This window comes from Chiloscyllium plagiosum, unplaced genomic scaffold, assembly GCF_037043375.1.
Source record: "Chiloscyllium plagiosum isolate Xiang-an unplaced genomic scaffold, Cpla_swu_hap1 HiC_scaffold_5, whole genome shotgun sequence".
In the NCBI taxonomy this organism is placed as follows: Eukaryota; Metazoa; Chordata; class Chondrichthyes; order Orectolobiformes; family Hemiscylliidae; genus Chiloscyllium; species Chiloscyllium plagiosum.
Window position 1 is genome coordinate 119,377,997 of NW_028270143.1, and position 72,089 is coordinate 119,450,085.

Genomic DNA, 72,089 nt, shown 5'->3' on the forward strand with positions numbered 1-72,089 from the left:
GGATGAGGGATTGAATAATGAGAGGTCACGCTTTCAAGGTGAGAGGTGAAAAGTTTAAGGGCGTACACGCGGCAAGTACTTTTCACAGAGTGTGGTAGATGCCTGGAATGCATTGCCAGCAGAGGTAGCAGAGGCAGGTATGGTAGATTCATTTAAGGTGCATCTGGACAGATGTATGAGTAGGTGGGGAGCAGAGGGATACAGATGCTTAGGAATTGGGCGACAGGTTTAGACAGTGGATTTGGATTGGCTCAGGCTTGCAGGGCTGAAGGGCCTATTCCTGGGCTGTAAATTCTTTGTTCTTTGTTGTATCACTTATATTCCTATTGCCTCCCCCTACACGAGTGGTTCCCTGTACAACTCTGCCATGGTCAGTTCACCAGTCCTCTCTACATTCCAGCTTTTGTGTGCACAGTTTGCAAGTACTGGGACAACTGAGGCTCCTCAAAAGCTACCTCTTGGGTCCCCACACTTGCTGTTAGATCATCCCCACCTCCTCATCACATACAAAATATGTGGGGTGGCACGGCGGCTAGCACTACTGCCTCACAGTGCCAGGGACCTGGGTTCAATTCCCACCTCGGGCAACTGTCTCTGTGGAGTTTGCACATTCTCTCCATGTCTGCGTGGGTTTCCTACAGGTGCTCTGGTTTCCTCCCACAATCCAAATATGTACAGGTCAGGTGAATTGGCCATGCTAAATTGCCCACGGTGTCAGGTGCATTAGTCGGGGTAAATATAGGGTAGGGGTCTGGGTGGATTACTCTTCAGAGGGTCAGTGTGGACTTGTTGGGCCGAAGGGTCTGTTTCCATACTGTATGGAATTTAATGTAATATGAATGAATTAACCTGAGGAATATGACTATGTCCTGGACTATAGTTTCCAGGTAACTTTCCCCTTCCTGAGCTAACACATACCTGCAGCTCCAATTCCAGCTGCCCAACTCAGAATTGAAGTTGCTCAGGTTGCAAACACTTGCTACAGATGCCCATTACACATATATTGTAATTGTAACTTTTTTTTTGTAGACATATACCAGTATCAATCATACACTTAACAAGCTGAATTGAGGAAATCCTTTTTGTCCATGAGGCTTCCTTTCCCCAAGCTCAGTCTTTCCTTGAGACACATGGCCCACTGAACTGCTGTAGCTTCCGTGCTCAGTGTCACCACCTACTGCAGGACATCCTCACATAACTGGTCCTGCTTAGTACCTACCCTCACCAACACCATCTGCTGCCAGAGGTTCTGTTACATTCGGGAAATTAAAGTCCCGGAGAATAACTGCACAACAATCTACAATACAATTCAATACAGCACAAGAACAGGCCCTTCAGCCCACCAAGCCTGCGCCGATTCTAATCCTTTTATAGACCCACTACGTATTGGCCATCTGCAATATCTGTCCCTCTGTTTCACTCCCATTCATTTACCTATCAAAATACACCTTAAACATTGCAAACGTACCTGCTTCTGCCACCTCCAGTGGCAGTGCATTCCAGGCACCTATCACCCACTGCGTGAAACGTTTTGCCCACACGTTCCCCTAAACTTTTCCCCTCTCACATTGTATCTGTGCCCTTCTGTAGTTGACCTTTTTCCACCCTGGGAAAAAGCCTCCCACTATCCACCCTACCTCCGCCTCTCATTACTATTTTAGACATCTATCAGGTCGCCCCTCAGCCTCTGTCTTTCCAGTGAAAACAATCCGAGTTTATCCAACCTCTCCTCATAACTAAAGCCACGAGGTAAAAACAATGACTGCAGATGCTGGAAACCAGATTCTGGATCAGTGGTACTGGAAGAGCACAGCAGTTCAGGCAGCATCCAAGGAGCAGCAAAATCGACGTTTCGGGCAAAAGCCCTTCATCAGGAATAAAGGCAGTGAGCCTGAAGCGTGGAGAGATAAGCTAGAGGAGGGTGGGGGTGGGGAGAAAATAGCATAGAGTACAACAGGTGAGTGGAGGAGGACATGAAGGTGATAGGTCAGGGAGGAGAGGGTGGAGTGGATAGGTGGAAAAGGAGCTAGGCAGGTCGGACAAGTCCGGACAAGTCATGGGGACAGTGCTGAGCTGGAAGTTTGAAACTAGGATGAGGTGGGGGAAGGGGAAATGAGGAAGCTGTTGAAGTCCACATTGATGCCCTGGGGTTGAAGTGTTCCGAGGCGGAAGATGAGGCGTTCTTCCTCCAGGCGTCTGGTGGTGAGGGAGTGGCGGTGAAGGAGGCCCAGGACCTCCATGTCCTCGGCAGAGTGGGAGGGGGAGTTGAAATGTTGGGCCACGGGGCGGTGTGGTTGATTGGTGCGGGTGTCCCAGAGATGTTCCCTAAAGCGCTCTGCTAGGAGGCGCCCAGTCTCCCCAATGTAGAGGAGACTGCATCGGGAGCAACGGATACAATAAATGATATTGGTGGATGTGCAGGTAAAACATTGTGAGTGTGTTTCTTGGTCATCTTTAGAGTAGCATTGTTACTTTTTCAGTACTTTCTGACCAATACTGTCACTTTTCAAACTTCTGTAGAGCACAGTGCTAAATGGAAAATGCATGCAAAGAGTTAGCATGCGTTTTTTCTTGCACAAAGCACTTTTTTTTTAATTAGTTCCTGTTTGGACACTACACCCAGGAAAAATCAGCCCCAGTACTTTCCTTTATTCCATTTTGACATCTTTATAAAATGTCCTTAAAGTTTGAACACGTCACAGGCAAAACAAGGGTTTGCTCTGAACTGAAACAGAAGAAATTACACCAAACTCGTTAATAACCAGAACGTATCGGACTAGGAGTGTGCCGGTTGATAAAGTATTCCAGGCTATCAAGAGGTCCTTGTCAATGTACAAACACACATTAAGTAATCAAAATGTAATGCAGGAGGTATACACAACAGTGTTATATTTTACATACAGAGTAAGTCACTTAACTCATAATACAACTTTGCCTTAAATAAAACTTGCCTTCTCACTCACACCCTCAACTGAGTATTGGACATTGTGGTATTTGAGGAGAAAATGACTCAAAATTGAATCAACTGTTGATTGAACAAGTCCATTTACATTGAGGCAAATAAATGGAAAAAACTATAATATCTGTAAATATAAATGTGTTAATAACAGGAAACTTTGCGGTGTTTGAGGTATATATTTTTTGCCTGTTTAGCGAAAATGCCACTTAAAACAAAGTTTGCTGAATTAACATTGGTGTTGTAGCCTTTTGGGAGGCATTGAGCCAGAAGTTAATGTGTTGAAGTCATCCTCCAAAACCCTTTGAGCTCAGAGCTAGGCTGACACTCCAGTGGAGTGTGGAGATGCTGCCCTTCAGCTGAGACACTGAATCTCTCAGATGCATAACAGAGGTTACCTTGGCACTACAAAGAAGAGTACCAGAGTTCTTTCTAACATCATTTATTCCTCAAACAAAATAAAAAAATAGGTGATGTGCTCAATTTGTTGTTTTTGATTAGCCTTCTTTCTACAGTTATAGAGTCATAGAGATGTACAGCAAGGAAACAGACCCTTAGGTCCAACTCATCCATGCTGACCAGATATCCCAACCCAACCTTGTCCCACCTGCCAGCACCTGGCCCATATCCCTCCTGTTACATCAAAGATAACATTTCAAAAAGTGCTTCATTGGCTATAAAAAGCCCAAGGTTGTGAAAGGTGCTATGCAAATACAATTTAACCAGGAGTGAGGCGAGAGAGGAATCCTGAGAACCAGCCAATTGAAATCCTGATCCAACTAGAGAAAAGGCTTTCGCTCCTGGAAAGATACAGACTTGTCAAGATTCATCTGTTTGGAAGATGAAAAATGAATCACAACAGCAGGGAATTGGGAAGGCTGCTTCTGACCTCTGGGTGCACCTGCTTTAGTGACAGCCTGAGGGAAATCCCCTCTACAACGCCTACTATGCCAGGGTCAGACAGGCTCAAGGTCTGGCCAGAGCCACGGGTAGCCACAGAATGCGGTGCAGGCTTCCCGAATGTCAATGTTTATAGCCAAACATGCAAGATTTCAGCTGGCTGTGAATGGTCATAGAGTTTGTAACATTAAACTAGTTGAGAAACTTCACTAGGACAGGAGTACCACACTAAAAGTGAGGAACACCAATGATCAAGGAACACCTCGAGCTGAGAAGTTGCTACTTGTCATTCTTTATACAGTACAAGTAGAATGTTGGATTATTGCCATTTCTACTGAGTTTATGTAACATTGGCAAATGCAATCGTGACACAGATCTCAAAACACATGATGCTTTACAGCTCTGTAGTATTATCGGGAAAGTTGATCCCACCTTCTTTCCTCATATTATTTCGTTTTGTACTTTTCAAATGTATACCTACCTCCCTTGCGAAAGCTATTCAGTTCTTTTCCCAACAGTGCCTCTGTTAGTGCATTCCACACGCTGACAACTGGCAGATTAAACAAATCTCTCTTAACCTTTCCCCCAGTTCCTTTCGATCTTCAGTGAATTTACCTCACCATTATCTGAGTCACTTGGGTGCTCCTTCACCAGTGGGCAGTTAGGCAGCAGAAATCGGACACATTTTTACTGAGTGGAGATGCAGAAGAAAGTCTACTTCTAGCCTTGGAAGAACCTTCAGCAGCTACATTTCAAGGATCATTACAGCACAGAAGGCCATTCAGCCCATTGTGTCCATCCTGGCTCTTCCAAACAGTAACTTACATACTGCCACTCCCCTGCCTTCTCCACATGTCCCTCCTCCTCAAATTGTTTAGAGACATTTGACCTTACAGAGGTATATAAAAAGAGAGGCATAGATAAGGTAGATAGCCGACAGCTTTTCCCCAGGTGAGTCTAAAACTAGAGGGCATAGATTTAAGGTGAGAGGAGAGAGATACAAAAGAGTCCAAGGGGGCAATTTTTCACACAGAGGGTGGTCAGTGTCTGGAACAAGCTGCCCAAAGGTAATGATGGAAGCGAGCACAAATTTCGTCATTTCACACAAGTCCATGGATGGGACAGGTATGGAGGGATATGGACCACAGGCAAATGGAACTAGTTAAATTGTGAAAGTTGGGTGGCATGCCCAAGTTGGTCCGAAGGACCTGTTTCCATGCTGCAGACCTCCATGACTCAAAGCAGAAACATTGACGGTGCTGAAGGTGACCACTCTGCCTATCGTGCCTGTGCCAGCCGGAAAAGAAACCACTCAACCTAGTCCCATTTCTCAGCTCTTGATCCGTCTGCCTGAAGTGGTGTTACCAGTGGACAATGACACACAGCGGGGGTGCCTACCCTGATGTTTGTCTGCTAATGCCAAATCCTCAGTTACAATCAGCAAACTGAGCTGAGGGAGCCTTTTCCAAAAGCAGCATTCTTGTGAAGTGGGCATTGCTGGTGAGAGATTTTGTGTCTGCACTCCTAGCTGCCCCTAATACTGCTGAGTGGCTTGGTGAGCCAATTCACAGAGGAGATAAGAACCCACCTTTTTGGTGGCTGAAGTCACATAGAGGTTGGACTGGGTGCGAACAACTAGCTTCTCTCCCTGGAGCTCATTAACAAACAGCTTGAATCGTTTTGTTGATAACAATCTGACAGCTTCATGGTCACGTTTACTGATACCAGCCAAATTAATCTTCAAACGGAGTTTAAATTCTCAAGCTGTCATTGCGGGATTTGAACTCACATTCCCTGGATCCTTCCTCAGTAACATAAACCCACAACAAAAGTGGACTGGAACCTGGAACCTTCTTAGACGGTCAGGCTCTGTGGGGCAGCAGGCAATGCATTTAAGTGTAGGATGTAAAGTGAACTCTATTTTTGATCACTGTCTGAACTCTGAAAGCAGATTAAAGCCTTCCAAACTTTACAGGGGTGGTCTAAGTCCAATTTTGGATCATTGTGTTGTTTGCAGATGGCAGCTGCCATTGTGGAAGCTAACAGGCAAGGTACGCGCCATCACTGATGTGCAGTGGCAGGTTGTACAAGACTCCAGGATCAACCTCCCTGCAGTATTTAACAAACAATAAGTCAATGACTAGTAAACAATATGTATTGTAGAGTATTAATGGACACTGATTCTCACAAAGGAATGCTCACGGGTCCTCTTCCGTCTACCATCTGTTGTGTGACTTGGACGGCCTGTTTGTTTGATCGCAGGAGAGCCCGAAGATTCTGCATTTCTGGAGCCGGAGGATTAGATATTAAGCCTGATTACTTGTATCCAGTGTCAGGAGGAATCTAATATTGGCAACTTTAGACACTGCTCTCCTTACAGGCTCAAGGAAATGAAAAAGAAGAAATTGATAAACCCAGGGCTTAGCATTGTGAACAACTGTTTTTCGCATCATTTTCCTGAAAGAACAAATTGATTTAAAAAATCCCTTCTGGCAGAAATGCTGAGGTTTGTATGGAGATCCTTCGGAATTAAAAAGCAGCTTTCGATATTTGCTGAACCAATAGTTTTTATTCCCAAAGTCCATGAAAAGATCAGTCTTTGCTTGCATTCTGTGAGCATTTAGAATCCAACTCCTACAGCGTGGAATCAGGCCATTCGGCCCATCAGGTGCACATCAACCCTCCATAGAGCATCCCACCCAGACAGCACCCCCTCACCATCCCTGTAACCCTGCATTTCCCATGGATGACTCACCTAGCCTGCACATCCCTGGACACTACGGGCAATTTAGCACGGCCAATCCACCCTGACCTGCACATCTTTGGACTGTGGGAGGTAACCGGAGCACCCGAAGGAAACCCACGCAGACACGGGGAGAATCTGCAAACTCCACACAGACCGTCGGCTGAGGCTGGAATCGAACCCGGATCCCTGGCACTATCAGGCAACAGTGCTAACCACTGAGTAACTGCGCCGTAGGTATTAACCATTTATCATTAGGTATACGCAATATGTAAGTGACTGTCTATCTGCTTTTGAAGCAAGAACTTCCAAATAATCATAATGCAATATGAATATGTGACCACAAAGGAAATCATCTAATATAACAAAATAAAATGACTGTGTTTTTATTTAGTGTTTAAAATAACATCTTAGAACAAGGTGTGGAAGTGCCAGTGTTGGACTGGTGTGGACAAAGGAGAAAGTGAGGACTGCAGATGCTGGAGATCAGAATTGAGGGTGTGGTGCTGGAAAAGCATAGCTGGTCAGGCAGCCTGTGAGGAGGAGAATCGACGTTTTGAGCATAAGCCCTTCATCAGGAAAGACACGGAGGCTTTGTTGAGAAAGTTTACCAGGATGCTGCGTGGACTAGAGGGCTTGTCTTATGAAGACAGGTTGACTAAGCTCAGACTTTTCTCTCTGGAGAGGAGGAGGAAGAGAGGGGACCTGATTGAGGTGTACAAGGTAATGAGAGGCATGGAGAGAATCAATAGCCAGAGACTTTCCCCCAGAGCAGGACTGACTGGCACGAAGGGTCATAGTTTTAAGATATTAGGAGGAAGGTATAGAGGAGACGTCAGAGGTAGGTTCTTTACGCAGAGAGTTGAGAATGCATGGAATGCGTTGCCAGCTGTGGTGGTGGAAGCAGAGTCATTAGGGATATTTAAGCGACTGCTGGACATGTACATCGACAGCAGTGAATTGAGGGGTGCGTAGGTTAGGTTATTTTATTTTAGATTAGGAATAATCCTGGGCACAACATCATGGGTTGGAGGGCTGTTCTGTGCTGTACTTTCCTACTTTCTATGTTCTAATGAGGACAAAGTCAAGTGCCATTATCTCTCTGCATATAAATTCTGTGCGCTTCCCTCCACTTCACCTGATGAAGGAGCAGTGCTCCAAAAGCTCACGATTTCAAATAAACCTGTTGGACTGTAACCTGGTACTGTGTGACTTCTGACATCATAGAACAATATGGTAAATGAGGCTCGCTGGCACATTGTTCTGTGACTGCCCTTTGACCGAACTATCAAATTAGTTCAACACTCAAATATTTATCTCATTACCTTTTGAAAATTACAATTGAGTTGTTTCCCCTGCTTCAGGACATACATTGCATATCATAATTTGCCGTGTGAAAAGATTCACCCCATCTCTCCTCTCGTTCTTTTGCTTATATTTGCTCCCTATGCTGACAGGCTGTTTCATGTAGACATCACGATTGCTTTTCCAAAGTGTATCACAAGTGGCTGGTGCACCCACAACCACGTCCAACAGGGCATCAGGTCAGTGGATCGTGTCAGTGCTGTAAACTTCAACATTTGGTTCAAATCTCAGTTCTATCCAGTGCAAATGAACAAATCAGCGAGGTCAGTGCATCTTTGAGGGTCAGCTTGTCTTAAAGAGGAATTTGTACAAGACACAGCACTGCGATGGTTACACCATTAAATTCTATGGCACATTTCTGCCCCCACCCATTTCCACACTGTTCACAATGGGAAATCTGGCCTGGAGACAATTAACAAAACGTCCCTCACCCCAGGAGCAGTACATAGCCCAGAAAAACAAGGAGATTTTTTAAAGAATTATATAAAGTGGGGACTAAAATGAGGCAAAATTGGAAATAAAAGTAAAGCACAAGAGAGGATCTATCTTGTCAGCACATAATCAAATTAATACATGCCATACATCTGCATATATTCGTATTAACCATTTATCATTACGTATCCACATATACTGTACAATACATCCCATAGTTCATAGCTGAATCTAACAGCACGTATCTTATTGGAGCACATATCTAAACATAATTTGTCAAAGTATTTCTGTCATCTCATCATCATTTAACTTTGCATATCCTATGCCAGTCAGTAAATAATATCTCATACAGTGAAAGCATATATCTAATAACCATGTCACCAGATACCTGGAAACACCTTAAAGCAGTTCTGTCTGCTGTATGTCAATACATACCTGCATGTATCTTACACAGGACATCTCGGCACAGAATGTACATCCACATGTAAGCAGATACAACATAGCTCTGCACCATCTGATGTATGTATGTCTGTGCATATCCGCCTACATCTCATGATTTCTACTTGGTTTAACCAGGTTTGGCTGCTCTGCTTTCAGCTGTTTCTTTCTGTTCCACCTCTTGCTTTTTCCTCAGGTACAGATTCTGAAGGTGCTCGTCTGGCTCAATCCCACTCTCACGGAGCTCGCCCATGACTTTCTCCAATGCTTTCAAAGTTCTGGCATTCTTCACTTTCCGCCCGGCGATGTACTGAGTAAACTCTGCAAAGTTCAGCAGCTTGCAGGTGTCCACGTGGCAGAGATTGTGATACTGCTTGGCTTTGTCCAAGGCTGGGAAGAAAGTGATCCCAGACATCCTCTCCAGGTCCTGGAGGTCTAACTGATATTCAGACAATTGGTGGTCAAAGCCAATTGGACTGTTGGGCACAACGAAGGCTCCCAGTGCCAACAATTCAGAGGGCGCCTTGCCCTTCTGAACGAGAACGATTTTGTACAGATGTGTTGGTACAGCAACTTCATTCTTCCCTATCACCTAAATGTAAAGACAGAGATACAATGATAAGTCTCAGAAATCGATGAAACATTGAACATTTAAAAGGAAAACCAGAGAGGCCTGATAAACTATAATAAATAGAAAATGGCTGGAAATCACAGGGCAAGAAAGCTTTACAGAAGTTAAACCACTTCTTCCTCTTCCATTTTTTGATCAAGCTAATTTCTTGATTTTATCTCACCCAATTATCAGTCCTCTCACACAAATACTGGACATGGCTCAGAGTAAAACCTAACTTGAGGGACTTGGGTATGCCAGCTGTGCTTTGTTCATTTTTGTCATGAGGCAAAAGTGAGGACTGCAGATGTTGGAAATCAGAGTCTAGATTAGAGTGGTGCTGGAAAAGCACAGCAGGTCAGGCAGCATCCGAGGAGGAGGAAAATCGACACTTCAGGCAAAAGTCCTTCATCAGGAATGAGGGGCTTCCTGATGAAGGGCTTTTTCCCAAAACATCGATTTTCCTGCTCCTCGGATGCTGCCTGACCAGCTGTGCTTTTCCAGCACCACTCTAATCTAGACTCTGTTTTTGTCAAGAGGCTGAGGTGCAGGCTTTTATTCCTCGCAACTTAATCCATGGCAACAGCCCATTTATGAACCGACTAAAAGGGCTCACTGCTTTGCATTGTCACCCGATTAGAAAGCTGATAGTTCTCATCCCTTGAACACTTCAGAGCTGTACTGAGTGGGTAGCAGGGGCTGTGTTTCAGGTGAGGCTCTATATGGAGACACCATTTGCTCTCTCAGACGTGCTGTTCCAAGATCAGGAGACTTCACAGACTCCCTACAGTGTGGAAAGAATGAGAGGTGACCTTATAGAATCATACAACATGTTTAGAGATGTTTGACAGGGTTGGACAGGTTGTACAAGAGTCGAAGGCCAGAGGGTACAATCTCAGAATAAGGGACGGGCCAGTTTGGACAGAGATGAGAAGGAATTTCTTCTTTCATATGGTAATGAATCTATAGAATTCTTTAATGCAGAACGCTGTACAGGCTGGGTCGTTAAGTTTATTCAACACAGAGTTAAATAGATTTTTAATTGGTAAGGGAAACAAGGGTTATGGTGAAAAGGCAGGAAAGTGGAGTTGTGGATTATCAGTGAATGGCACAGTAGATTTGATGGACCAAATGCCCTTTGTCTGCTCCTACATCTTATGATCTAAATGCTAGCTGACTCAGCCATGCCCAGTTCCCCTCTGAGGAATTAAATAAAGACATAACGTTTGGGCAAGCAGGCAGACTTTAAAGTGTGCCTTAAGGAAAATGAGGCAGGGAGCTATACACGGGGTATTCCAAAGCTTGGAGATGGGGCAACTGAAGGTTTGTCTGCCAACAGTGGAGCACCAAGAACCCGGAATGCACAGAAGGCCAAAGTTAAATGAGCCCGGATACCTTGGAGGATTGCTGGGCTACAATAGATAGTGAGTAATGAATACATGCAGGAATCTGAAACAAGGATGAGAACTTTAAAATCAAGATGTGGCTAGATTGGGAGACAATTGTAGGTCAGCAAGTGATCGGAAGGTGATGGCCTAGTGGCATCATCACTGTAATGTTAATCCAAAAACCCAGGTAATGTTCTGGGCACCCAGGTTCCAACCCCGCCATTGCAGATGGTAGAATTCGAATTCAATAAAAAAAACAGGAATTAAGAGTCTAGTGATGACCATGAATCCACTATCAGTTGTTGGAAAACTCCATCTGGTTCATTAATGTCCTTTCGGGAAGGAAATCTGCAGTACTTACCTGGTCTGTCCTACATTTTACTCAGACCTACAGCGATGTGGTTGACTCTTAACTGCCCTTTGGGCAATTAGGGATGGGCAATAAATACTGGCCCAGCCAGAGACACTCTCATCCCATGAATGAATAAAGAAAAAAACAAGCACACAGGTGAAAGGTGATTGGGACTTGCTGCTTGAGTTAAACTTGAGTTAAAACACAAACCAAGAGAGGTTTCCATGATCCTACGTTTATGCAGGAAACCAGCTCCAATAGTTGGGTCCACCTGTAACTAAGGTAAGACAGGATTTCAACAGGGATGCGCTGAGACAGGGATGAGGTTGGGCAACATTTTAGACATGGTAATAGTCCTAATGATAGCACTAACATGAGGTTGAAAGCTCATCTTGGGATCCACTTTGATATTAAGGTAGGGAATAGACTGGTTTAATCTCATTCTGTTGGCCCCACACCATGGGAGTACACTCGCTTCTGTGTCCAATTTCTCATGTGAGATTTGATAGCCAGTGCAATATTTGAGGCAGGTTTATCTACATCAGAGACAGGAGGAGGCCTCTTAGTGCCTTGAGCCTGATCTAACATTCAAGCAGATCATGGTCGATCAACTCCACACATCCAACTTTGTCTCACATTCTACAACACTTTAAATGTTTTAAAATTAAAATCTGATTTAGTATCACTTCATCATATAATACATTTCGATCAGGATAAGTGACTCCAAGAGTGTAGGTGGATAGTCAAGATTAAAGTTACAAAAAAAAACACTACCTGCTTTTCTTAAATCTTCAATTACTACTTAGTAGTTCAGGAGAAAGCTTCTAAACCTTATCTCAAGTGGGAGACAGTGAGTTGGACATTTATAAGAGACTCTGCTTTCTACAGCTATTATACATGTAATTTGAGCTGATCTGAATGACAGCTAGATAGATCTGATAATCAGGTTACTGGTGGTGCCTTATTGAGGGGAAGTTCATGGCTATAATAATGTCTTTACATCACTCTAATTATTCAGTTAAATGGCAATTCAATTGATATCAACAGATTCCCTGTCACAGGAGATGACAACAGGCAGCCTCTGGATGAGATGTGCTCCGCTGGAACAGAATTAGTAATGCCCAAGCTGTCAAAATCGACACAGCTTTCCTTCAACAATGTGTACCTGAGAACACAGCTGAGTTCAAAACATGAAACAACACAGCTACAAGAAGAAATAGTCCCATAGTCAAAATGCCCAGTGGGTGGGTGCAGACATGATGGGGTGATTGGCCACCAGCCGCACTGTAGGAGTTCTGAGATTCTACGGATGTGAGAAAGTCCAATGAGGCTATCCCATTTATACTCATCTGGAACGGAGTATTTTTATCCCTCAACCGATATCACTAAAAGCAGGCTTTCTGGTTTTCAACATGTTGCTGTTTGCAAAGTGATTGCCATATTTCCTACACCAACAACAACACTTCAGAAGTGGTTCATTGGCCATATACGGGTTTTGCAGTGTCTAAGAGATTATGAAAGTTGCTACATATAAATGTGCATGTACTTTCATTAGACAGCTTCATGATTTGTATCGCCGATATGTTTTCCTGTCTTTGCCTACTCACTGGCGTATTATTTCTGGGGCAGTTCATTAATAAATACTTGTCTCCAGTCATAATGGAGATTCCCCTTCCCAAAGTTGGGATACAGTGGGGACCAGGAACGTGCAGCTTTTTGCAGGGGAACCCCTGCCCAAATAGGGAAGTTGGAATTCATTCAAGAAGCAAACTGAAGTAGTCAAGTAACCAAACATAGAAATCTACACAACTAAAGCAATGGGGCAAGCAGACGTCAGTGGTGATTTGTGTGAAATATTTGAAATACCATAGTATTTTTAAATGCACTTTCGGTACTGCTAAAACATTCAAAGCACACTGAATCACATTATAATGATCAGAACAATACTCGGCTACCTACAAAACCCATGGTACAAAGCTTGGGGTCGTGACAACAACAACAACTGGCATTTATCTAGCACCTCTAACAAAACCATCCAAGGTGCTTCACAGGGCAAAACAAAATAGGACAATGAGCCAATTTAAATATGAGTGGGTGGTGTTCATCTGAATGGTAAATGAAGCGTCTGGGTCAACTTCCTCTAAACAGATGATGGAGTTCACTGGGCACCAAACGTTAACTCGGATTTCTCTCCACACGTGCTGCCAGACCCGCTGAGCTTTTCCAGGAACTTCTGTTTTTGTTTCTGATTTACAGCAGCCACACTCCTTTCGGTTTTTACTCAAACAGTGAAGCTCTGCATTCAGAAAGTAAACCCTTCCTTGTAAATGTAAATCAGGTGCCCAGCAGAGTGAATTATCTGAAATAGCATTACATTGCCAAGATGAGGCGAGTGGGTCATTGTGCTAGGAAATGAGGTGCCTGAATTGTGGGGGAGTGTGATTAGTCAGGGAGCCTCATCCGTGCCATTATCCAGTGAATTAGAAAGGGTTGGGCTGATTGAAAGCATCAGGCTCACCTGTGATGAATATAGTTTTTAAACAGCTTTCAGTGTTAGCGGTCTGCTTTTGCAATTCTCTTCCCAAAAAGGTACCTTGAAGATGTTAGCTCGTGTGGAGCTGCAACTATCTAACTCAATGTTGTAAACAGAAGAGAAAATCTAGCTAGTTTATGTTTCCCAGTCAGGGGAAATCAGGTATTGCAATGCGATTTGCCGGTGGGCACCAGTTACTCTGCTGGACCCTTAGTGCTGTCTTAAGTTACAGAGGTACGAGTAATTATTACAATGAAGACACAAGAGTAACAAACAACAACAAGGAGAGAGAATGAGCAAGCAAACAAACATAAAAGAGTGACGGTCTGCCAGAGAAGAACAGTGATGTAGTGTGACAGAAAATAAGGACTGAGCAAAATGTCCCATCAAACTAAATGACAAGTCAAAGCGATTCTTTTGGTTATATGTGAGTGTAAATTCTAAAATTAGAATAACTGGGCTGGGCAAAGCAAGCTGATTCCAGCATTTTATTTATTTCGTTCTACAAAATCTGCAGTGAATGATGGCCGACTCCAATAGGCCAGGATATACCAGCATAAGATATGTCTGCTGCCACCTACCTTCACAGTCTAACCATAAGATGCAGGAACAGAAGTAGGCCATTTGGCCCGTCGGGTTCGCTGTGCAATTCAGTGACATCAATGCTGATCTGATCATTCTCAACTCCCGTTCCTGCCTTTTCCCTACATCCTTTGATTCTTTCACACTTAGAAATCTGTCCATCTCAGCTGTGAACACACTGAATGACCCCGCCTCTACAATCCTCTGCAGTAAAGAATTCCACACATTCACAAACCTCTGGGAGAAACCATTCCTCCTCATCTCTGTCTTTAATAAGTGCCTCTTTACTCTGAGATTAACACCTCTTGGTTGAGACCATCTCACAAGTGGAAGCAACATCTCCACATGTACCCTATCAAGCTCCCCAAGCATTTTATATGTCTCAATAAGGTCACCTCTTAATCTTCTAAACTGGTACAGTCCAACCTACTCAATCTCTCCTTTTAAGAAAATCTCACTACACCCAGGAGTAGCCTCCTGAACCTTCTCGGGACTGCCTGCCGGTAAGACCCGTCCATTTTGCCTTAGGTAAGAGGATCAAAACTGCTCACAGTATTCCTGGTCTGAGAAGTGCCTTGTATAGTTTTACCAAGACCTCTCTAGTTTTATGTTCTATTCCCTCTGAAATAAAAACCAGCATTCCATTTGCCTTCCCTATTTACTGCTTAACTTGGATGCTATTTTGTGATTCTTGCACTAAGACTTCCAAATCCCTCTGTGCTATAGCTTTCTGCAGTCTTTCCCCATTTAAATAATTTTCAGCTTTCCTGGCCTTCCTGTCAAAGTGCATAAACTCACATTTTACCACATTATATTCCATCTGCCAAATGTAACCTGTCCATATCCCTCAGTAGAATCTTTGGGTCCTCCTCACTACTTGCCTTCCCACTTATTTCTGTGTAATCTGCAAACTTGGTGAGAATTAATTCACTTCTCTTATCCAAATCTTTGATATAGATTGTAAGGAACTGTGGCCCAAGGACTGAACCCTGTGCCACTCCGTTAGTTACAGGTGGACAATGCCTTCTTTATTCCGACTCTCCGTCTTCTATTATTTGGCCAATCCTCTATCCATGCTAATATGCTGTCCCCAATACCACGGGCCCATCTTATTAAGGAGAGTTATGCGCAGTTTCTTATTGGATGCCTTTTGGAAATTTGCCAACATTCATCCAGATTGCCAGTCCCATTATAATATTAAGGGCAAGTCAGTCTGCAAATAGGCCATAATGGGAAGGTGGCAGCCCTGTTGTTAGACTGTTAACCCCGACACGGAGGTAGTATTCCAGGAACCTGGGTTTGAATCTCATCACCGCAGCCATGGAAATTTCTTTGTTTTCAACTGGTTGTTTTGAACACAATAGTTTGAACAGCCCCTGTTGATAACGATAAAAAGTGCATGTGCAGGATCAGCTTCATGCCTCCCACCCTCAGCAGCCAATTTCTATATGATGTTCATTTGTGTTCTCTGTACACGCCATCACAGAGAAAGGTCAGGACGCTCATGGAATTTAGACATCTTTAGAGAGGACCTTGCCACTAACTTGAGAACGAGTAGACCATTCAGCCCCTTGTGTCTGCTGTGCCAGTCACTTGGATTGTCTGATCCCGAGCTTGACTCTACTGAACTAATTCTGTATCCAAGACGGACCAAATGATTTCATTAAATTCTGCTTTCTCTCCACAGATGCCACCAGACCTGCTGAGTTTTTCCAGCAATCTCTGTTTTTGTTGTAAATGATTTATCAATCTCAGCTGTGAAATTTCCAACTGACCTCGACCTCATCAGTCTCTCGTGGGAGAGACAGCTCCAGATTTCCATTATCCTTTGTACGAAGAAAGTGCTTCATAGAATGTCTACAGTATGGACGCGATTCCTGATGAAGGGTGATGAAGGGCTTTTGCCTAATACGATGCTTTTCCTGCTCCTCAGATGCTGCCTGACCTGCTGTGCTTTTCCAGCACCACTCTAATCTAAACTCTGGTTTCCAGCACCTGCAGTCCTCACTTCTGCCTACGGTGTGGACGCAGGCCGTTCGGCCCATCGAGCCCACTCCAACACTCTGAACAGCATCCTAGCCCAGCCCAGCCCCTTACCTATCCCTATATCCCTGCATTTCCCATGGCTTTGGACTGGGGGAGGAAACCGCAGCACCCAGAGAAAACCCAGGCAGAGAGTGTGCAAACTCCACACGGACGGTTGCCCGAGGCTGAAATCGAGCCTGCCGCTGTGAGGCAGTGGTGTTGATCACTGAGCCAACAGGCTGCCCCTTTCATGACAGCATCTCGGGGGGGGCTTAGTTCCAACTTTAAGCTTAGTTCCAACCTTAACGCTAATTTTAACTAAAGTCAGTCTTACTCTTAATGTTAAAGAGCAATTGGAAAGCTATGGAACGAGAGTGCATTCAATGAAAAACAAATTTATCCACACATTAGGAAAACAGAATGCAGGCTCCCAATTAGCAGAAGCATCCTGGCACAGTATCAGTTACAATATAATTAACTTGAAACCTCTAGTCATCACTAATACCATGTGCATTTTCTAATAGTGCTCTATGACACACTGATAACTGTGTACATTGTGTTTGTTAAACACAAATGTAAAATATCGCTTGGATTTGTTGTTTACTTGCCCAATTACTTTCAATCTATGTTGTCTTCACAAAACAAATATTGACCAGATATAATCAGGACAATTTATTGGCATTTATCCCCAACAACCTACTTCAGCGTCAACCGAAACTATCGGCTGCCTTTGTGTCAAACAAAGTTCTGCTGAACGACATACATTAACCACCTTCAACAACAACTGCCTGCATTTGTATAACTCTTTAATATCATCCCAAGGTGTTTCACAAGGAGCATTACAGGGCAAGATTTGATATCAAGCCAAGTTAGGAGGTATCAAGGTAGACTAAAGCCTTAAGCTTGGTCGAAGAGGTATATTTTAAGGGGGGTCTTAAAGGAGTCAAGAGAGTGAAAGGGGCAGAGAGGTTGAGAGGCTTAGAGCAGGGCAAGCAGTATCTGCAGACACAGAGTTAAGGGCTTCACAACTTAGAGAAGCCATTAACCTGAAAATTTAAGACTGTTGCTCTGCCCAGAATTGTTGCCTCACCTGCTGTGCATTTCCAGCATCTTCAGTTTTTATTATAGATTTATAGCAATTAAACAATATTGCTTTAGCAAAAGCCTTTGGCCATGTTAGAGTAGAAGGAAGAGATAAGCATTTCTCCTACCACAGTGCCATCAATAGTAGGAAGTCTGCAACTGCAGTGTGATGGGCCGAGAAGCTTTGTGCAACTTGAATATTGTAGAGATTGAGCAATATTCACAAGGATGTTACTGGGATTGGAGGGGTTGAGTTATAGGGGGAGGCTGAATAGACTGCAGCTTTTTCCCTGGAATGTCGGAGGCCAAGGAGTAATCTTATAGAGTTTCATACGATCATGAGGGGCATGAATATGGTGAATAGGGGGGGTGTCCAAAACTATAGAGTATAGGTTTAAGGTGAGAGGGGAAAGATTTAGAAGGGGCTTCAGGGGCAAATCCTTCATGCAGAGGGTGGTGCATGTATGAATGGAGGTGGTGGAGACTGATACAATTACAATATTTTAAAGGCATCTGGATGGGTACATGAATAGGAAGGGTTTAGAGGGATATGGGCCATATGTTGGCAAAATAAGATTAGATCAACTTAAGATATCTGATCGGCGTGGACGAGTTGGATCGAAGGGTCTGTTTCCATGTTATCTAACTTTCTGACTCTATAAAATGTTTTAAAGAAATTTGACGCAGAGGATACAGGATGTAAGTTATTGAGAAGAGGTTGTGGTAACATATTGGTACGAATTTGAAGGGGAAGTAAGAAGATAGAGACCTGTAGATGTTCATGCACAAAGCTTTTAAAGGTGGCAGTTCAGGTAAGTGTAAGAGTTAATAATAAAGTATGTGCGATCTCAGGCTTTATACAGCAAGCAAGCTGTACTAAAACAATAGAAAACATGAGCTCAGCCTCTGATGATATATTGTGCCTCTTCTGGACACTACACTGTAACAAGATGTGAAGCTTGGGGAAGGGTATTAAAAGCGGTTCATGAGAGTGGCTTCAGGAACGAGCAATTAATGATGAGACAGAATAGAAAACTGGGATTGTACTCTTGAGTAGGCCAAGGTGAAAAGTGCTTAAAATCATGGAAAGTTTAGATAAATAATGAAAAATTGCTCCCAATATCATAAAGGTATATAACTCCAGATCACAGGTTTGATGTGACTAGCAAAAGAACCAGAAATAACATTGGGTGGCTCAGTGGTTAGCATCGCTACCTCAAAGTGTCAGGGATCTGGGTTCGATTCCAGCCTCGGGCAACTGTCTGTGTGGAGTTTGCACATTCTCTCTGTGTCTGTGTGGGTTTCCTCTGGGTGCTCCAGTTTCCTCCCACAATCCAAAGATGTGCAGGTTAGGTGAATTGGCCAAGCTAAATTGCCCATAGTGTTAGCTGCATTAGTCAGGGGTAAATGTAGGGTAGGGGAATGGGAATGGGTCTGGGTGGGTTACTCTTCGGAGGGCCTGTTTCCATTCTGTAAGGAATCTAATCATGAAAAATATTTTCACAAAAAGTGCACAACCAACAGCCTGGTGGATACTGTCTAAATAGTAACCTTCTCTTGAGAAGCAGATAATTATTTAATGGAGAACGTGATTGCAGGGATATGGGGAAGATCAACTAACTGCACCGCTCTTTAAAACAGCTGGCACAGACTCAGTGGACTGGATGCCCTTCTTCCGAGCAGCAATTCTTTATCATTCAATGGGAGATATTTTAATTGAAACACTTGTGATTTTTTTTCTCCCCATGGAGAAGTGAAACATCAGAATTCACGAACTTACAAAGGATCTTGTCTTCTTAAAAAGTTCAAACAAAGCAATACTGTGGCAGGGACCAGAAGGAACGAGATTCCAAAACAGTGCAACAATTACTGCCTCATTTAACAACGTCAATACGTCAATACTGTCCGGGGTCCTACCATTAACTGTATACTTTTCCTTAACATTTGAATTCCTAAAGTGCAGCATCTCTCACTTATCCGGATTGAACTCCATCAGCCATTTCTCCACCCAAAACAGTGCAACAATTACTTCCTCATTTAACAACGACAGCTCCATCCAAGGGATTGTGGAAAATTATCAACAATATCACTCGCAAAAACTCCCAGCAATTCAATATTTTTAAGCTCAGTAAAGTGATAAGCAACACTCGTTTCTTTCAAAAAAAAATACAGGCAGCTGTTAAAATGTGTGTTCTGTTAAAAGGAAAATGTTGAGTTATGGAACATTTCCACATTGGCATGTGAGCCTCCAGACTAGCAGCTAAAAGGTTCACAGCAGAATCTCATTCACCAGGTGGCAAAAAGGCACAAAATACTCGGGTTGAAAGGGGATTTTGGTCTGATGAGGTAACAGCAGATTGTGTTAGCAGACTTTATTCATCTGGACTGTGGTCATTGACTTAGCCTACCCCTTCCCAAGGAAGGACGGCAATGTTATTTTGGGGTGTTGCGAGCTCATGTGATAAGACTGCAGTCATTTACAGTCATAGTCAGAGAGATGTACAGCATGGAAACAGACCCTTCGGTCCAACCCGTCCACGCCAACCAGATATCCCAACCCAATCTAGTCCCACCTGCCAGCACCCAGCCCATATCCCTCCAAACCCTTCCTATTCATATACCCATCCAAATGCCTCTTAAGTGTTGCAATTGTACCAGCCTCCACCACTTCCTCTGGCAGCACATTCCATACACGTACCACCCTCTATCTGGATGGACTCTCTTAGGATTATCTATGAGCCTACTGACATTCCAGGTTGTTACAATACTTGTAGAGGTTTCCTTCTTTGACTACAAAGATGATGATCTTACAGGGTGTGACTTGCCACGCAATAGAAAGTGGCACAGCTTATTTTTAGGATAACCCACCCCCATTTGGGGTGAACAGAGGGCATCCCAAAGACGGCTACCCAGTCATAAACGTGGCTTTCCACAGATACCTCTGTCTCAACAGAAGTTCCAAAGACTGTCACACATTTGGCGCCTGTGTTCAGATTCCTGACTAGGGACTTCTCAGCTAGGTCTCCATCATCAATTTTCCATCACCATGTGACCAGGCAGGATGCTGGGATCATGGCTAATATGGGGACTTGGAGCGCCTCATTGTCCACACAATTGTGACGGGTTGGTGGTCAGATTGCAGTGACTTGTCAACTGCAATGATCGGGCCCACACTGCTGCCTTCTTCCTTTGCAACCATAGAGGTGCACCACCGTCCTTCAGTCTGCTCCATCATTGGCGACTTCAGATTTTACTTTGTCCAGCACCTCCCCCCTCCCCTACCAGCCTTGACACCATGGCTGGCCCAATCAGGAGCAAGGGATTCCACATGACGTCACTCACCGGATCACTGAAGCATGAAACTCTCCACTACATTGGTGTAAGAAGGTAGGGAGAGTTTAAGAGCTCGATAAGGAAAGCTGTATGCGACTACATGAGAGAAAAGGGTCAGTGATGTCTTTGTGTGTCAGTAAAAACAGGACCACTAAAACCAGGATGTTTGAGAGGGCATAACTGTCTGAAAATGAGGGGGTGGCAGATTTAATGATGAATCAAACAAAGAGAAACAAGTCGCAGGGCTGTGTGGAAAAGGCTGGGACTGGCTAAGTAGCTCTTACAGAGAGCCAGGATGGACAAGTTGAACTGAACAACCTCTTTCTGTGCCGTAACCGTTGTCTTGGGGGCCAATTCACCCAGTTGGCTGGATGGCTGGTTTGCCTACATTGCAGGTTCAATTCCTGTCCTGGCTGAGGTTAACCATAAAGACTTTCCTTCTCAACTTCTCCCTTGTCAGAGACATGGTGACCCTCAGGTTAAACTCATCACCAGCTGCCTCTCGCCAATGAGAGGGCAGCCCTATGGTGCTCTGGGACTATGGTGACTTTACTTTAACCATTCTGTGATGATCAACATTAGGTCACCATTAAAAAAAAGTGACAGAATATTTAATAAGCAGAATTTCAAGAAAGATTAATCTAAAACAGCTGACGGTGAGGTCAATGAAATTAGGAAAGAATAAGGAAAATTATAGTTAAGCTAACAACAGACAAACTGCCCAGTGAGTTATATTCTAAGCATCTGAAGGGAAAAACTGCCAAGGCCATAGCTCATGGCCTTACTGAGTGCACGCACATCAGACATTTGGAGATTTGCGACTGCAGAACTCATGGTGGAAAAAGACAACAAATAAACTGGCCAATTACAGACCAGTTAGCTTAACATCTGCAGAAAACAAAATGTTAGCATATATAATTGAGGATGAAATGACCACACATCCGGATCATGTGAAAACAGTTAGCTGTTTCTGTTGTGGATTGCAAAATGAGTTACCTGATTGATAAGCTTTTAGAGTCAAAGAGTTTGAAAACTGACCCTTCCATCCAACTGGTCTATGCCGATCAGACATCCTGAATTAATCTAGTCCCATTTACCAGCATTGGCCCATACCCCTCTAAGCCCATCCAGATGCCTTTTAAATGTTACAATTGTACCAGCCTCCACCACTTCCTCTGGCAGCTCATCCCACACACACACCACCCTGAACAAGTTGCCCCTAAGGTCCCTTTTAAATCTTTCCCCCTCATCTTAAATCTATGCCCTCTAGTCTCTGACTCAGCTACCCTGGGGAAAAGATCTTGTCTATTTACCTTCTCCATGCCCCTCATGATTTCATAAACCTCTTTAAGGTCACCCCTCAGCCTCCAACGCTCCAGGGAAAACAGCCCCAGCCTGTTCAGCCGCTCCCTATAACTCAAACCCTCCAACCCTGGCAACATCCTTGTAAATCTTTTCTGAATCCTTTCAAGTTTCACAACACCCTTCCTACAGGAGAGAGAGACTGGGTGTGAATGCAGTATTCCAAAAGTGGCCTAACCAATGTCCCGTACAGCCGCAACATGACCTTTCAACCCCTGTACTCAATTCTTCAAGTTGAAAGAAGATGAAAAAGCAAAATAAAAGTCACAAGATAATAGATAAATGGCTGCTATTTTAATGTGGTACTTAATTTAATTGCTCTGATAACGTTAAACTGTTTGCAAGACTCTGTGGTTTCTACCTAATTGAATTAATTGCTCAGGGATCTGCTCTTGTTGTGTGCTTTGCACTTCCCTCTTCCTGTAACTGTTTCTCTCTAATGTTGATTATCTGGTTCCTGTGCTCTCTTGTCCATTTGCCTTCCAGTCAGCACGGAAGCAAATATCCACAACTCTGCTATACACAGACATCCCGATGTTCCTCACCTGGTAGCTAACAGATTTCTTCCCATCAGTTCCTGTTACGGGCAGAGTCAAAGGTCCAGAAATGACCCAGACATTTTCATATCGTTGGGTCAGCTCACGGCAGTACATTTCCAGCCTGCCAAAACAAAATAACACAACTCAAACTTCTCATCTGTGTTTACACTTGAACTGGCATTCTTCACTCCAACATTGGTCACACAACCAACGACTTGGTGGGGCGAGGTGGGAGGGTCTAGCAGGAAATAAACACACCCTGTTATATACACAGATAGCCTTGATTAGCTGAGTACTATAAATGGGCTGCAAAAAGTCAGATAGTTAGGGTGGAAGCTCCAATAGGGTGCAACATCTGTCTTGCGAGAGTGCCCTCAGACACAAGTGTGATTAGTTTTGCAAAGTTACGGTGAGCTGGGTTGAAGGGACTTTGATCCAGTTAGCATGAGCTCAACCGTACATTGATGACTTTTTCCTCCACTTATTATTCATTCTTGAACATGGCCAACACCAGCCCTTATTGCCCATCCCCAGCTGCTTTGACTTGCTAGGCCTTTTACAGTACATTTGAAAGTCAACCAAATTGGTGGGCAGCTGGGGTCATGCATGTTTTAGACTGGGTAAGGGTTTTTGGACAAACAGTCGGGTTCCTGTTTCGCTTTCACTGATGCCAGCTTGCTATTTCAGTATTTCAAAGCTGCGAACTCGACCACCCAGAGGAACAAGGACATCAGGCACTGCCTGCAGGCTCCCCCTCCAATAAAAATCCCACCCTGATGTAGAACGATGCTGCCATTCCTTCACAGCTGTGGAGTCAAAATCCTGGAATGTACCCCTGGACAGCACTATGGCAGCTCATGGAGGGCTGGGCAAGAATTGCTGGCCTTGACTGAATAAAAGGTTGACTGCTTTATAATCCAACATAAATATCAAAATGGGATTTGGAATCGATGCTCTCTGGATACCTGGTCTACTCATTCGGTAACGTAAACACTACACCACCACGCTCAATGGCTTTTTGCTGGGCAGCGTGGCAGGGGTTTGAGCTCCATTCTCCGTGAATCCAGAATGTGGGACCTTGTAACGGAAGTTGGGAACCAGGCCAATCTTCTGTAGCGATCAACTTAGCTATGCCTGAACCCAGGCATGGGGGTGGCACGGTGGCTCAGTGGTTAGCGCTGCTGCCTCACAAAGCGCCATGGACATGGGTTAAAATCCACCCTCAGGCAACTGTCTGTGTGTAATCTGCACTCCCCCCACCCCCCACCCCTCCCCCGCCCCCACCCTTCCCCATTTTCTGTGTGGGTTTCCTCCGGGTGCTCTGGCTTCCTCCCATAATCCAAAGATGTGCAGGTCAGGTGGATTGGTTATGCTAAATTGCCCGTAGTGTCCGGGGATGTGAAAGCTACATGGATTAGCCATGGGAAATGCAGGGATAGGGTAGAGTGATGAGTCTAGGTGTAAATCTCTTTCAGAGGCTGGGTGTGGAACAGATGGCCTGCTTCCACACTGTTGTAGTTCAATGATTCCCTTAATACTGCAGGGCAGTGAACAGGCATAAGGAGTCGGGATTAACTCTTCATTTGATGGCAGGTATCTCAGACAATATAGCTCTCCTTCCATGTCATCTAAGCCTAGCGGTATTCATGGTGGGTGCAGGAGATTTACTGACAGAGTGCTAGAGGCACAGGACTTCCGTGATGTGGAGCAATCAGAGAAGATGTGATTGGTGTCCGTGAGGCAGGGAGGGCTAAAGGTTTTAACAATGATGATCATGAGGACTAACTGCAGGGATTCTATGATTCTGGACTTCTGAAGCAATAAACAGAGAGAAACTGCTCCTCCTCGTAAGAAGTTCAGTGACCAAGGGACAGAAATAACTGTCAAAAGAACCAACAGAGGTCTGAAAGTTTTAACTGCACAATGATCTGGAAAGCACAGCCTGACAGGGTGGGTGAAGACAGATTCACAAGGAACTTTCATTCAAAGTGGAAACAGAATAATAGTTGAAGAGGAAAATGTGAAGGTGGCAGAGGAAACAGCAGAGGAGGCTGAGACAATATTTTGAAGAGCCATTATAGACATAATGGACTAAATGCCCCCTGGTGAGCTATTGTTGTATAATATGAGTATACCAAACACAAACCCCAAGAATAAGATCCCAATTTATCATCTGTTAACTTCCAAAGCCCATTAACAGTAGAACACTGAACAACTCAGGCAGCAAAAAGGAAGATTAAGAGTTAACCAACTGAACTCACACTGTCTAGCTTCCCTTATAAGTCTGGAACAAAAGTCATTCACATTTTGGCTCAGTTGTGGGAGATCAGCAGTTGTCAAAGCAGAGCTCCGACTTATGACTAGAGAGAAGCAAACACAACCATCCTGCCCTGATCAGAAGCAAACAGATTCCATGATAATGACATGGGTGTGGCCACATACATACAGAATAAATTTTGTCAGGAGTAAGTGCTGTCTTGTTGCCTGGACTACACACATCTGGGTCATGTGTTGAAGGAAATGTTTTCCCACATATAAAAGTAGTACACAAAAACATGAATTCAACAGAATTAAGGTACAGGAATATCATCAGAAAAGATTTGACATCAAATTATCTAAAGTGGTACACTGCAGACAAAGAGGGAGGGTTTAAAGAGGCGATTTAAGGGTTGTTGGGGGGGGGGGGGGGGGGGGAGGAGAGAGAGTGAGAGAGAGCACGCGAGAGTGATAGAGAAAGAGCCAGAGCAGAGAGAGAGAGTGTGAGAGAGAGAGCACGAGAGAGAGCATGTGTGTGAGAGAGAAAGAGAGAGAGAGAGATATAGTGAGGAAATTCCAAAGCTGCAAACCATGACAATGACAGCCGTAATGATGGAAGCATTAAAATCAGAGACAAGTGAATGTGTGCAGTGATCTCAGCCAGTTGTTGGGCTAGAGGGACTAATAGGCAGAGGGAGTAATGAAGACACGGTGAGAGCTGGAATACATGTATAGGAATTCTGAAGGTGTGGTATTTCCTAGTTGGGAACTGTAGGTCAGCAGTCAGAGGTTTTGGGATGTCTGTTGAATGGGATTTGGAGAAGGCATTAGGCAGGGAGTAGATGATGAGACAACTGGAGAGCTGGAAAGAACAGAACAGATGATAGAATGTGGAGTGAGAGTGCATGTGAGCCCACTTGGTATATGCCATTAAGTTCTTAACATTAAAACTATTCAATGCAAGAATTTCCTGGCTCTTCAAGACAGCATTTTGTATGTTTTAATTGTCTGATATTTTTTGCCAGGCATTACACAGCACTAATGTTTATACATGTGCCTGTTCACTCCACAATGCTAGAAAATGTGCTAAATATATCACAAACTCTATATATTTGTTGAAGACCAAACATCAGAAACCTGTATGATATTCACTATATTTATCCTAAGTCATTGTTCCGTCAACTTTGCACCACAGCCAAGTCATCAGCCTATGTCTTAAATGGATTCCCTTAAAGATATCAGTGTTCAGTGAGCTGGGAAAATACAAAGAGCCGCTCAAACACAAAGAATGATACAGGACTGGAACAATTTGTCGATTATAAAATCCCTACTGTGTGAAAGCAGGCCCTTTAACCCACTGAGTCTGCACTGACCTTCCGAACAGAATCCCACAATCACAGCCCCCTACCCTTTAACACTGCACTTCCCATGGCTAACCCACTTTGCCTACACATCCCCGATACTCTGGGTAATACAGCATGGACAATCCACCTGACCTGCACATCGTTGGACTGTGGGAGGAAACCAAAGCGTCTGGAGGAAACCCACGCAGACACGGGGAAGATGAGCTAACTCCACACAGACAGTCGCACGAGGGTGGAATTGAACCCAGGTCCCTGGCACTGAGCCACCGTGCCAGCCCATGCCTTTGCTGACTCTTTGTGAAGTGGGTTCGAAGGGCCAAATGGCCTATCTCACTCCTAGTTTCTACGCCTTCTATGTTTCATCCGCGAACTTTGAGATCAGGCTTTGTATACCCAAGCCCAGGTCATGAATATTTATAAGAAAAAACAGTGATCATTGTACTGACCTCCATATAATTACCCCCATCCCTGTTTAAAACAAAACACCACTCATTTCTGCTTTGTGGCCCTTCACCAGCTTTATGTCTCCTGCAGTTAAAGGAGTCGCGGGATATGGGAGGTGGTGGACAGAGAAGTGGAGTCGAGACCACAACCAAATCAGTCATGGAGTAGGCAGCAAGGGCCGGATGGCTTGCTCCTGAACCCAAGCTTCTATAATTCCACTGGTTTTAATTGTGACAATGTCTAATTAGCTATTCAAAGGCTCATGTGGCCCATTTATATTTTTTTTTCCCATGGTGTGTGTGCAGGTGGGAGACACAGTGGAAGACACAAAGTGCACGAATCTTTATTCAATTTCCACCACCAGGAAGACAGGAAAACACCCGGGTGGCCAGTGACAAACACTGCCCTTCACATCAAAGGGCAGTGCTGTGTGATCAAAACAGTGAAGGGGAGGGTAGGGACTAAATCAAAATAGAGTTGGAGGGAGAAATGATGCACTCCACTCCCTGCGGCGCCCACCTCTCCCTGAACAACTCCAGGGTGTTGGCCGACACCGCGTGCTCCTTCTCCAAGGACACCCGGGCTCTCCCCAGGTTATATATATATATATATATATATATATATATTTTTTTTTATTTATTTTTTTAACCCCCACACTACCACCTAAGTGCGGTAGTGCTTATTTTATCCCCAGCACCCATGGTGTGTGTGTGCAGGTGTGAGACACAGTGGAAGACACAAAGTGCACGAATCTTTATTCAATTTCCACCACCAGGAAGATAGGAAAACACCCGGGTGGTGGCCCATTTATATTGGACATGGGGACCTGAGGCTATTAACCAGCACAGGACACTGCCAATTGAAAGGTGGGGTTTTACACTCTGCCTGCAGTTGCACTGGGAGAAACAAAACCCCAGTGGTCCCAAGTTCCTACTGACTACCAAGGTTCTGGGTACTTTGAAAAACAAAGTAATTGGGAAGAGACAGCATGTTTTTGTGAAAGGGATGTGGAGGTGACGGTGATGGACTGGGGTGGACAAAGGCATACATCACACAACACTGGGTTATGGTCCAAAAGGTTTATTTGAAATCACAAGCTTTCAGAGCCCCCCCCCCCATTCAGCCTCTGACCTTCGGGTGAACGTCCTCCAAGACAGACTTTGGGACACACAACAACGCAGAGCTACCAAGCAGAGGCTGATAGCCAAGCTCAGTACCCATGAGGAGGGCCTCAACTGGGACCTTGGGTTCATGTCACACTTACAGGTGACCCCACTGCACCATACACTCTCTCTCACAAACACAGACCCTCTCTCATTCGCACATACACACACACGCACACATATATTCCCTCACACTCATGCACACTCACTCTCACACACATGTGATGCCCTCCTGGCTCAACAGGCCTGTTAACAGTCAATGTCTAGATCTAACTGGGCCAAGATACTAGAAGAAGGCCAAGAACTAACTGCGTTCAGGCTCAAAGTACAGGATGCCATGAGGAGAGAGATGAAAGCTGCTACTCTGAGAAACTAGCTCTGAGATTTATTAGGCATCAGCAAAGGGTTTGAGTTTGAGGAATTTGGGCTCTCACCTGTTCCAGAAGCCTGCATTGTTTTCATAATTCTGAGGCACAATGTTGGACAGGTAGAATGTTTCTGCCATGGCTTGCTATAGGAGGAGGGAGAAAAAGCACAGCATTGGATTATAATCAACTTCAATGTAAAGGACAAGAGCTTTGCAAACTTGTTTGAGAGGAACAGGAGTCAATCAGGCTACCGTCGATTACTCTTCATAGTGTAACAATCACAATGTACTCTGGGTGGGGGATTTCAATGTCCATTACCAAGAGTGGCTCAGCTTGGTCGGATCCTAAAGGACATAGCTGCTAGACTGGGTCTGTGGCAGGTAGTGAGGGAACCAACAAGAGAGAAAAACATACCTGACCCCATCCTTACCAATCTACATCTGTCCATGATAGTATCGGTAAGAGCGACCACTGCACAGTCTTGTGGAGGTGACATCGCACCTTCACATTAAGAATAACATCCATCATGTTGTGTGGTATTCACACCATGCTGAATGGGACAGACTTTGAACAGATCTAGCAATCCATGAGGCACTGTGGGCCATCAACAGCAGCAGAACTGTACTCCAGCAGAATCTGTAACCTCATGGCCCAGCATATCCCCCACTCAACCATTACCCTCACACGAGGGGATCAACCCTGGTTCAATGGAGAGTGCAGGAGGGCATGCCAGGAGCAGCACCAGGCAAATCTGAAGATGAGGTGTCAACCTGATGAAGCCACCAAACAGGACTACTTGCATGTCGAACAATATAAGCAGCAAGTGATAGACAGAGCTAAGCGATCCCACAACCAACAGATCAGATCTAAGCTTTGCAGTTCTGCCACATCTAGTCGTGAATGGTGGTGGACAATTAAACAACTCACTGGGGGAGGAAACACCACAAATATCTCATTCCTTAATGATGGAAAAGCCCAGCACATCAGTACAAAAGATAAGGCTGAAGCTTTTGCAGCAATCTTCAGCCAGAAGTGCTGACTGGATGATCCATCTTGGCCTCCTCCAGTGGTCCCCAGCCATACAGATACCAGTCTTCATCCATTTTGATTCAGTCCACATGACATCAAGAAATGGTTGGAGGCACTGGATACTGCAAAGGCTACGGGCTCTGACAACATTCCAGCAGTAGTATTGAAGATTTGTGCTCCAGAACTTGCCACTCCTCTAGCCAAGCTGTTCCAATACAGTTTCAACACTGGCATCTACCCGATAATGTGGAAAACTGCCCAAGTATGTCCTATACATAAAAAGCAGGACAATCTAACCCTGCCAATTACCACCCCATCAGTCTACTGGTGACCATCAGTAGAGTGATGGAAAGTGTAATCAACTGTGCTACCAAGCAGCACCTGCTCAGTAATAACTCAGTGATACCCAGTTTGGGTTCTGCCAGGGCCACTCAGCTCCTGACCTCATTATTGCCTTGGTTCAAACATGGACAAAAGAGCTGAATTCCAGAGGTGAGGTGAGAGTGACAGCCCTTGACATCAAGGCTGTATTCTACTGAGTGTGGCATCAAGGAGCCCTAGCAAAACTGTAATCAATGGGTATGGGGGAAAACTCTCCCAATGGTTGGAGTCATACTTGACATATAGAAAGATGGTTGTGATTGTGGGAGATCAGTCATCTCAGCTCCAGGACATCTCTGCATGAGTTCCTCAGGGGAGTGTCCTAGGCCCAACCATCTTCAGCTGCTTCATCAATGATCTTCTCTCTATCTCAACTGGACTCATCATATAAATGCAGCAGTTACAAGAACAGATTAGAAACTAGGAGTACTGCAATGAGTAACTCACCTCCTGACTCCTCAAAGCCTGTCCACCATATGCAAGGGCACAAGTCAGGAGTGCGATGGAATACTCCCCATTTGCCTGGCTGAGTGCAGCCCCAACAACAGTCAAGAAGCTTGACACCATCCAGGACAAAGCAGCCCACTTAATTGGCACCACATCCACAAACATCCACTCCCTCTACCACCAGCGCTCAGTAGCAGTAGTGTACTATTTACCAGATACACAGCAGAAATTCACCAAAGATCCTCAGACAGCAACTTCAAAACCCACGACCATTTCCATCTAGAAGGAGAAGGATAGCAGATACATGGGGACACCACCACATACATGTTCCTGACTTGGAAATATATCACTGTCCCTTCACTGTCACTGAGTCAAAATCCTAGAATTCCCTCCCTAAGGTCATTGTGGGTGAACCCACAGCAGGTGGGCTTCAGCAGTTCGAGAAGGCAGCTCACCCCCACTTCTCAAGGGGCAACTAGGGACAGACAAGAAATGCTGGGCCCAGCCAGCAATGCCCACATCCCACAAAATGAATAAATAAACTTTTTAAAATCTTACCATTCAGCTTTCTTTGTTAATTAACTAAGGTTAATTCCATTCGAGAGTAGTAAACATGAATGTTTGAACCAAAACTGACCCGATGGCACTGGTTACTTTTAATACAAACTAATCACTAGACTTAAAGACAAAACTCAACATAGAAAATAGTTAAAGGAGCAGAAGGCCACTCAGCCCTTCGAACTTGCTCTGCCATTCAATATGATCAAGGCTGACCATCCAACTCAGGGCCCTGTTTCTATTTTCTCCCCATACCTCTTGATCCCTTGAGCCCCCAAGTACTTTACACAACTCTTTCTTAAAAATATTCAATGTTTTGGCCTCAACTGCTTTCTGTGACAGTGAATTCCAAAGGTTCACCACTCTCTGGGTGAATACATTTCCCCCATCTCAGTCCTAAATGGCCTGTCCGATATCTTTAAACTATGATGCCTAATTCAGGACTCCTGGTCATCAGGAACATCCCTCCTAGACTTTTTTAGGTTTCTACAATGGTCCTTTTGCTCTTCTGAACTTCAGTCAATATGCTCCTAACCAATCCAGTCTCTCTTCAGTCCTACCATCCCAGGAATCACTCTGGTAAACATTCTTTGCAGTCCATCCATTGCCAGAGCATCCTTCCTCAGGTAAGGAGGCCAAAACAGCACACAATCCTCAAGGTATGGTCTCACCAAGGTCCTGTATGATTGCAGCAAGACAATCGTGCTCATGGACTTCAATCCTCTCCCTGTGAAAGCCAACATACGCTTTGCCACCTTTTCCGCCTGCTGCACCTGCATAGTTACGTTTAGTGTCTGCTGCACAAGGACAAACTAGTCCCATTCTTTCCTACTTTATTGCCAATCAGATAATAATCTGTCTTGCTGGGTATTTTTTATTCCTCCATGGGATGTGGGCATCACTGACTAAGCCAGCATTTATTGCCCATCCCTAACTGCCCAGAAGGTGTTTAAGAGTCAACCACATCGCTGTGGGTCTGGTGTCACATGGAGGCCAGACCAGGTAAGGATGGCAATTTCCTTCTCTAAAGGGCATGAGTGAACCAGATGGGTTTTTCCAACAATCGACAATGGATTCATGGTCATCATTAGGCTCTTAATTCCAGATTTGTATTATGTTCAAATTTTACCATCTGCCATGGCAGGACTCAAACCCAGGTCCACAGAACATTACCTGGGTTCCTGGATTATCAGTCACAGCCATCACCTCACCTGCTACCAAAGCTGGTAACCTCACACTTATCCACATTAAACGTCATCCTTCAAACACTTGCCCACTTATTCAACTTGACCAAGCCACACTAAAGCTCCTCTGCATCCTCCTCACAGCTCACCCTCCCACCATGCTTTGTGTCATCTGCAAATTTGGAAAGATTATATTTAGTTCCCACATCCAAATCATGAATAGGTATAGTGAATAGCTGCGATCCATGCACTGCTCCCTGTAGTACCCCACCAGTCACTGGCAGCCACTGGGAAAAGGACCCATTTCTTCCTTCTCGGTTTCCTGTCTGCCAGTCAGTTCTCTATCAATGTCAGTACACTACTCCCGATCCCACGTACTTTATTTTTACAGGCTTGCCTTTATTGGTCAGAGCATTGAGTATAGGAGCTGGGAGGTCATGTTGTGGCTGTACTGGACATTGGTTAGGCCACTGTTGGAAGACTGCATTCAATTCTGGCGTCCCTGCTATAGGAAAGATTTTGTGAAACTTGAAAGGGTTCAGAAAAGATTTATAAGGATGTTTGAGCTATACGGAGAGGCTGAATAGGCGAGGGTTGGTATCCCTGAAGGGCTGCAGGCTGAGAGGTGACCTTACAGAGGTTTATAAAATCATGAGAGGCATGGACAGGGTTAATTGCCAAAGTCTTTTTCCCAGGGTAGGGGAGTCCAAAACTAAACAGCACAGATTTAAGGTGAGAGGAGAATTATTTTAAAGGGACCTAAGGGGCAACGTTTTCACACAGAGGGTGGTGCGTGTCTGGAATGAGCTGCCAGAGGAAGTGGTGGAGGCTGGGACAATTTCAACATTTAAAAGGCATCTGGATGGGTAAATGAATAGGAAGGGCTTAGAGGGATATGGGCTAAATGCTGGCAAATGGGATTGGATTAATTTAGGATCAGCATGGACAAGTTAGAATGAAGGGTCTGATTCCGTGCTGTACATCTCACTAACTCTGTGCTAATCGCTCAAGTGGGAACTTATCAAAAGCCTTCTGAACAAATAAACCATCCACTGAGACCCTGTCATCAACTCTATCCGTTCAAAAAATTCCAGTAGAATGTCAAGAATAATCTCCCTTTCATAAATCTATGCTGACACTATCCAATCCTGTCCACTTCTCTGCAAGTGTTCTGCTGTTAAATATTCTATGATTGGCGCCAGCAAAATCCTACTACTGATGTCAGGCTAACTGGTCCATAATTTCATTTTCTCCATACCTCCTTTTTTTAAAATCGTGGGCTTACATTAGCTACTTAGCGAGTTTTGCGAAGATTTGTAGCTCAGGTTGAGGTTCTGGATGTAGGTTTGCTCGCTGAGCTGGAAGATTCATTTCCAGACATTTCGTCACCCTAATAGGTAACATCTTTTGTGGGCCTAGGGGTGAAGCATTGCTGATAATTGTTGCTTTCTATTTATATGTTTGGGTTTCTTTGGGTTGGTGATATCATTTCCAGTGGTGACATCACTTCCTGTTCTTTTTCTCAGGAGGTGGTAGATGGGGTCTAACTCGATGTTTATTGATAGAGTTCCAGTTGGAATGCCATGCTTCTAGGAATTCTCGTGCGTGTCTTTGTTTGGCTTGTCCTAGGACATTAGCGACCCTCCAATTTGTAGGAAGTGTTCCAGAATTCATAGAATTTTGAAAATGACCACCAATGCATCCACTATTTCTAGGGCATCTGCTAAATCCTCTGGGATGTAGATGATCAGGCCCTGTGGATTTATCTGCCTTCAATCCCATCAATTTCCCCAACACCATTTCCCTACTGATGAAATTCCCTTCCATTCATCCTTCTTACTAAACCCTGTGTTCCCCAGCACTTTTGGGATGTTATTTGTGTTCTCCTTTATGAAGATAGAACCAAAATATATATTTAATTGGTCTGCCATCTTCTTGTTCCTCTTTGTAACTTCCTCTTTTTCTGATTGTAAGGGTCCCACATTTATCTTCACTGATCTTTCTCTCTTCCCATACCTACAGAAGCTTTCACAGTCACTTTGTACGGTCCCCACAAGCTTGCTCTCCTACTTTACTTTTCAAGCTGATTGGAGGCAGATGTTCACAGGTAAAGGGAGGGCTAGAAAATGGGAAGCCTTCAGAAATGAGATAACATTTGTGGGTGGCACGGTGGCACAGTGGTTAGCACTGTTGCCTCACAGTGCCAGAGACCAGGGTTCGATTCCAGCCTCAGGTGACTGTCTGTGTGAAGTTTGCACATTCTCCCCGTGTCTGCGTGGGTTTCCTCCGGGTGGTCCGGTTTCCTCCCACAGTCCAAAAATGTGCAGGTTAGGTGAATTGGCTACGCTAAATTGCCCGTAGTGTTAGAAGTAGGGGAATGGGTTTGGGTGGGTCATGCTTTGGCGGGTCGGTGTGGATTTGTTGGGCCGAATGGCCTGTTTCCACTACTGTAAGTAGTCTAATTTAAAAAAACAAGAATCCAGAGAAAGTATATTCCTGTTAGGGGGAAAGGAAAGGCAGGCAGGCAAAGGAAATACTGGATGACTAAAGAAATTGAGGGTTGGGTTAAGAAAAAGAAGGAAGCATATGTAAGGTATAGACAGGATAGATCGAGCGAATCCTTAGAAGAGTATAAAGGAAGTAGGAGTATACTTAAGAGAGAAATCAGGAGGGCAAAAAGGGGACATGAAATAGCTTTGGCAAATAGAATTAAGGAGAATCCAAAGGGTTTTTACAAATACATTAATGACAAAAGGGTAACTCCGGAAAGAATAGAGCTCCTCAAAGATCAGCAAGGTGGGGAATATACTAAACAAGTATTTTGCATCAGTATTTACTGGGGAAAAGGATATGGAAGATATAGAAAGTAGCGAAATATATGGTGACATCTTGCAAAATGTCCAGATTACAGAGGAGGAAGTGCTGGATGTCTTGAAATGGATAAAGGTGGATAAATCCCCAGGACCTGATCAGGAGTAGCAGAGAATTCTGTGGGAAGCTAGGGAAGTGATTGCTGGGCTTCTTGCTGAGATATTTGTATCATTGATAGTCACAGGTGAGGTGCAAGTTGTTGGAGGGAATCCTGAGGGACAGGATGTACAAGTATTTGGAAAGGCAAGGACTGATTAGGGATAGTCAACATGGCTTTGTGCGTGGGAAATCATGTCCCACAAACTTGATTGAGTTTTTTGAGGAAGTAACAAAGAAGATTGATGAGGGCAGAACAGTATATGTGATCTCTATGGACTTCAGTAAGGCATTCGACAAGGTTCCCCATGGGAGACTGGTTAGCAAGGTTAGATCTCACGGAATACAGGGAGAACTAGCCATTTGGATACAGAACTGGCTCAAAGGTAGAAGACAGAGGGTGGTGGTGGAGGGTTGTTTTTCAGACTGGAGGCCTGTGACCAGTGGAGGGCCACAAGGATCGGTGCTGGGTCCACTACTTTTTGTCATTTATATAAATGATTTGGATGTGAGCATAAGAGGTACAGTCAGTAAGTTTTCAGATGACAATAAAATTGGAGGTGTGGTGGACAGCGAGGAAGGTTACCTCAGACGACAACAGGATTTTGACCAGATGGGCTAAAGGGCTGAGAAGTGGCAGATGGAGTTTAATTCAGATAAATGCGAGGTGCTGCATTTCGGGAAAGCAAATCTTAGCAGACTTATACACTTAATGGTAAGGTCCTCGGGAGTGTTGCTGAACAAAGAGACCTTGGAGTGCAAGTTCATAGCTCCTTGAAAGTGGAGTGACAGGTAGATATGAAGGCGTTTGATATGTTTCTTTTATTGGTCAGAGTATTGAGTACAGGAGTTGGGATGTCATGTTGCGGCTGTACAGGACATTGGTTAGGCCACTGTTGGAACATTGCGTGCAATTCTGGTCTCCTTCCTATCGGAAATATGTTGTGAAACTTGAAAGGGTTCAGAAAAGATTTACAAGGATGTTACCAGGGTTGGAGGATTTGAGCTACAGGGAGAGGCTGAACAGGCTGGGGCTGTTTTCCATGGAACGTCGGAGGCTGAAGGGCGACCTTACAAAGGTTTACAAAATTATGAGGGGCATGGATAAGATAAATAAACAAAATATTTTTCCTGGGATCGGGGAGTCCAGAACTAGAGGGCATAGGTTTAGGGTGAGAAGGGGAAGATATAAAAGGGACCTAAGGGGCAAACTTTTCCTCAGATCTGCTACTTTTTCACTGGGTCAATTTGTATGCCCTTTCCTTGGATTTAACGTTCTCCCTAACTTTCCCTGTCAGCCATGTTTATCATTCCCATTTTATTTTTGTGCCAGACAGGAATGGACAATTGCTGCAGATCTCCCATGTGTTCTTTAACTGCTTGTTGTCATTGCCTTTCCACCATCATCCCTTTAAGTAGCACTCGCTAATCTATCAAAACCAGCTCATGCCTCACATCACTGCGGTTTCCGATATTTATAATGGCATTCGACTGCACACTGTTCCCACTTTGCAGGGAGCGGTGCTCAGTTTGCTAGTCTAGTAGGAAGTTAGTGAACCTGTATCATATGCACTCTATAAATCTAATGTCCAGTTCTAGACACGTGGTCCTCTTATCTCTCATCCTCCTCACACAAGACATAGAGGGCAGATGGTGAAAAACTTTGCCTCAGGTGTAGGCATGCTGGGAATGAAAGGGCATTCCAGAATGTAATGGTTAGTGAGTAATTAAAATCAGGGACAACCAATGCTGGGATCAGATTGTGCCAATTACTGGAAAGTTGCAGGTCTGGAGGAGATTAACAAAATTGGGAGGGGGCGAGGCCATGGAGAACTTTAAGAACATGGATAAAAATTTTAATAAGGCAGTGTCATCCTAACCACCCCAAAAACAACTGAAAAAGCGACAATCAATTCCTCAGCCTATCGCCCTTTGCTGTGTGGGTAAGTGCTTCATTGTGACCAACCTGGGGACTGAGGAGCGGTGGAATGAGTTACTCACTGTTTCAACACTGCCATCTTGTGACCAGTAACTGTTACAACAGCACCTTCTTGTTGAAAACGACCACCCTCAGGGAACATCAGTTTGCGGGTGAGTCATAGACAATGTCATCTCCGCTCTCTCGGAAGAGAATCCTCACTTAATGCCCTTGCAGAAGCAAACCAAAGAACTGGTCTCAGCCTCAAACCCTTTAACAACCTGTCCCAGGGTAAGTGCCAGTTCATCCCTCCATTAAGATGGACAAATCCTCCCAAAGGTGTACATAGGATTATAGAATCCCGACAATGTGGAAGCAGGTCCATTGAGTCCACACCAACCCTCCGACCAGCACCCCAACCAGACCCACCCTATCCCTGTAACTCTGCATTTCCCATGGCTAAACCACTCAGCCTGCACATCCCGGGGCACAATGGGCAACTTAGCCTGGCCAATCCACCCTAACCTGCACATCTTTGGGACAAAACCAGAGCATCCGAAGGGAACCCACACAGACGGTCGCCCGAGGCTGGAATCGAACCTGGGTCCCTGGCGCTGTTAGGCAGCAGTGCTAACCACTGAGCCACCGTGCTGCCCCTTTACTGGCAAACTACCTCTCATCTCAGGCTGACATCGATGTGGTAATTCATTGCAGCATCCGATTGGTGAGCCCCTCCTTTGGATGCCTAAGGATGACATCTACGCTGAAACCAAGTTCCTTGTATATAAGGGAGTGGCCCTTCCCAGTCTTCTATATCGCTCTGACACTTGCTCGCGTACAGGTGCCATCTCTAGGCCCTTGCTGGATGAGAAGGTTGATCTGCATCAACTGGGAGGACAGGTTACTAACATCAGTGAATTAGTACTGATGTTAGTGGTACTGTCATCAGCTTGCACTAGCATCAGTATCATGATCATCAAAACCAGGCTGGGCTCCGACTACCAAAGTGAATCTTCCTCCCCCAACTCAAGGAAGGCACCAACAAGAGAAGGACAATGGAAGCGTTTCAAAGACTCTCTGAAGGCCTCACTCAAGAAATGCAACATGGATGTCATTGCATTTTGTTGGTTGCTTCCCTAAGGCAGTGGGAAGTATAGATGGAATCAATGGATGGAATGCCATTCCACGTTGACAAGGAAACATTTATATCAGTCTGAGAGAGAAAAGAGACTCTCATTCAGAAGAGGAGGAGACTTCACAATGAATTCTTTGAGCACACCCATTGGCAGGAGGAGAAGTACAGGAAAGGAGCCGGAGAAAGGAATGCCAGCGATCTCAAGGCCAAGGACAACTTCCACCTCCTGGAAACAGCTGCCAAACGTGTGGTACTAGGATCGGGCTCATCAGCTACATGAGGACCACAGAACCCATGACCAGTGACATGGAGTTTCCTCAGTGGACAATAATACTCATTGGCGAGTGGTTACTGATGACGACCACCACAACATCATATTGCCCCATTTTATTTCAGACATTCAATTCACTCTAACATTCAACATGACCATGGGTGATCATCAAACTCAGCATCCTTGATCACACTTTCACCCCATACTCATGATCCCTTTAGCCCTAAGAACTATATCTAGATCCTTCTGGAAAATATTCCGTCTTTTGATCTCAATCGCTTTCTGTGGCAGCAAATTCCACAGGCTGGGTGATGGAATTTCTCATCTCAGTCATTAGTGGCCTTTCCCCGTATCATTAAACTGTAACTCCTAGTTCCGGACTCCCTGGGCATCAGGAGCATCCTTCCCACATTTATCCTGTCTTATCCTGTTAGACTGTGCAAACCTGTAGAGTTCTATTTGTTAACAGGAATGGCATTTATGTAAGGAATGAGGTGAAACATACCCATGACTTCACCCCTCCTCTGCCTGATCTCTTTCCGCTCTCAGACTGATCTAAATGGAACAACCTTCCATCCACTGACTCCATTTACACTTCCCGCTACCTCGGGAAAACAACCACATCATCAAAAATCCTACCCACCCTGGTTATACTCTCTTCCAACATCTTCCATCAAGCAGAAAACATAACAGTTTGAATAGATGTATGAATAGATTCAAGAACTGCTTAGAGTCATAGAGATGTACACCAGGGAACTTGTTCCTGCTGACCAGGTATCCCAACACAATCTAGTCCCACCTGCCAGCACCAGGCCCATAATCCTTCTAACCCCTTCCTATTCATATACCCATCCAGATGCCTTTTAAATGTTGTAATTGTATCAGCCTCCACTACTTCCTCTGGCAGCTCATTCCATACACGCACTACCCTCTGTGTGAAAAAGTTGCCCCATAGGTCTCTTTTATATCATTCCCCTCTCACCCTAAACCCATGCCCTCTAGTTCTGGATTTCTGTCTATTTACCCTATTCATGCCCCTCATGATTTTATAAATCTCTATAAGGTCACCCATCAGCCTCCGACGCTCCAGGGAAAACAGCCCCAGCCTGTTCAGCCTCTCCCTGTAGCTCAGATCCTCCAACCCTGGCAACATCCTTGTAGGTCTTTTCTGAACCCTTTCAAGTTTCACAACATCTTTCCGATAGGAAGGAGACCAGAATTGCACACAATATTCCAACAGTGGCCTAACCAATGTCCTGTACAGCCGCAACATGACCTCCCAACTCCTGTACTCAATACTCTGACCAATAAAGGAAAGCATACCAAACGCCTTCTTCACTATCCTATCTACCTGCGACTCCACTTTCAAGGAGCTATGAACCTGCACTCCAAGGTCTCTTTGTTCAGCAACATTCCCGAGGACCTTACCATTAAGTGTATAAGTCCTGCTAAGGTTTGCTTTCCCAAAATGCAGCACCTCACATTTATCTGAATTAAAATCCATCTGCCACTTTTCAGCCCATTGGCCCATCTGATCAAGATCCTGTTGTCATCTGAGATAACCTTCTTCACTGTCCACTACACCTCCAATTTTGGTGTCATTTGCAAACTTAATAACTAAACCTCTTAGGCTCACATCCAAATCATTTATGTAAATGATGAAAAGTAGTGGACCCAGCACCGATCCTTGTGGCACTCCACTGGTCACAGGCCTCCAGTCTGAAAAACAATCCTGCACTACCACCACCCTCTGTCTTCTACCTTTGAGCCAGTTTTATATCCAAATGGCTAGTTCTCCCTGTATTCCATGAGATCTAACCTTCCTAACCAGTCTCCCATGGGGAACCTTGTCGAATGCCTTACTGAAGTTCTTCCCCACTGTTATCAGACTTTTGAATGGACCTCTCAAATGTTAATTCTGATCTCTCTCTCTGCACCTTCTCTGTGGCTGTAATACTGTATCCTGCATTCTGTTCTGCTACCCTGCTGCATTTTGCCTGGTATGATCTGCCTGTATACACTTTTCACTGTACATTTGGCACCGATAAATCAATCGATGGAAGGAGAGAAGCCCCACGTTTAATCAGAAAGCAAAGTCCCCAAACTATCAAGATGGAAAGAGAAGACAGAGTTGCTGTAAGCCCTGATCAGAGAACATTTCGATGTTGATGATACTATATTAGTTGCCCAGGTAGAAGATTAGCTGCAAAGCCTCAGGGATCCTCTGTCCCATGTCTGGCATCACCTCCCTCGCCATCATTGTGAGGAAAGCTATATTTACCGGGCAGGGTGTTGCATTTCTGCCTGTGATCAGACAACACAGCCATCAGTCAGCAAAGTCTGCTGCCTTAGACCTACAAGTGACAGACTACCTTTGACTTGAAGAAAAGTTCAGCATGCATACTGAGACTCTCAGTTGGTTTGTTGCCTCCCGGGTGCCAGGGTCCGAGACGTCTCGGACCGGGTCTTCAGAATCCTTAAGGGGGAGGGTGTGCAGCCAGAAGTCATGGTGCACGTTGGCACCAACGACATAGGTAGGAAGAGGGGTGGGGAGGTCATTCAGGAGCTCAGGGAGTTAGGCTGGAAGCTAAAAGCTAGGACGGACAGAGTCATCAACTCTGGGTTGTTGCCGGTGCCACATGAGAGTAAGGCAAGGAATAGGGAGAGAGTGCAGTTGAACACGTGGCTGCAAGGATGGTGTAGGAGGGAGGGTTTCAGGTATTTGGACAATTGGACTGCATTCTGGGGAAGGTGGGACCTGTACAAGCAGGACGGGTTGCACCTGAACCAGAAGGGCACCAATATCCTGGGAGGTAGGTTTGCTAGCACTCTTCGGGGGGGTTTAAACTAATTTGGCAGGGGAATGGGATCTGGACTTGTAGTCCAGCAAGTAAGTTAGCTGTTTTTCAGGATATCCAAGAATGTAGGGAGGCTGTGGAGAAAGTAGCACTGACAGGGAATACTTGCGGACACAGAGATGGGTTCAAGTGTGTATACTTCAACGCAAGGAGTATCAGAAATAAGGTGGGTGAACTTAAGGCGTGGATCGGTACCTGGGACTACGATGTTGTGGCCATCACGGAAACGTGGATAGAAGAGGGACAGGAATGGTTGTTGGAGGTTCCTGGTTACAGATGTTTCAGTAAGATTAGGGGGGGTGGTAAAAAAGGAGGGGGTGTGGCGTTGCTAATTAGAAATGGTATAATGGCTGCAGAAAGGCAGTTCGAGATAGTATGGGCTGAAGTCAGAAATAGGAAAGGAGCAGTCACCTTGTTAGGTGTTTACTATAGGCCCCCTAATAGCAGCAGAGATGTGGAGAAACAGATTGGGAAACAGATTTTGGAAAGGTGCAGAAGCCACAGGGTAGTAGTCATGGGCGATTTCAACTTCCCAAATATTGATTGGAAGCTCTTTAGATCAAGCAGATTGGATGGGACGGTGTTTGCGCAGTGTCCAGGAAGCTTTTCTAACACAGTATGTAGATTGTCCGACCAGAGGGGAGGCCATATTGGATTTGGTACTCGGTAATGAACCGGGACAAGTGATGGGCTTGTTAGTGGGTGAACATTTTGGTGATGGTGACCACAATTCTGTGACTTTCACCTTGGTTATGGAGAGAGATAGGTGCGTGCAACATGGTAGGTTTTACAATTGGGGGAAGGGTAAATACGATGCTGTAAGACAGGATCTGAGGAGCATAAGTTGGGAGCGTAGGCTGTCAGGGAAGGATGTTGTTGAAATGTGGAACTTTCTCAAGGAACAGGTACGACGTGTCCTTGATACGTATGTACCTGTCAGGCAGGAAAGAGATGGTCGTGTGAGGGAACCTTGGTTAACGAGGGAGTTTGAATGTCTTGTAAAGAGGAAGAAGGAGGCTTACATAAGGTTGAGGAAACAAGATTCAGACAGAGCACTGGAGCTATACAGGATTGCCAGAAGGGAACTGAAGAAAGGGATTAGGAGAGCTAAGAGAGGGCATGAAAAATCTTTGGCGGGTAGGATCAAGGATAACCCCAAGGCATTTTATGCTTATGTGAGAAACATGAGAATGACGAGAACGAGGGTAGGTCCGATCAAGGACAGTAGTTGGAGACTGTGTATTGAGTCGGAAGAGATAGGAGAGGTCTTGAATGAATACTTTTCTTCAGTATTTACAAATGAAAGGGACCGTATTGTTGAAGAGGAGAGTGTGAAACGGACTGGTAAGCTAGAGGAGATACATGTTAGGAAGGAAGATGTGTTGGGCATTTTGAACAACTTGAGGACAGCCAAGTCCCCTGGGCCTGATGGGATATATCCTAGGATTATGTGGGAAGCAAGAGAGGAAATTGCAGAGCCGTTGGCAATGATCTTTCCATCTTCACTGTCAATGGGGGTGGTACCAGGGGACTGGAGAGTGGCGAATGTTGTGCCCCTGTTCAAAAAAGGGAATAGGGATAACCCCGGGAATTACAGGCCAGTTAGTCTTACTTCGGTGGTAGGCAAAGTAATGGAAAGGGTACTGAGGGATAGGATTTATGAGTATCTGGAAAGACACTGCTTGATTAGGGACAGCCAGCACGGATTTGTGAGGGGTAGGTCTTGCCTTACAAGTCTTACTGAATTCTTTGAGGAGGTGACCAAGCATGTGGATGAGGGTAGAGCGGTGGATGTAGTGTACATGGATTTTAGTAAGGCATTTGATAAGGTTCCCCATGGTAGGCTTATGCGGAAAGTCAGGAGGCATGGGATAGTGGGATATTTGGCCAGTTGGATAGAGAACTGGCTAACCGGTCAAAGTCAGAGAGTGGTGGTAGATGGTAAATATTCAGCCTGGAGCCCAGTTACAAGTGGAGTTCCGCAGGGATCAGTTCTGGGTCCTCTGCTGTTTGTAATTTTTATTAATGGCTTGGAAGAGGGAGTCGAAGGGTGGGTCAGTAAATTTGCAGACGATACGAAGATTGGTGGAGTTATGGATAGTGAGGAGGGCTGTTGTCGGCTGCAAAGGGACTTAGATATGATGCAGAGCTGGGCTGAGGAGTGGCAGATGGAGTTCAACCCTGTCAAGTGTGAGGTTGTCCATTTTGGAAGGACAAATAAGAATGCAGAATACAGGGTTAACGGTAGGGTTCTTAGTGAGGTGGAGGAACAGAGGGATCTTGGGGTCTATGTTCATAGCTCTTTGAAAGTTGCCACTCAGGTGGATAGAGCTTGTAAGAAGGCCTATGGTGTATTAGCATTCATTAGCAGAGGGATTGAATTCAAGAGTCGTGAGGTGATGTTGCAGCTGTACAGGACCTTGGTAAGGCCACATTTGGAGTACTGTGTGCAGTTCTGGTCGCCTCATTTTAGGAAAGATGTGGAAGCTTTGGAGAGGGTGCAGAGAAGATTTACCAGGATGTTGCCTGGAATGGAGAATAGGTCGTACGAGGATAGGTTGACAGTGCTAGGCCTTTTCTCATTGGAACGGCGAAGGATGAGGGGTGACTTGATAGAGGTTTATAAGATGATCAGAGGAATAGATAGAGTAGACAGTCAGAGACTTTTTCCCCGGGTACAACAGAGTGTTACAAGGAGACATAAATTTAAGGTGAAGGGTGGAAGGTATAGGGGGGGATGTCAGGGGTAGGTTCTTTACCCAGAGAATGGTGGGGTCATGGAATGCGCTGCCTGTGGGAGTGGCAGAGTCAGAATCATTGGTGACCTTTAAGCGGCAATTGGATAGGTACATGGATAGGTGCTTAAGCTAGGACAAATATTCGGCACAACATCGTGGGCCGAAGGGTCTGTTCTGTGCTGTACTGTACTGTTCTATGAAAAGGCAACATCTAACTTTGGCCAACTAACAGAAACCACCAAGAGGACTCAAGAAGCTGCACCCTCAATGCATTGCCGCATGCAGTAAAATTTACATCTACCAAGATCAAAGATTCAATCATGCTCGACCCCAGTGTCTATGATATCCTCTTAACATATAGAATCTAATCTAATAATCTAATCTAATCTAATCTCCCTAAATATGGAGTCCCCCAAGACATAAGTTCTACTTCTATTTCCCTTTCCCCTCTAAGCAGCTGGGACAGACTCTGCGCCAGAGACCTGCACACAATTGCTTACCCCTGGTAAGTCATCCCTCAAAACAATACCCAATAAACTATGATTATCGACGGAAAAAGTGGGCGGCACGGTGGCACAGTGGTTAGCACTGCTGCCTCATAGCGCCGGAGACCCGGGTTCAGTTCCCGCCTCAGGCGACTGACTGTGTGGAGTTTGCACGTTCTCCCCGTGTTTGCGTGGGTTTCCTCCAGGTGCTCCGGTTTCCTCCCACAATCCAAAGATGTGCAGGTCAGGTGAATTGGCCATGCTAAATTGCCCGTAGTGTTAGGTAAGGGGTAAATGTAGGGGTATGGGTGGGTTGCGCTTTGGCGGGGCGGTGTGGACTTGTTAGGCCGAAGGGCCTGTTTCCACACTGTAAGTAATCTAATCTAATCAAAGGCAAAGTCATCAATAAAGTAATCCATTCTCAGGCAAATATGCAGAGCTTGTAGGAGCTAATCAAAACTGCCTTGGGCACAAGACTAGAAGACGGCATTATTCCCACGGTTCTGGGAGTTAGTTTATGCTAAGAAACTGTGGTGGGCGTGTACCCAAGATCTGATTCAAGGAAGCTGTTAAAAGGGACATGAAACCCTCACCATCAACCTCGACATGTGGCAAGCCCTAGCTGGTGATCAAAGCAAATGGCAACACTGACGGTGGGCAGGGAATTCGCCACCATGCGTTTTCAGAAGCTCCAGAGTCCTACCAACTCTGCAAACGCCGCGTTAGCAGCATATGTCCCATCCTCCAGCAGGGGGCAACCTCATGAGTGCGGCAGGATTTGCTTTGCCAGATTCGGCCGGTTCAGCGATCAGAGCATGTGCAGAGGATGACCTTGCCTGACCTCACCAACAGCTGAGGCTGCATTCCCATCACCTCCTACTGGGGAAGGAAGCAGCACTGCTCACAACCAATTCAGTCAACCAAAGCCCTTGCCATCTGATTTAAGTGCTTTTGGAAGCAAGAGTCACTGTCATTATACAGAAAACATGGAAGCCATTTTGCAAGCAGTAAGTTCCCAGAAACAGCAAGTTCCCAGAAACAGCAATGTGATATTGGCTAAATAAAGTAATTATCTTTTAGTGACGCAAGGCAACAGATAAATATTGGCCGGGACTTTGCATAGGAGAACTAATGGATGTAGAAAACATAGATTTTCAGAAGACCTTTGATAAAATCCCCCAAGGGAGGCTGGTTAGAAAGATTAAAGCACATGGGATAGCAGGTAAATCACTGGCACGGATGAATGATTGGCTAACAGACAGAAACAGGGAGTAACAATGATTGGCTCATTCTCATGTTGGCAGGCTGTTAACGAGTGGGGTACCTCACAGATTAGCACTTGCACCCCAGCTGTTCACAATATACATCAACGATATGAAGGTGGGCACCAAAGGTAATATTTCCGTATTTGCAGATGATACAAAGGTAAGTGGAAATGTGTGTCATGAGAAAGATGTATAACAGCTTCAGGAAGTCTAGGATGGGTGAACAAAAGGGCAAGTATATGGCTGATGGAACGTAATGTGGAAAAATGTGAGGTCATCCACTTTGGTCAGAGACATAGATGTGCAGAGTATGTTATAAATGGTGAGAGATTGGAAAGTGCTGAAGCACAAAGAGAGCTCGGTGGCCTTCTGGGTAAGTCACTGAAGGGTGGCACGCAGGTGCAGCAAGGTTAGATTGCACCGGGGAGTAGTGTGTGCAGTTTCGGTCTCCTGATTTCATTGTCAAGGAGGGAGAGCAACGAAGGCACACGAGACTTGTTTCTGGTCTAGCAGGACGGTCCTATGGAAAAATATTGGGCAAACTGGGGCTGTATTCTGTCAGGTTCAAAGAATGAGAAGTGATCTCATTGAGAGCTACAAAATACTTAGCGTGATAGACAGAGTAGATCCTTCCCTTCCTCAGGGACTCTAAAACTAGGGAGTAATCTAAAAATAAGGGGACATGCCACGTACGTCCAAGATTAGGAGAATTTGTTTTTAAACTCGGAGGGTTGTAAACCTCTAAAATTCTCTACCACACTTTGTAGGTTGTCTTTGAGCATGTTTAAGTAGAGATTGAGACATTTCTGATTATCAGTGGTGTACAGGGTTATGGGAATGGGGTGGGTTAAAGGTACTGATCAGGGAGGAGAAAGTGAGGGCTGCAGATGCTGGAGATCAGAGCTGAAAATGTGTTGCTGGAAAAGCGCAGCAGGTCAGGCAGCATCCAGGGAGCAGGAGAATCGAAGTTTCGGGCATAATTCCTGAAGAAGGGCTCATGCCCGAAACGTCGATTCTCCTGCTCCTTGGAAGCTGCCTGACCTGCTGCGCTTTTCCAGCAACACATTGTCAGCTCTAAAGGTACTGATCAGCCATGAATGTATTGAACAGTGGAGCAAGCTCGATGGGCTGAAGGGCCTGCTCCTGTTCCTGTGAGCCCTTCCAAAGAGTTTCTTTACCTTCCACACTCACGTGCACATTAAGAAAATGGTATTGTCTTTTTATTCCTTACTGCTGAGAACTTGTTGTCTCCTGCTGGAGCCATGTGACCGCGGTTCCACCCGCTGTGGAGATAGTCTTCGTTCATTGCACGGAACAGCGGCGGAATGTCGGGATCCGGTTTAAACTTGCAGTGCTTCCGATCTGCTTCCCCTGTGTCAAAACGGATCCCAAAGTGAACACACTCTTACCGGTAGCACTGGGACCTGTCAGCTCCCCTCAGGTTTTTCTCCTGCGATCTATTATTAATCAAGAAATCAAACACGACATAAAGAAAAAGGTGGGAGATTCTGCCCAGCTCGACACCTCTAGTTCAGCAACAAGGGGCGAAGATCGCTGCTGAGCTCTCGATAACGAGAGGGGGACAGACCTAGGGTGATCGGCAGAAGAACCAGAGGTGAGAAACAGGAGAAGCCTTTTTTTGATTAATTCTGTCTGACAGGGTAGTGCAAACATCATCAAAAGGGAGCTGCAGAAGTTCTTAAAAAAATATGCAGAAATGCTCTCCAAAAAGAACCCGCACATTCCCACTGGGCCAAATGGTCTCCTGCGCTCTACTCTTCGAACGTTTTGTTATTCCTGAGGGAAAAAACCGCCACCAGGACAGAACCCCACTGGTCCTCACCTACCACCCCACCAATCTCCGTGTACAGCGCATCATCCGCCGTCATTTCCGCTACCTCCAAACGGACCCCACCACCAAGGATATATTTCCCTCCCCTCCCCTATCAGCATTCCGTAAAGACCACTCCCTCCGTGACTCCCTCGTCAGATCCACACCCCCCACCAACCCAACCTCCACTCCCGGCACCTTCCCCTGCAACCGCAGGAGGTGCAAGACCTGTGCCCACACCTCCCCCCTCACCTCCCTCCAAGGCCCCAAAGGAAACTTCCATATCCGCCACAGATTCACCTGCACCTCCACACACATCATCTATTGCATCCTCTGCACCCGATGTGGCCTCCTCTATATTGGGGAGACAGGCCGCCTACTTGCGGAGCGTTTCAGAGAACACCTCTGGGACACCCGGACCAACCAACCCAACCACCCTGTGGCTCAACACTTCAACTCCCCCTCCCACTCCACCAAGGATATGCAGGTCTTTGGACTCCTCCATCGCCAGACCACAACAAAACGACGGTTGGAGGAAGAGCGCCTCATCTTCCGCCTAGGAACCCTCCAACCACAAGGGATGAACTCGGATTTCACCAGTTTCCTCATTTCCCCTCCCCCCACCTTGTCTCAGTCAAATCCATCGAATTCAGCACCGCCTTCCTAACCTGCAATCTTCTTCCTGACCTCTCCGCCCCCACCCCAGTCTGACCTATCACCCTCACCTTGACCTCTTTCCACCTATCACATTTCCGACGCCCCTCCCCCAAGTCCCTCCTCCCTACCTTTTATCTTAGCCTGCTGGACACACTTTCCTCATTCCTGAAGAAGGGCTTATGCCCGAAACGTTGATTCTCCTGTTCCCTGGATGCTGCCTGACCTGCTGCGCTTTTCCGGCAACACATTTTCAGCTCTATTCCTGAGGGAGTTTTGTTATTCCTGCGCTTTGTGGAAAAGACTCTGTCTCAGTTCTGGAGTTCAGCTCTTTTGTCTGTGTTTGGCCTTCATTCATCTTCCCCAAAACCCTTGAACTCTCTATAATTCAAAAATCTGTCAAACTCGATCAGTGATCCAGCATCCACTGCTCTCTGGAGGAGGGAATCCCAAAGACTAATGACAATTGGGGGAAAAAAAATCCTATTTGATTTCAGATAGTCAACATGGTTTCGTCAAGGGCAGGTCGTGTCTCACAAACCTCTGAGTTTTTTGAAAAGGTGACCAAGCATGTGGATGAGGATAGGGCAGTTGACCTGGTATACATGGACTTCAGTAAAGCCTTTGATAAGGTTCCACATGGTAGGTTGTTGGAGAAAATGCAGAGGCATGGAATTGAGGGTGATTTAGCAGTTTGGATTAGAAACTGGTTTTCTGAAAGAAGGCAGCGAGTGGTGGTTGATGGAAAATATTCAGCCTGGAGTCTGGTTATTAGTGGTGTGCCACAAGGATCTGTTTGACATTTTTATAAATGACTTAGACGCAGGCATAGGTGGATAGATTAGTAAATTTGCAGATGACACTAAAGGGTGGAGTAGTGGACAGTTTGGAAGAATGTTACAGGTTGCAGGGGGACTTGGATAAACTGCAGAATTGGGCTGAGAGGTGGCAAGTGGAGTTCAGTGCAGCTAAATGTGAGGTGATGCACTTTGGGAAGAATAACAGGAAGGCAGAGTACTGGGTCAATGGAAAGATTCTTGGTAGTGTAGATGGGCAGAGGGATCTTGGAGTCCATGTACATAGATCCCTGAAAGTTGCCACCCAGGTTGATAGTGCTGTTAAGAAGGCGTACGGTGTGTCAGGTTTCATTGGCGGAGAGATTGGTTCTGGAGCCGAAATATCATGCTGCAACTATACGGCCACACTTGGAATATTGTGTACAGTTCTGGTCCCCATATTTTGGGAAGGATGTGGAAGCAGTGCAAATGTTGCTGAGGAGATTTACCAGGATGTGGCCTGGTCTGGAGGGAAGGTCTTATGAGGAAAGGCTGAGAGACTTGGATCTGTTCTCATTGGCAAGAAGAAGGCTAAGGGAGGATTTGATAGAGACATACAAGATGATCAGAGGATTAGACAGGGTAGACAGTGGGAGTCTTTTTCCTCGGATGATGACATCACTGTGTACGAGGGGGCATAACTACAAATTGAGGGGTGATAGATTTAAGACAGATGTCAGAGGCAGGTTCTTTACGCAGAGAGTGGTAAGGGCGTGGAATGCCCTACCTGCTAATGTAGTCAACTCAGACACATTAGGGGGATTTAAACAATCCTTAGATAAGCACATGGATAATTTTGGGATAGTGTAGGGGAACGAGCTGAGAATAGTTCACAGGTCGGCTCAACATCGAGGGCCGAAGGGCCTGATCTGCACTGTATTGTTCTATGTTCTATCTTAAATAGAGATTAAATTATTTGTAAACTATATCTCCTAGTTCTAGATTTTTCCATGAGGGGAAACATCTTCACAGCATCTACCCTGTGAAGCCTCCTCAATATCATATCACCTCTCATTCTCCTAAACTCCAATAAGTATAGGCCCCACCAAGCAAATGAAATTGAAGGTGGCACAGTGGCTCAGTGGTTAGCACTGCTGCCTCACAGCACCAGGGACCCAGGTTCGATTCCTGCCTCGGGTGACTATCTGTGTGGAGTTTGCGTGTTCTCCAGGTGCTCCAGTTTCCTCCCACATTCCACCTTCTGGTGACTGCGCAGAGTTTGCACATTCTCCGTGTGTCTGCGTGGGATTCCTCCAGGTGTTCTGGTTTCCTCCCACAGTCCAAACACGTGCAGGTTAAATCACCCATACTGTCCAGGGAAGTGCAGGTTACGTGGATTAGACATGGTAAATGAATGGTTTCAGGGATAGACGGGGTCCGGGTCTGGTTGGGATGCTTTCCAGAGGGTCTGTGCAGACTTGATAGGGCCAAGTGGCCTCTTTCTGCATGGTCGGGATTCCATGACTCTAACCATTCCTGAATTGTTCCCAACGCAAGTATAACCCTCCATAAACAAGGAGACTGACATTGTGCACAATTCAAGCCTGATCCTCGATTTGTCCTGTTAAATCACCAGGCTGGTGACAGAAATCATTTTATGCTTCATTTGAAACCTCTCCCTCCTGCAGTTTTGAATCGTCTGCCCACCTTTGGAAAACGCTGTATGAAACAGTGACTTTGCAGAGATAGAGAGCGAGGAAGAGGGTTAGCGAATGATTAGTTCCTGGCTTAGGACAGTAGCACAAACATCAGGCAAAGAACATCAAGAGGTCTGACTTCACAATCTGTACCTTGCAGCTTTTCTTTTGTAATATGTTCGAGAACCCATCGAGGAGTCCTCTTGGCCTGATCATACGATGATATGTGATTGGTGCAGTAGTGAATATCCGAGCCTATCACAGGCATGCCATACTTTCCCAGCAGGCTATCTTTTGTATGCTCTGTGAAGAGAGATGTCATCAGTTGTGAGCATCGGTTGAAAAAATGAGGCAGATATTAATACAACTTTCAACAATTTTTAAATAAAGTCAATCAACTGACAACCAGAGTGACATTAGCACTGCACAGATATGCACTATTACTTTGTTCACGTTCATTGGATAGTCAGCCTTATAATAAAGTATTCTTACTAAACTGTGTGCACTGATAACAGAGCCTTCTGAATGATGTATTAACATTGAGTACAAGTGAGTGGCACCTTCCAAACCCACCTGGAAGGACAGTTGTAGCAGATACATGGGAACACCACCTCTTGCATGTACCTCTCTAAACCACTCACCAGACTGACTTGGAAATCTATCTCCTTTCCTTCACTGTCATTGATCAAAATCTTGGAATACTGTCCCTAAGGGCATTGCTGAGTCTACCTGTAACACTGCAGCTCACCCCCGCCTTCTCAAGGGCAACTAGGAACAGGCAGTAAATGCTGGCCCAGCCAGTGATACCCATGTTCCATGAGAGAATATTAAAAAAAAACTTGAGCTCATGGAGCATGTGGTTATTAGCCCTCCTGCAGTTGTCTCACCTGTGCTAAACAGAGCAGAGGACAATTTTTAAACTTAATTCATGGAGATGTGGGTGTCCTTGAGAAGGCTAGTGTTTATCACATAGCCCTGAGTGCCCTTGAGAAGGTAGCCATGAGCCAACCTAGTCCATGTGTTGCAGATCCAGCTGAGAATGTGTATTGGGTATAAGCTGGCCGGGGAAGAGTTAAGTTTTCAGTTTTGTGAAACAAGAGGTTCAGCTGAGCATGACTGAGATCAGATAAGAACTTACAGTTAACAATGAGGTGCTGGAGGTAAGGGTAATGGGTTAACAAGGTAGAAAAGCAGTCATTACATAGATCCATTTAACAATATTGGAAGCATTCAGTATGCAAAGCCAGCTAACAAGGGGAAAGTATCCATTGTATGAATCCAGTTAACAAGGTTAAGAACATTGATTGTGTAATAGTAAAGGGCTTAGTCTCTGCTATTGATACTCGTTGATTAAAACGGTCACCCAATTAATATGTATGTTGCCTTATCTGGATGCTCCTCCCTGTAAAATGACTATATAGTTCATTGAGAAACTGCTGCTCCAGAGAAGACCGAGAACTCATGTCTCAGTGCACATGGGCGATCGTTCTCCCTCCCTCCCTCCAGGGCCCAGAATAAAGATGAAGGAGGTAAAACTACACTGTGTCTCTGCACATTTTGCTTTGACTGAAGTGGGGGTAGGAAATGGGATGACACAGCCACAGTCCTTTTAGACATGGAGTTCCACATTTTCGGTGTAACTTTGAAAGAATGGAGATATATTTCCATATCTGGGTGGTGTATGACGTGCACTTGGAGATAGTGGCATACCAGTGTAATACATATCTTTTGACCATAACACATAGGAACAGAATAGGCCATTCGATCATGGCCTCTATCTACTTAATCATTTTAAAGTTGGATTAATTGCACTTGCTGACAGTTAAACAAAAATAACTTGCATTTCTATAGCACCATTCACAAGTTTGAATACTCCATGAGCTCAAGTTTTGTTTAAATATTCTCTCATGGAACATGGGTATCACTGGCTGGGCCAGCATTTACTGCCTGTTCCTAGTTGCCCTTGAGAAGGCGGGGGTGAGCTGCAGTGTTACAGGTAGACTCAGCAATGCCCTTAGGGACAGTATTCCAGGATTTTGATCAATGACAGTGAAGGAAAGGAGATAGATTTCCAAGTCAGTCTGGTGAGTGGTTTAGAGAGGAACATGCAAGAGGTGGTGTTCCCATGTATCTGCTACAACTGTCCTTCCAGGTGGGTTTGGAAGGTCCTGTCTGAGGATCCTTGTTGAATTTCGGTAGTGCATCTTGTAGATAGCGCACACTGCTGCTACTGAGTGTCGGTGGTGGAGGGAATGGAAGCTTGTGGATGTGGTGCCAATGCAGCAGGCTGCTTTGTCCTGGATGGTGTCAAGCTTCTTGAGTGTTGTTGGAGCTGCACCCATCCAGGCAAGTGGGGAGTATTCCATCACCCTCCTGACTTGTGCCTTGTAGGTGGTGGGCAGGCTCTGGGGTGTCTGGAGGTGAGTTACTCACCGCAGTATTTCTTATCTCTGACTTGCTCTTGTAGCCATAGTATTTATATGGTGAGTCCAGTTTAGCTTCTCATCAATAGTCAACCCCAGGATGACAACATCACTGGGCTCTCATCAAGGCTCCTTCGTTTTTGTGTCTTCTTTGTGTCTACGTTTTACCTGGAAACACCTCCTGAGACACCTACAGACTGTTTGTTTCGATGCTAAGTAGGAAACACACTTAAACGTAAAGGGCATTGGAGTGGGGGCAGCATGGCTACAGAGTCGGTCAGTGGACCAGTAAAACCTCAAGTGGGACTTTCACTTCCGTGTGGAGTTGGCCTCTGGTGGCAGCATGGCGTGGGCTAGCTTAGGCCGGAGTGGGACACTCTCTCAGTGACATGGCGTGAGCTGCTGTAGTGCAGAGTGGAACACTCTCTCAGCAGCATGGTGTGGACTGGTGTAGTGCAGAGGGAAATGATAGTAGCAGAAAAGGAAAAGTTGGACTTTCTTTAATTTTTTAAAATTTCATTCTAAGTTAATGTTAATGTGCGGCGTCAGCACACACTTTTCACTGTATTTTATATAGAATACACATGACAATAAATAATAGTATAACAATGTCAAGGCCCTGGTTAATTCTCTGGGAAGCCAGGCTCAAACCCCACCATGGCAGTTGGTGGGATTTAAATGTGAGAAAATCCGAATTATAAAAGTGGTTCATGAAATGGTGACCAGGACAATGATCATCTGGTTCATTAATGTGCTTTAGGGAAGAAGACTGCTTTCCTGGCCTGACCTAAATGTGACTCAATATAGTTGACTCTTATTTAATCTCTGGGCAATTAGGGACAGGTAATTTGTCCATCCCATGATAAATATTGGCCAGGTTGACAGTATTGTCAAAGGGCATCAGGTAAAATATTGAGTTACATCTACATCACCCCAACCCCGATGTCCAGAATTCGAGACGGCCCACCTCCCCCTCCCAAAATCACACCCACCAACCTCACACTGGGCCTGCCTGCCCCACCCCCACATCCAGGATTGGACCTGCCCCTCCCCCCCATCCAGGATTGGACCTGCCCCTCCCCCCTATCCAGGATTGGATGTGCCCCTCCCCCACATCCAGGATTGGACCTGCCCACCACCCCCCCATCCAGGATTGGACCTGCCCGACCCCCACATCCAGGATTGGACCTGCCCCTCCCCCACATCCAGGATTGGACCTGCCCACCACCACCCCCCCATCCAGTATTGGACCTGCCCAACACCCCCCCCCCCCCCACATCCAGGATTGGACCTGCCCAACACCCCCCCCCCCCCCACATCCAGGATTGGACCTACCCGTCTTCTCTCCACCAGCCCCCCCAATCCACGATTGGACTTTCCCGTTCTCCCCCCCCCCCCCCCCCCTCCCCAATCCAGGATTGGTTCTGCCTGCACCCCCCCCCCCTCCAAACACAGTATTGGACGGCTCCATTCCCTCCACCCCTCCCTCACTCTGGATTTGGTTTGACCCTCCCCCCTCTCTACTCCCGGCCGGTCGGCCCCTCACCTCGCTGGTCGTCCTCCTGTTGCTGCAGCCTGTACCAGTGCAGGGCTAGTGCACAGCCGGTGGAGCCAAGCAGCGATCCGGTCAGGAAGCCGGACACGAACCTGTGCCCAAAGCCGCCGCCTCCGCGTTTCAACCCTCGGAGTAGCCACATGCCGCCCCTGCCCGCCATTGCGGTCCCTGTCCGGGCAGCGGCTGTAACCCGGGCCCTAGACCCTGTCCTCCAATGACTTCGCCACCTGGCGGCTCGGAGGACCAGTGCTCGTGTCCGTGCTGATTGGTGAGGGGCCGCGATCGCCCTCCACGTGCCGCGCCACCTACAGTCCGGAGGACTTCCAAGCCTGGCCTCGCCCTCCACGTGCCGCGCCACCTACAGTCCGGAGGACTTCCAAGCCTGGCCTCGCCCTCCACGTGCCGCGCCACCTACAGTCCGGAGGACTTCCAAGCCTGGCCTCGCCCTCCACGTGCCGCGCCACCTACAGTCCGGAGGACTTCCAAGCCTGGCCTTTGCAGCCCCGACCCCAGCACCGGCCACAAACACAAAGCCCTCCAGTTCTGAAAAGCCTCATTGGGGTCAAAGCACGAACCCTGTTGCTTTCACCGCAGACCTACCAAGTTTTTCCAGCGCGTTGATTTTGTTTTAAATTTCCAGCATCCGCATTGCCTTGTTTTTCTTTCCCTAGCGTGACTCCGACGGCAGCGTCCCCTAGTGCTCGGCGGACTGCATCCGTTCGTTGCAACTTTCAAAAGTGAAGGTGTGCAGTTAACTATTTGGTGAATACAGGAGATTAGAGTCAAGAGTGTGTTGCTGGAAAAGCACAGCAGGTCAGGCAGCATCCGAGGAGCAGGAGAGTCGACTTTTCCTGCTCCTCGGATGCTGCCTGACCTGCTATGCTTTTCCAGCACCACATTCTTGACTGTAAACTATTTGGCCCAACATATGAAGAATATTTAATTTGGATCGACTAGTTCTTGCAGCATTTTGCAAGGATCGGACTGCTCTGTTTTACATTTTGAGCTTGTTTCACGCACGCAATACTCTTCCGCCAGAGAATGGTGTAACTGGCTCCAGTTTCGATGTACAAAAGGTGGAGAACAGTTGCAAAACACAATCCCTTATCACCTCAGTCAGGCAGATTTCCAGAACCCTCTCCAACAACAGCAAATATTTCATCGATTTAGCATCTTTAAACGTCACCCCAACGCTTCAATTCACTGAACAATTTCAGGCTATGATAAAGAATATATCTAAAATTCAGAAGTCACAATAATAAGTTGACACAGCCGTCACAGAAGTGAAATGGAAAGGACAAAATCCAGAACGGGAGTCAGAAATGAGATTTTTTTTCCCCATTTAACATTAGAGCAATGATCGCGGTTTGGTTGGAAGGAGTTACAGATTTTCGACTTGAAATTCATTAAAGGTTGCCACGCTCAGATACGGGCTAGCTGTGAAGAAATAGATAGTAATGGAAGAATCTCGAGCAAAAGTGCTGGAGAAATTCAGCAATCTGGCGGTGTTTGTAGAGAGGCGAAAAGTGTGGCGCTGGAAAAGCACCACAGGTCAGACGTTTCAGGCATAAGTTTCCGACTTTCTCCTAGTATCTGTGGAAGTTAATATTTCGACTCTGGTGTGACTCTTCTTTAGAATGTGACATCGGAATTGAAACAAGAGTAGAAATTGTTGGGGGAAAAAAAACACTCAGCAGATCTGGCAGTATCTGTGAAAAGAAAGAGTTAATGTTTCGGGTTCAGTGACCCTTCAGAACTGGAAATGAAATCAGCTGTAGTTCGACTCCATCAATATGAGACTGTAGTACTGTATTCGGAAAAAAATGACCCGTGGGTAGAATTTAGGAGCTTGCGGTGTATCCCTACTTCCGCGAGCTTCCTGGATCACAGCCAAATCGTGCAAACTGGCAACGATTTCCACAAAAAATGGTGTAGCGATGGCGACTACGTTGCCCACAATGCCATGCGCAGGTGAAATAGCCCTATTCTGTAAATGGAACGGTTCAGTCAAGCAGCTGATGGGGAGGGAGTATAAAATAGAGTGGTGCTGGAAAAGCACAGCAGGTCAGGCAGCATCCGAGGAGCAGGAAAATCGACGTTTCGGGTAAAAGCCCTTCATCAGGAATGGCCACTCTAATCTACACTCCGGTTTCCAGCATCTGCAGTCCTCACTTTGCCCTGATAAGGAGGGTGACAGAAGTCCCCATGTGGAGAACTACAGCTCAGAGTCTACATGGAATCTGCTGATTGATAAAGGACCCCCGCTAAATTTTCAAAACGCTCATTTGAAAATCTAAAACTATTATAAAAACAGCAAAAGCTGATTTGCTAAGGCGGTATCTGTGGAGCAAGAAACAAAATTAAAGATTTAAGTCCAATATGACTTCTTCAGAACTCTGTTTTGGCTTCCTTCCTCTTGTCCTTCAAGTTCCTGATTTACAGTTATTGGTCAGAGCACAGTATAGGAGTTGGGAGGTCATGTTGAGACTGTACAGAATATTGGTTAGGCCACTTTTGATTACTGTGTGCAATTTTTGATCTCCCTCTTGTAGGAAGGATGTTGTGAAACTTGAAAGAGGTTTCAGTAAAGATTTACAAGGATGTTGCCAGGGTTGGAGGATTTGAGCGATAGGGAGAGGCAGAATAGGCTAGGGCTGTTTTTCCTGGAACTTTGGAGGCTGAGGGGTGACCTTATAGAGGTTCATAAAATCACGAGGGGCATGGATAGGGTAAATAGGCAAAGTCTTTTCCCTGGGGTGGGGGAGTCCAGAACTAGAGGCCATAGGTTGAGGGTGAGAGGGGAAAGATTGAAAAGGGACCTAAGGGGCAACTTTTACATGCAGAGGGTGATGTGTGTATAGAATGAGCTGCCAGAGGAAGTGGTGGAGGCTGGTACAATTACAACATTTCAAAGGCATCTGGATGGGTATATGATGCAGGATGGTGCAGGAGGGAGGGTTTTGGATTCTTGGATAATTGGGGCTCTTTCTGGGGTAGGTGGGACCTCTATAAGCAGGATGGTCTTCATCTGAACCAGAGGGGGGGAAATTCGCTAAGACTACTGGGGTGGGTTTAAAATAGTCCAGCAGGGGGATGGGAACCAAAATTGTAGTTCGAGTATAGAAAAGGTTGAGAGTAGGAGGTCCAAAATCAAGTTTCAGGGACGCAAGATGGCACCGGCAAGCAATAAGTTGGTTTGAAGTGTGTCTACTTCAACGCCAGCAGCATCCGGAATAAGGTGGGTGAACTAGCAGCATGGGTTGGTACCTGGGATTTTGATGTTGTGGCCATTTCAGAGACATGGTTAGAGCAGGGACAGGAATGGTTGTTGCAGGTTCCAGGATTTAGATGTTTCAGTAAGAACAGAGAAGATGGTAAAAGGTGGGGGAGGTGTGGCATTGTTGATCAAGGACAGTATTACGGTTGCAGAAAGGATGTTTGGGGACTCGCCAACTGAGGTAGTATGGGCTGAAGTTAGAAACAGGAAAGGAGAGGTCACCCTGTTAGGAGTTTTCTATAGGCCTCCAAATAGTTCCGGAGATGGAGAGGAAAGGATAGCAAAGATGATTCTCGATAGGAGTGAGAGAGACAGGGTAGTTGTCAAGAGGGACTTCAACTTTCCAAATATTGACTGGGAACACTATAGTATGACTACTATAGATGGGTCAGTTTTTGTCCAGTGTGTGCAGGAGGGCTTCCTGACACAGTATGCAGACAGGCCAACAAGGAGCAAAGCCATATTAGATTTGGTACTGGCCAGTATTAGACTTGGAAGTAGGTGAGCACTTTGGTGATAGCGATCACAATTCTGTTATGTTTACTTTAGTGATAGAAAGAGATAAGTGTATACCACTGGGAAAGAGTTACAGCTGGGGGAAAGGCAATTATGATGCGATTAGGCAAGATTTAGGAAGCATAGGATGGGGAAGGAAACTGCAGGGGATGGGCACATTAGAAATGTGGAGCTTATTCAAGGAAAAGCTCTTGTGTGTCCTAGATAAGTATGGACCTGTCAGGCTGGGAGGAAGCTGTAGAGCACGTGAGCCGTGGTTTAAGAAGGAAGTGGAGTCTCTGGTCAAGAGGAAGAAGAAGGCTCATGTTAGGATGAGATGTGAAGGCTCAGTTAGGGTGCTTGAGGGTTACAAGGTAGCCAGGAAAGACCTAAAGAGAGAGCTCAGAAGAGCCAGGAGGAGACATGAGAAGTTGTTGGCGGATAGGATCAGGGTTAACCCTAAGGCTTTCCATAGGTATTTAAGGAATAAAAGAATTATGAAAGTAAGATTAGGGCCAATCAAGGATAGTAGTGGGAAGTTGTGTGTGGAGTCAGAGGAGATAGGGGAAGCACTAAATGAATATTTTTCGACAGTATTCACTTGAGAAAATGACACTGTTGTCAAGGAGAATACTGAGATACAGGCTACTAGACTAGGTGGGATTGAGGTTCACAAGGAAGAGGTATTAGAAATCCTGCAGAGTGTGAAAATAGATAAGTCCCCAGGGCCGGATGGGATTTATCCTAGGATCCTCTGGGAAGCCAGGGAGGAGATTGCTGAACCTTTGACATTAATCTTCAAATCATCATTGTCTACAGGAATAGTGCCAGAGGACTGGAGGATAGCAAATGTGGTTCCCCTGTTCAAGAAGGGGAGTAGAGACAATCCTGGTAATTATAGACAAGTGAGCCTTACTTCAGTTGTTGGTAAAGTGTTGGAAAAGGTTATAAGAGATAGGGTTTATAATCATCTAGAAAAGAATAATTTGATTAGAGATAGTCAGTACGGTTTTGTGAAGGGTAGGTTGTTGAGTTCTTTGAGAAGGTGACCAAACAGGTAGATGAGAGTAAACCGGTTGATGTGGTGTATATGGATTTCAGCAAGGCGTTCGATAAGGTTCCCCACAGTAGGCCATTGTACAAAATGCGGAGGAATGGGATTGTGGGAGATATAGCAGTTTGGATCAGTAATTGGCTTGCTGAAAGAAGACAGAGGGTGGTGGTTGATGAAAAATGTTCATCCTGGAGTCCAGTTACCAGTGGTGTACTGCAAGGGTCGGTGTTGGGTCCACTGCTGTTCGTCATTTTTATAAACGACCTGGATGAGGGTGTAGAAGGGTGGGTTAGTAAATTTGCAGATGACACTAAGGTCAGTGGAGTTGTGGATAGTGCCGAAGGATGTTGTAGGTTACAGAGAGACCTAAGCTGCGGAGCTGGGTTGAGAATTGGCAAATGGAGTTTAATGCGGACAAGTGTGAGGTGATTCACTTTGGTCGGAGTAACCGGAATGCAAAGTACTGGGCTAATGGTAAGATTCTTGGTAGTGTAGATGAGCAGAGAGATCTCGATGTCCAGGTACACAGATCCCTGAAAGTTGCCACCCAGGTTGACAGGGTTGTTAAGAGGACATACAGTGTTTTACCTTTTATTAATAGAGGGATCGAGTTCTGGAACCATGAGGTTATGTTACAGCTGTACAAAGCTCTGGTGCGGCCGCACTTGGAGTATTGTGTACAGTTCTGGTCACCGCATTATAAGGAGGATGTGGAAGCTTTAGAAAGGGTGCAGAGGAGATTCACTAGGATGTTGCCTGGTAATGAGGGAAGGTCTTACGAGGAAAGGCTGAGGGGCTTGAGGCTGTTTTCATTAGAGAGAAGAAGGTTGAGAGGTGACTTAATCGAGACATAATAAGATAATCAGAGGGTTAGATAGGGTGGACAGGGACAGCCTTTTTCCAAGTATGGTGACAGCAAGCATGAGGGGGCATAGCTTTAAATTGAGGGGTGATAGATATAAGACAGATGTCAGAGGTAGTTTCTTTACTTAGAGCGTAGTAAGGGTATGGAATGCTGAAGAAGGGCCTGTGCCCGAAATGTCGAATCTCCTGTTCCCTGGATGCTGCCTGACCTGCTGTGCTGTTCCAGCAATAAAGTTTCAACTATGGAATGCTTTGCCTGCAACGGTAGTAGATTTGCCAACTTTAAGTACATTTAAGTCATTATTGGACAAGCATATGGACATACATGGAATAGTGTAGGTTACATGGGCTTCAGATTGGTATGACAGGTCAGCGCAACATCGAGGGCCGAAGGGCCTGTACTGTGCTGTAATGTTCTATATTATATTCTATATTATGAATAGAAAGGGTTTGGAGGGATATGGGCCAGGTGCTGGCAAATGTAAGTACATTAGTTGAGGATATCTGATTGTCATGGATAAGTCTGACCAAAGGGTCTGTTTCTGTGCTGTACATTTCTATGACTATTATTGGATATTTTTTCTATCCTGTACATAGAGTCATTGAGGTGTACAGCATAGAAACAGACCCTTCAGTCCAACTCATCTATGCTGACTAGATATACTAAATTAATCTCATCCTATTTGCCAACACTTGGCCCATATCCCTCTAACCAGAGGTAGGGATACTCTGCAAGCTCCTCAATTCCACCACTGGGCTATTTTTATGATCACTACAGTTTCATAGTGATGAAAATGTGGGTGTACTGTACCATTAAGAAAGTTATGAGCGAGTAGAACTACCTAACAGAACCATGTATTCTGAAAAAAATATAACAGCTCGATTAGCTGGTTGCCTGGAGACAAAAAAAAAGAGCAAGGTTTGAGAAGATTTGAAGCTCAGGTTGAGGTTCTGGATGTAGGTTTGCTCACTGAGCTGGAAGGTTCATTTTCAGACGTTTCGTCACCATACTAGGTAATATCTTCAGTGAACCTCCGGACGAAGTACGATGATCCCTGCTTTCTATTTGTATGTTTGGGTTTCTTTGGGTTGGTGATGTCATTTCCTATGGTGATGTCTATTACAAAATACCATGCAAGAACTGTAACAAACACTATATTGGACAAACAGGCAGAAAACTAGCCACCAGTATACATGATCATCAACTAGCCACAAAATGACATGACCCTCTCTCACTAGTATCCCCATATACAGATGAGGAAGGACACCACTTCGACTGGGACAATACATCCATCCTAGGACAAGACAAACAGAGACATGCATGAGAATTCCTGGAAGCATGGCATTCTAATTGGAACTCTATCAACAAACACATTGACTTGGACCCCATTTACCACCCCCTGAAGAAAAGGAAATGACATCGTATGAAATGACATCACCAACCCAAAGAAATCCAAACAGAAAGCAGGAATCTTCAGCAGTGCTTCGTCTGGAGACTCACTGAAAGATGTTACCTAGTATGGCAATGAAATATATGAAAATGAACCTTCAAACTCAGCAAGCAAACCTACATCCACAAACAAATTTGAATTTGACCAATCAGTTTAAATTATACCCCAAAATACCAACCTCCAATCAAGTTTGAATTGAGTATATTGACAATCTTAAAAGCCAATGACATCATCCAATGCTTTGAGAGTATAAGACCAGGGAAAATTGAACAGTTGGGAGGAGAACTGTCAAGCCACCAGCATGTAAAGACTGCCTGAAAAATAGCTCTCTTAAAGATACCTTTATTGATCAGTAACCTATGGAGCAGAATCCCCAAGAAGATGAAGAAAAGAAAACAGGCAAGGATGTTGCCCAGGGTTGGAGGATTTGAGCTATAGGGAGAGACTGAACAGGCTGGGGCTGTTTTCTCTGGAGTGTCAGAGGCTGAGGGGTGACCTCATAGAGTTTTACAAAATCATGGGAGACATGGATAGGATAAATAGACAAAATCTTTTTCCTGGTGTGGGGGAATCCAGAACTAGCGGGCATAGGTTTAGAGTGAGAGGGGAAAGATATAAAAGAGACCGAAGGGACAACTTTTTCACACAGAGAGTGGTACGTGTGTGGAATGAGCTGCCAGAGGATGTGGTGGAGGATGGTACAATTGCATCATTTAAAATACATTTGGGTGGTTTATGATTAGGAAGGGTTTAGGTATGGGCCAATGCTGGCAAATGGGACTAGATTAATTCAGGCTATCCAGTCGGCATGGACCAGTTGGTCGTAAGTGTCAGTTTCCAAGTTCTTTGACTCTAAAAGCTTATCAATCAGGTAACTCATTTTGCAATCCATAACAGAAACATTAAATTAAGCAGGAGGGTTTACCCCATGTCATGACACTTCACATGGTATGGGCTATCCAGAGAGATTCAGTTGGACCAAGTGTCAGATTTTACTGCTAGGCTGTTTAAGGAGGTTATGGATAGCTTAGGTTTACAGCACTTTAAATCCAGTGCGTATCATCCTGACTCCCAGGGAGCTTTAGAAAGGTGGCATCAGACCTTGAAGATAGTGTTAAGAGCATACTGTCAGGATTACCCAAATGATTGGGAAAAAAGTATCCCATTTGTATTGTTTTCCATTAGAGATGCCCCAAATGAATCTACTCAGTTCACTCCTTTCAAGTTAATATTCGGTCATAAAGTGATAGGCCCTTTGAAATTAACTAAAGAAAAATTGACAGGACCAAAGTCAGAGATCTCACACTTAGATTATGTATCGGAGGTGAGAGAGAGATTAAATAGAGTAAGTGAGTTAGCTAAACAGCGCCTAAAAAGTGCACAATGTAGAATGAAGCAGATGACAGATAAAAGCTCTGAGATTCGGACATTTTCCCAAGGGAATGGTGTGTTAGTATTGTTACCAGTGATAGGAGATCCCTTCAAAGCCAGGTTTAGTGGTCCCTATCAAACTGAGAAAAAGTTGAGTCAGGTGAACTATCTTGTAAAGATGCCAGATAGGACAAAAAAGGTATTGGGTATGTCATGTGAACATGTTGAAACCATATTATACTAGAGAGAAAGAATTGGAGAAACAGGTGTTAGTTACTGCCTCGCAGAGTGAGGAATCAAATCCAAATGATGTGGATTTCAATGTGCCTCAAAATAGATTAAAAAATGAAGAAGTCTTTGAGGAGTGGGATAGGTTAGTAAGCTATTTGTCTCAGGAGCATAGAAAACAGTTGAAAGATTTGCTACTACAGCAAAAGGACATATGTAAGAATCAGATGGGGAGGACTAATGCTATTGTACATGAAGTAGATGTAGGGAATACTGTTCTGATAAAACAACACCAGTATTGGCCCAATCCTTTCAAAGCCAGATAGGTCCAGATCGAGGTGGATACCATGCTTGAAGAGGACATCATCAAACCAAGCCAGAGTGAATGGAGTTTGCTGATTGTCTTAATTCCCAAACCAGATGGGACTCAACGATTCTGTGTGGTTTATCGGAAGGTCAACGCCATTACAAAATTGGACTCATATCCAATTCCTAGACTGGAGGACTGTATAAAGAAAGTCGGACAAGCTAATTACATCACCAAGTTGGACACACTGCATGGTACCTTTATCAGTGATGGCAACAGAAATGTCTCCATTTGTAACCCCAAATGGGTTATATCAGTTTAAAGTGATGCCCTTTGGAATGAAGAATGCACCTACCACATTCCAAAGACTCATGAACAGAGCTGGTTTAACAAACTGTGCAGTCTATTTGTATGATTTAGTGATCTTTAGTAAGTCCTGGAAAGATCATATGGTACAGTTGGCAGAACTCTTTGACTACAATAGGCAAAACTGGTGATAAACCTTAATAAAACTGAATTCGTGAAAGCAGAGGTGATGTTCTTGGGAGATAATATCGGTCATGGAAGGTTGACCCCATGGAACGCAAACATGAAGGCCATCAAGGAATCTCCATGAATCTCAAAGAAAGAGGTGCTTCGATTCTTAGGACTCAGCGGATTCTATCAGAAATTTGTTCCAAACTTCAGCAGTGTAGTGGCACTATTTGCTGAAGAAGAACACAAAGTTTTGGTGGACAGAACCATGCCAGGAGGCACTCAACCATTTGAAAGCCATGTTAACCACTAAACCAGTTTTAGCTACACCAAACCTTTCAAAACCTTTTAAAGTCACCATCGATGCTAGTGACATTGGAGTTGGAGCTGTACTGTTACAGGAAGCTGAGGATGGGACTGAACTGCCAGTTGGTTACTTCTCGAAGAAGATCAACATCCCCCAGAGGGAATACTCCACAAGTGAGGAGGAACTATTGAGTTTGGTCCTGGCCTTACAGCATTTTAATGTGTATGTCACGAACAATGTGTTGGAGACGGTGGTGTACACTGACCACAATCTGCTTACATTCTTAGATTGCTTTAAAGACAAGAATATGAGACTATTTCATTGGAGTCTTATATTAAAGACTTTTAATTTTAAAATCATACGTGCTGCAGGTCATAAGAATGTAATCGCAGATGCATTATCGCGGATTTAACTGAAAAAGGTTTAGATGAGATTTGTAGTGATTTAATATGTACAGGTATATGGGAAGAAGTTAAGGTGAACTTATATTAAAGTATGTCAGGATAATCTGGTAAAAACAAATAGAAGAAAACAATGAAGCCATCATTTGTAGAAGGCAGACATTGCTCATGCTCATTGCTCTTAAGGAGGTGTGTATTTGAAACACTGCAGACCACATTACATGACTTTATAGTCTTATAAACTGAGCAGTACATCTGATTGAAATCATCTGTCATGACAAAGACCTTGTCACACTGCTTTGTTGAAAGATGCCAGTCAGAGAATGTCGTCACAGTGATTTGAGATGTCAGCTTAAAAGCAGAGACAGAGTTTCACATTGCAGCCTGTAATGTTAACCCAGGCAGTGTAATCTACATCACATGAGGGAACTTCTATAAAAATACAGCTGGGAAAGAGAAAGTTAAAAATCACACAACACCAGGTTATAGTCCAACAAATCCAGCTGGTGCTTCCAAATAAACCTGTTGGAGTATAACCTGGTGTTGTGTGATCTTTAACTTTGTCCACCCCAGTCCAATACCGGCTCCTCCAAATCAGGAAAAAGAAAGATCAGATTTAGGAACAGACCTAAGGCATTCAGCCCATTGAGTCTGCACTGCTATTCAATGAGATTGTGGCTGATCTGATAACCCTCAACTCAATTTTTTTGCCTTTTAGATTTAGATGGGGAGTTCTGTATTTTCTACGCTGTCAGGTTGAATTTTAAAGAGTGCAGTGTCAGTTTAGAAAATCCTACAGTGAGCAAAGTGAATAAGCCTTGTTTCGGATGCTGACGTTAATGATCAGAAGAGCATCATCGGTTACTCACCAGGACTGCTTTAAGTGCCAACTTATGCAGAGTTGTCCCCAAGCTGAGGTGACTGACCTCCAACAGCCATTTTCCAATGAGACATGTATCACTCCAACCAGTTGGAAGATTATCCCCCCAGCGATTCCCATTGATTCCAGTTTTGCTCAGGCTCCTTGGTGCCACATTCATTTGAATACAGCCGTGATGTCAAGAGCTGTCACTCCCACCTCATCTCTGTAATTCAGCTTTTTTTTTCATGATTGAACCGGGGCTGTAGTGATCTACAACCTACAAGGAATTAGTCAAAACACCTACAAGATATTAACAGAAATAGGAAGAATAACTACACTATTTCCACTGGTTGGGGATTCCAGAACAAGAGGGCATAGTCTTAAAAAATAGGGCCAGAGCTTTCAGGAGTTATTAGGGAGCACTTCCACACAGGATGGGTGGTTTGGAACTGTTTTCCACAAATGGCAGTTGATAAGCTCAGTTAATAACTTTGTTCAAGAAAAAATCTCAGATTTAAAGGGACATGGGCCAAAGGCTTATGGAGTTAGACCAGAGATCAGCCATATTCACGTTGAATAGCAGAACACTGGTGGTGATCATTTGCCAGCATTCTGGAGCATTGGCAAGAGTTTCAGTGGACTGGAAGATGGCTAACGTAACCCAACTCTTTTAAAAAAAGGACGGAGAGAGAAAATGGGGAATAGCTCAACATCAATGGAATGAGCTGCCAGAGGATGTGGTGGAGGTTGGTACAATTGCAACATTTAAGAGGCATTTGGATATGAATAGGAAGGGTTTGGAGGGTGCTGGCAGGTGTGACTAGATTAGGTGGGGATATCTGGTCAGCATGGACGGGTTGGACCGAAGGGTCTGTTTCCATGCTGTGTGTCTCTATGACTCCAGCATTTTCCCCAACATTGATAGACCCTTCAGTCCAACCCGTCCATGCCGACCAGATATCCCAACCCAATCTAGTCCCACCTGCCAGCACTCAGCCCATATCCCTACAAACCCTTCCAATTCATATACCCATCCAAATGCCTCTTAAATGTTGCAATTGTACCAGCCTCCACCACATCCTCTGGCAGCTCATTCCATACACGTACCACCCTCTGTGTGAAAAAGTTGTCCCTTAAGTCTCTTTTATATCTTTCCCCTCTCACCCTAAACCTATGCCCTCTAGTTCTGGACTCCCTAACCCCAGGGAAAAGACTTTGCCTATTTACCCTATCCATGCCCCTCAAATTTGTAAACCTCTACAAGGTCACCCCTCAGCTTCTAACGTTCCAGGGAAAACAGCCCCAGCCTGTTCAGCCTCTCCCTATAGCTCAAATCCTCCAACCCCGGCAACATCCGTGTACATTTTTTTCTGAACCCTTTCAAGTTTCACAACATCCTTCCAATAGGAAGGAGACAAGAATTGCATGCAATATTCTAACAGTGGCCTAACCAATGTCCTGTACAGCCGCAACACGACCTCCCAACTCCTGTACTCAATACGCTGACCAATAAAGGAAAGCATACCAAACGCTGCCTTCACTATCCTATCGACCTGTGACTCCACTTTCAGGGAACTATGAACCTGCACTCCAAGGTCTCTTTGTTCAGCAACACTCCCTAGGACCTTACCATTAGGTGTATAAGTCCTGCTAAGATTTGCTTTCCCAAAATGCGGCACCTCGCATTTATCTGAATTAAACTCCATCTGCCACTTCTCAGCCCATTGGCCCATCTGGTCCAGATCCTGTTGTAATTTGAGGTAACCCTCTTCGTTGTCCACGACACCTCCAATTTTGGTGTCATCTGCAAACTTACTACCTGTACCTCTTATGCTCGCATTCAAATCATTTATGTAAATAACAAAAAGTGGAGGACCCAGCACCGATCCTTGTGGCACTCCACTGGTCACAGGTCTCCAGTCTGAAAAACAACCCACCACCACCCTCTGTCTTCTACCTTTGAGCCAGTTCTATATCCAAATGGCTAGTTCTCCGTGTATTCCATGAGATCTAACCTTGCTAATCAGTCTCCCATGGGGAACCTTGTCGAACACCTTACTGAAGACCACATAGATCACAACTACTGCTCTGCCCTCATCAATCTTCTTTGTTACTTCCTCAAAAACTCAATCAAGTTTGTGAGACATGATTTCCCACGCACAAAGCCATGTTGACTATCCCTAATCAGTCCTTGCCTTTCTAAATACATGTACATCCTTATTAAGGATGTAATAACTGAGCCATTGGAAAGCAGTGACATGTCAGTCTTAGTCAGCACAGATTCACTAAAGGGAAATCATCCTTGACAAATCTTCCAGAATGTTTTGAGAATGTGACCAGTAGAGTGGACAAGGGTGAATCAGCAGGTGTTGTATATCTGGACTTCCAAAAGGCTTTTGACAAGATTCCACTCAAGAGATTAGTAAAGAAATTTAAAGCACATGGTATTGGAGACAACAGGTTCGCAGACAGGAAGGCAGTGACAAGAGGGGTGCCGCAGGTTTCAGTGCTGGGACCCCAGCTGTTCACAATTTACATCAATGATTTGGGTGAAGGAATTGAATGCAATATCTCCAAACTTGCAGACGGCACTAAGCTGGGTGGCAGTGTGTGATGCTAAGAGGCTGCAGGGTGCCTTGGACAGACTGGCTGTGTGGGCAAATACTTGGCAGATGCAATACAATGTGGATAAAGATGAGGTTATCCACCTGGTCACAAAAACAGGAATGCAGATTATTATCTGAATGGGGGCAGTTCAGGAAAAGGTGAGGTACAATGAGATCTGGGTGCCATGGTAGAGTAGTCACTGCAGGTTGGCATGCAGATGCAGCAGACAGTGAGGGAAGCTAATGACATACTGCCCTTCATAGTGCGAGGGTTGGAGTATCAGAGTAAGGATGTCATGCTGCAGTTATACAGGACCTTGGTGAAGCCTCACCTTGAGTATTGTGTACAGTTTTGATCTCCTAGTCTGAGGAAGGACATTCTTGCTAATTTGAGGGAGTCCAGCGAAGGTTCACCAGACTGATTCCCGGGATGGCAGGACTGACATATGAAGGAGGAATGGATCAACTGGGCTTGGACTCATTGGGATTTAGAAGAATAAGGGGGTTTTCATAGAAACATATGAAATCCTAATGGGACTGGACAGGCTGGATACAGGAAGAATGTTCCAGATGTTGGGGAAGTCCAGAACTAGGGGTCACAGTCTAAGAATAAAGGGTAGGCAATTCAGGACTGAGATGAGGAAGAATTTCTCTCCCACAGGAAACTGTTGGGACCAGTTCATTCCATAAATTCAAGAGGGAGCTGGCTGTGGCCTTGCAGCTAAAGGGACTGGAGGCGATGGAGAGAGGGCCGGAATGGTACACTGAGATTGCATGATCAGCCAAGATCGTATTGAATGGTGATGCAGGCTCGAAGGGCCGAATGGCCTAATCCTGCACCTATTTTCTATGTTTCTCTGTAACAGTCCCAAGAGGTTGAATGGCCTACCTCTGGTCCGATGTAAGCCAGGAGTGTGATGGATAAGCGCAGCTTCAAATAAGCTTGATAACATCCACAACAAAGCAGCCTACGTGTTTGGCTCTGCATCCACTAAACATTCACTCCTCCCTTCACCAATTGTCGGGGGCAGTCGTGTATACTAACTACAAGATGCACTGCAGAAATTCACCAAAGATCCTCAGACAGCATCTTTCCAAACCCACGACCAATTCCAAATAGAAGGACAAGGGCAGCAAATACATGGGAACACCACCCCCTGCAAGTTCCCATCCTGAAATATACCATCATTCCTTCACTGTCGCTGGGTCAAAATCCTGGAACTCTCTCCCTAACCACATTGCATTGCAATGGTTCAAGAGACAGCTCACCGCCACTTTTGCCAACTAAGGATGGATCACAAACACTGGCCAAACCAGCAATGCCCACATCCCGTGAATGAATAAAATAGTAGGTCAGAAGCTAGGAACCCTGCAGTGAGTGACCCACCGCCTGATTTCCCAAAGTATGTCCACCATCTGCAGGGCACAAGTCAGGGGTGTGATGGAATGCTCTCTACTTGCCTGGATGGACGCAACCCCAACAACACAAGCAGCTTGACACCACCCAGGATAAAGCAACATCCACATCCACCACCTTCAACGTACACTCCTCTTCACCACTGATGTGAGATGGCAGCAAGGCTCCTTCAACAATGTCTTCCAAATTCTCAACTTCTACCAATTAGCTAGGCAAAGCAGCAGATGGACAGGAATAGCACCACTGGCAAGTTCCCCTTGAGTCATGGCATGGGAACAGGAGTAGGCCATCAGCCTCTCCAGCCTGTTCTGCCTTTCAATGAGATCATGGCTCGTCCATGGCCCAACTCCAAACACCTGCCTTTGGCCCTTAATACCTTTGCTTAACAAACACCTCTCAGATTTAAAATTATTAACTGATCTATAATCCACTGCTGTTTCTGGAAGCAAGTTCTAAACCTCTACCACCCTTCGTAACATTCCTCGTGCACGTTCTGACATCTGGAAACATATCGCCGTTCCTTCACGGTCTCATGGTCCTGGAAGTTCCTCCCAACAGCTCTGCAGATATCCATAGACACCAAGCAGCGCAGTGGTTCAAGAAGGCAGCTCACCCTCCGCTTCTCCAGGGCAATAGAAAAGGGGCAATAAGCATCGGTCCAGCCAGTGATGTCCACATCCCACAAACAAATAATAACTCAGAAACAAAAGCCAGTTTGCAGCATGAAACCAGTGGACAGAATTCTAGCCAGCAGAGTGGGGGGAACAAAGACTCTGGGAATCCACAATTTGTCAGTTTTTTTTATTGTTTATTTTCATATACAAAAAGATAAAGTTGAAATAATCCTTTCTAGTTTTTTTTTAAACCTACTATTGTGGTGTTGCTGCTTCAAGAGGGCGTAATACTACATTCATATTCATTTACTCTGGCACCCAGTGCAGAGCCCAGAACAGCAACACCCCAACATAGCATCTAGTCAAATGTTTTGATACTCATCTCTAAAATTACCACAGTAAAAAGAACAAAGATCACTGCAAATTGTATGAAGTATGTTACAATGATTGTTAAGTGTTCTGTCTATAATGTAAAGAGTGTGGTGCTGGAAAAGCACAGCAGGTCAGGCAGCATCCAAGCAGCAGGACAGTCGACGTTTTGGGCATAAGCCCGTAATTCCTGATGATGGGGGTATGCCCGAAACGTCGACTCTCCTGCTCCTCCGATGCTGCCTGACCGACTGTGCTTTTCCAGCACCACACTCTCGACTTAATCTCCAGCATCTGCAGTCCTCACTTTCGCCTGTCTAAAATGTAGTCCTTCCAGAACTGCAATACAATGGATGGATTGCTTCAGGGCGTTTAATAGTTTAAAAAAAACCCAACATACTCTTCTTTCCAATTCAAAGGGGTTACATCAAAGAGCCTAACTCTCCATTTTATTTTTTTAGTTTTTTTTTCTTTTTTTTTAAAGTTTAGTTTCTCTTCAATCAGTAGTACAAGCTATCACTGTCCTACAGTTTCAACTACATTAGTCAATTATAACCTACACATTTTTACAGCTCACATCCTGGTTAAAAGAACAGTACTTTTAAAGTTTGGCCCGAAAGATCAAGAAACCTTTCAAAATCCTTTCCAGCATCAATTCTCGGAGCATTGCAATAAATTCCTCCTTTAAACGGTTCAGATCGCGAGACTAAGCTTTAAATTCCTTCATCTCAAGTCATTTCCTTTTGATATACATTTTTCTTTCTGTGTTTGAAAAGAGAATCCAAGTTCATCGTCATCTGATCATTGCTCTGGTAAAATAAATAATCACTAAAGACAGAATTAAATATTGTAAATCAAATTTAAAATGCAAAGCAAAAAAAAAATTAATAAAAGCTCCACGGTGTTCTTGTATTTCCTTGAGAATTTCGACAATGGCATTGTGTGAAGTTATGGCATAGTTTAGGAAGATTCGTCACTGATGTGAATAAGTCAGAAATACCAAAGATGTTTAAGTCACAGTATTTCAAGTCTGTTTTGCAAGGCAATCCAATGCCCAGAAGGCTACTGGTAACAGGCGATTGCCCCATTTGGAACAGCTAACACTATTTGTAACAGGAGAGTTCTTAAGATTTATCCCAGAACACTGGCTGAACATTCTTTTTTTTTTTAAAAAAAAATCTTCTCTGTTGACATTTGCTTGAAATACTGAAAGACACTCCAGGTATCGAGTTAAGAGACCAGTTCTTGGCAAATCACACAGCATTGAAAGTCGCTCCATCATGTACGTTTTAAGCATGTGGTGAGATTGACTCCAGATTAATCTCTTCCGACTGAGATGGTAAGTCACAGCCAGGATAGAGAATGCCCAAGCTGCAAGAGGTATGTTTTTTTTCAAACTGGCATTTTTATGTTAAATAAAGCCAACAGTGGTGATGCAGCAATCTTACAAGTGCCAAGAATTTTAAGCCCAACATTTCTTTACACCTTCATTCAATTTAGACTTTTGTACTGGCAGTGAAACATGAGGACATTGTTCAAGAAACAAGGAAACCCAATTTAAAATTAATTTGGCAGACAGAGCGA

At 45.0% G+C, this 72,089-nt stretch overlaps 2 protein-coding genes across 3 annotated transcripts in view; both read right to left on the bottom strand.

Annotated features, from left to right (window-relative positions):
• Nucleotides 1–2,282: 2,282 nt before the first annotated feature.
• exog (exo/endonuclease G) lies at nucleotides 2,283–55,201 on the bottom strand. The gene is made up of 6 exons (XM_043690785.2): nucleotides 54,400–55,201; nucleotides 50,584–50,733; nucleotides 46,704–46,843; nucleotides 28,303–28,379; nucleotides 22,648–22,762; nucleotides 2,283–9,426 (listed from the first exon to the last, which is right to left on the bottom strand). Exons 1-6 carry the CDS (start codon nucleotides 54,566–54,568, stop codon nucleotides 8,965–8,967), a joined length of 1,113 nt encoding a protein of 370 aa, XP_043546720.2. The 5' UTR covers nucleotides 54,569–55,201; the 3' UTR covers nucleotides 2,283–8,964.
• Nucleotides 55,202–71,808: 16,607 nt separating this feature from the next.
• The window catches only part of acvr2ba (activin A receptor type 2Ba), a 224,165-nt gene continuing 223,884 nt past the window's right edge, over nucleotides 71,809–72,089 (bottom strand). For both annotated transcript variants that reach the window (XM_087987597.1, XM_087987598.1), the window contains exon 11: nucleotides 71,809–72,089. This exon is cut by the window's right edge and continues 7,540 nt beyond it. The gene's annotated coding sequence lies outside the window, so the exon portion shown is untranslated.

Excerpts from the sequence above, each read along its gene's own strand:
- exog (XM_043690785.2), bottom strand. The coding sequence starts at position 54,568 with ATGGCGGGCAGGGGCGGCATGTGGCTACTCCGAGGGTTGAAACGCGGA. Across the intron at positions 46,844-50,583 it reads TACAAAAGAAAAGCTGCAAG|GGGAAGCAGATCGGAAGCAC; the intron begins GTACAGATTGTG and ends GTTTTGACACAG. Across the intron at positions 28,380-46,703 it reads GAGACAACAAGTTCTCAGCA|CAAGCCATGGCAGAAACATT; the intron begins GTAAGGAATAAA and ends CTCCTCCTATAG.